The 72,089-nt window shown below is 45.0% G+C and overlaps 2 long non-coding RNA genes across 2 annotated transcripts; both read right to left on the reverse strand.

Moving 5' to 3' along the window:
* Positions 1–35,423: 35,423 nt before the first annotated feature.
* Positions 35,424–39,644, reverse strand: LOC142740447 (uncharacterized). The gene is made up of 4 exons (XR_012880679.1): positions 39,576–39,644; positions 36,491–39,376; positions 36,183–36,303; positions 35,424–35,668 (listed from the first exon to the last, which is right to left on the reverse strand). It is a non-coding gene; the product is annotated as an uncharacterized LOC142740447 (long non-coding RNA).
* A 3,444-nt stretch (positions 39,645–43,088) lies between these two features.
* LOC142740448 (uncharacterized) lies at positions 43,089–54,504 on the reverse strand. Its single transcript, XR_012880680.1, has 5 exons — positions 54,393–54,504; positions 46,006–46,294; positions 44,659–44,718; positions 44,043–44,102; positions 43,089–43,210 (listed from the first exon to the last, which is right to left on the reverse strand). It is a non-coding gene; the product is annotated as an uncharacterized LOC142740448 (long non-coding RNA).
* Between the last annotated feature and the right edge of the window lie 17,585 nt (positions 54,505–72,089).

The following is a 72,089-nucleotide window of genomic DNA, read 5'->3' on the forward strand; positions in this document are numbered from 1 at the left end:
TGTTCATGCTATACTGGGAATGGTGGTTTTCTGCTATACAAACATATGGCAGGGGTTATTTGTGCTTGTGCTCCATATATGTACTGTACTTTGTTCTGGTGCTGTATATATGTACTGAGCTTTGTTCTGGTGCTGTATATATGTACTTAGCTTGGTCCTGGAGTTATATACATCAGAACAACCAAGCTAAATACATATATACAGCACCAAAGAGAAGCTCAATACATATATACAGCACTAAAGAGAAGATCGGTACATATATACAATTTCAGAACCAAGCTCAGCATATAAATACAGCACCAGAATCGAGCTCAGTGTAACACCACCGGGTTTGTGGACACGCTGGACCACTACACCATAACGGAGTAGGGAAAGAAGAGGAGTATTTTGATCCAGCGCTGCGTGGAGTTTAAAATGGAAGCGGATTTCCAAGTTTAATGGTTCTTGATTTAAAAGACATTACAGCCAAGACTAAGGACGCAGAAGCATCCAAAACGCGTAGGCTCTGAGGACACCACCGCCTGCTTACCCTCACACCTGGACTTTATACCTCTGGACTATCTTTTAAATCAAGAACCATTAAACTTGGAAATCCGCTTCCATTTTAAACTCCACGCAGCGCTGGATCAAAATACTCCTCTTCTTTCCCTGCTTCAGACCGTGTGCCGACACGAGGATCCGGGGCGCTGCTGCGACACAACCCACAGTGTCAGGTGAGCTGGAGGATCCCTCCCCCCTCTTCCTCTATTTTTGTTACCATAACGGAGTAGCAGCTGGTCAAATAAATATAGGACCATCACTAGTCAGTGGTATCTTGTTGGCAGGCTGGTGCCGGATAGCTGGAGGCTGGCTTGTGCTGGATTTTTGGAAATGGGCCTGTGCCGGATTATTGGAAGATGACCTGTGCTGGGTTATCGGAAGCTGGCTTGTGCTCTATTATCGGAAGCAGAACTGGTCTCGGACAATGGAGGCAGATACTGGACTTGTCATGGACAACGGATACTGAAATCTTCAAGGACACGGGATTTGACACGGACACCAGACACGGATACTGAAGTTGTCACGGACGCTGGATACAGAAACAGGCTACGGAACCTTTGCAGACTAACACAAGGTCAGTAACAACATTGCTCAGGCACTGAGGAAGTGGTCGGAGCATGTTGGCGTCCCAGATCAGAGAGACACCGGTGCAAAGGACAGGATGGCTAAAACCAAGCCTAGTGCATATATGCATCATAGCAACCAAGCTCAAAACATATATACATGTACCGAGCTTGGTTTTTGTGATGTATTTATGTACTAAGCTTGGTTGTGGTGCAGTATATACAGAATTGCGGAAGGGACTGCAGTACTAGGCCCGTCTCCTGACGCTTCACCGCTGACCGCTGCGTCCACCACCATAGGGCTGGGGGGTCCAGTGGCAGAAGCGGCTCCTGCGGTTCATGTTCACCACACTAATAATTTACCAGAGGTAGCTGAGGGTTTGGAGCACAGTCTTGGGACCGTTGTTTGCGGTCCCCAAACCGGCGATCGCCGGTATTCAACGAATACCGGCGATCGCCGTTACAATTAATGGAGCATTGTAAATCTAACTTTTTATCTCCTCTCACCATGAATGTTTGGTGAGAGGAGATAAAAAACTACTTGTTAGGCCTCCGATCGTGCCCCCCCCTCCCCCCAACCACCGGGAAAAAAAAAAATTAAAAATGGCGCACGCATGCGCTGTCAGTTGAAAGGCAGCTATTCTGCCTGTAAATGGAAACTGATCAGGGACCGTTATAATTGGTCCCTGATCAGATGGTCACTGTGATATACCTATCACAGTGACCATAGTCCCATATTTTCAAAATACAGCACAAGATTTGTGCTCTTTCCCTCCCTCCTCTCACTGTAGTTGATCTGTGAGAGGAGAGAGAGAGATACTATACAAATCTTGTGCTGTATTATACTGTAAAATACACCACATACTTACTCGCCAGTGTTCCGATATTATCCGAATATTGTCCGTAATTTACCCCAGATTACCCGTAATCACCCCAGATTACCGTAATCACCCCAGATTACCCGTAATTACCCCAGTTTACCCGTAATTACCCCAGATTACCCGTAATTACCCGTAATTACCCCAGATTACCCGTAATTAACCCAGATTACCCGTAATTACCCCAGATTACCAGTAATCACCCCAGATTACACGTAATCACCCCCGTTTTTTTGTTTGTCTTCTAAAAAAAAAAAAAAAATAAATTATTAGTGTGGTGAACATGAACCGCAGGAGCCGCTTCTGCCACTGGACCCCCCAGCCCTATGGTGGTGGACACAGCGGTCAGCGGTGAAGCGTCAGGAGACGGGCCTAGTACTGCAGTCCCTTCCGCAATTTGGGATCCTGCAATTGCTTTCTCCCCCCAAGTTTTGCCATTTACAGCGACTCCAGGCATCAACGCAGATGTCTCAAATTTTAGTCCCTATAATTTTTTTCATTTGTTTATAGGCGATCAGATCCTGGAACTAATCGTCCAGCAGACTAATTTATATGCCAGGCAATTTGGCACCCAAAATCCCAGGTCTTGCTATGCCAGAGGATGGATCCCCACAACAGTTTCTGAAATAATTTTTTTTTGGGGAATTACCCTAAACATGGGGATAGTAAAAAAAAACTCTATCCGCTCCTATTGGGCTACCAGCGCTATCCATAGCACGCCTGTATTTGCAGCCGTTATGGCCCGAACGCGCTATGAGACTCTAATGCGTTTCATGCATTTTTCTGACAATACACAAATCCCCCCAAGAAGTGACCCAGCCTATGATCGCCTCAACAAACTGAGACCCCTAATCTCCCTCCTAAGTGACTAATTTTTCAATTTATACACCCCAGGCCAAAAACTAGCGGTAGATGAGTCCCTTATGTCCTTCAAGGGCCGTCTATCGTTTCGACAATACATCCCCTCCAAAAGAGCCCGATACGGAGTGAAACTCTATAAGGTGTGCGAGAGCACAACGGGCTACACCTGTGGCTTTATCATTTATGAGGGCAGGGACCGCCACCTTAATCCCCCAGGATGCCCAGAGGATATTGGCATTAGTGGGAAAATTGTCTGGGAACTCATGGTGCCATTCCTACAAAAAGGGTACCATGTGTACACCGACAATTACTACACCAGTGTCCCCCTGTATAAGTCCCTCCATGCTGCGAATACAGGGGCCTGTGGGACGGTACGAAAAAATAGAGTCGGCTTCCCTCAACGACTGGTGTCCAGGCGACTAGAAAGGGGTGCGTCACTCTCATTTGCAAGTGACCAGTTGCTCGCTGTCAAATGGAGTGACAAAAAGGACGTGTACATGCTCTCCACCGTGCACGAGGACACCACAGTGGCAGTAAGAGAGAGGGGCGCTACCTCTGATAAGAGGAAACCGGTCTGCGTGGTGGACTATAACAAGTTCATGGGGGGAGTCGATCTATCTGACCAGGTCCTACAACCGTACCTGGTCAAGCGCAAAACTAGGGCCTGGTATAAAAAGGTAGCGATCTACCTTATCCAGATGGCCACTTACAACAGCTATGTGCTGTACAAGACCCAGGGAACGCTCAGTTTCCTCCAGTATCAGGAGAAAATTATAGAGCACCTCCTGTTTGACTCCCCCGCACCTAGAGACTCCTTCGAGTCAGAGGATGTCAAAAGGCTCACTGAGCGCCACTTCCTTCACCCCGTCCCTGCCTCTGTGAACCAAAGATACCCCCAAAAGAGATGCCGGGTGTGCAGTAAACACGGAAGGAGGAGCGATTCCCGGTTTTACTGCCCCATGTGCCCTTCAAATCCAGGCCTGTGCAACTACCCCTGTTTTGAGACCTACCACACCGTTTCTAATTATTAATTTTATCTATAATTTAGGGAAAACCAAAAAGGGTGGGGTGGGGGGGGGGGATCCTTTTTAGGGAGTCAATTTCATTTATGCATATTTTTTTGTTTAGTTTCTGGGCTTTCCAAGGGAGGGAGGGATTCTCATGGGGAGGTTTATTTATTTCAGACTGTAAAACTAAATTTCCCTTTTATGATTTTTTTTATACAATTCTTGGACAATTAAATCCAGGACTTGATCACTCACAAATGAATACTGTTTATTGTGCAGGAGCCCACATCTGTCTATTCAGAACATGGACCCCACAAGTGTTCTTGAAATAAAAAATAAATGTGGGCATTGCCCGTGCCGCCCCTGAATCAGTGGAAGTCGTGCATTTTAGCAATGGTTACAATAATAAATTGGGGATGTAGTTCCTTTTTCTTATGACTATGTCCTGCCACATACAGCGGTTACATTCCTAATTCTGTACCGTGATACGGGCATGATATTTTTTCTTTGGAGGATCTCTAATAATCGAGCTGTTCCTTATCAATACACCATGGTCTTTGTTACGGTTCTTCTGGAAATACTGACATCATTTTGGGGATTAGTGATCCTTTACTGTTCCTATAGATGGTTTTGGACATTGCCCCTCTATATATTCTGTAGGTGATTGGTTGTTTTGTGCGCATAGCGGTTCCTACCTTGCCGGGCAGGGGCCTGTTATGGTGTACCGCGTCACTTGGCACATTCGTCCCTCATAAGGATTGATGGAGCTAAAGAGACGTTGTACAACCAGTCACTGAAAAAAAAAAAACCTTGTCATGACAGCCCTGCAGGTTCTTCTATCTAGTGAACAGACTCGAGTTTGCAACATAGTTGGATACATTTTCCTCCATTTGTTTGAAGATATTGCCCGTCACTCCAGTACAGTTTATTTTTTCCTCTCTGACTGATTTTATATTAGGACAGAATTCTGTCCACAATGACATCATAATGGCACCAACTGCTTCTTCAGCAAGACATAGTCATAAGTACAGGCAAATACGTCTATAGCGACATGTATCCATTATGAATACACGGCTTCACTTCTCTTCTGTGCCGCACAAATTTATTAATGTGGCATATTTCTAACAAAATAACCTTCTACCACGTCTCCTCTATTTCATGTGGAAACGTAATAAGAGTTTGAAGAAAACATTATATACCCATAGTGTCTGAAATGATACCCATTATTTCCTCCTTTAAAAAATGTTTGGTCCGCATGCCCACTACACCACTAGATGAATACCTTTAGGGGTTTAGTTTTTAAAATGGGGTCATTTCTGCGTGTTTTTTTTTTTTTGTTCAGGCAGCTCAATGCCTCTAAATGCATGATATGGGGCCTAGAATTTATTCAATTGTGCCCTGAAAGCCAAAGGGTGCTCCCTCTCTTTTTGGCCCAGCCACACGTCTAATAAGCATATTTGGGCAACAATGAGAGTATTTTTGAAAACAGGAGAAACGGGGTGATAGATTTTGGGGTGGGTTTCTTCATTTTCATGTTCGCTTTACAAAGAAATCGGTCTTCAAAGTGATACTTTTATGAAAAAAGTGAAGTTTAATTTTTTTTCACCTGCTATGCATTAAATTTAGCAAAAAACTGTGGAGTCAAAATACTCACTACACCCCTAGATAAATACCTTAAGGGGTCTAGTTTTCTAAATGGGGTCGTTTATGGGGAGTTTCTATCGTTCTGGTAGTTCAAAACCTCTCCAAATATACAGTGGGGCCTAAAACATTTTCAAGCAAAATATGAGACCTGAAAGTCTCCGGGTGTTCCCTTCCTTTCGGGCCCTGCCGTGTGTCCAGGCAATGCATTAGAGTCACAATGGGGGCATTTTTGAAAACAAGAGAAACAGGGTGATAGATTTTGTGGTGTGTTTCTTCATTCTCATGGTCGCTTTACAAAGAAATCGGTCTTCAAAGTTATACTTTTATGAAAAAAGTGAGATTATATTTTTTTACGCCTGCTTTGCATGAATTCTTACAAAAAAACTGTGGGGTCAAAATACTTACAACACCCCTTAATAAATACTTTAAGGGGTGTAGTTTGCAAAATGGGGTCACTTGTGGGGGTTTCCACCATTCTGACACCTATGAGCCTCTGAAAACCTGGCTTGGTGCAGGAAAGCCAAATGTACTTCAAAATGTATAAAATTATTACTAAACTTGTAAGTCTTCTAAATTGCTCAAAAAAAATTTTTTTTTCAAAAGTGCTGCCAAAATAGAGTAAAGAGATGGAAATATATATTTAATAAAAAAAATTGTACTGTATGTATGTACATATGTGACATATTGCTGTAAAAAATAGGGAAAAATGATAATTTTTACAAAATTTCTTCATTTTTTCTATTTTTTTATTAATTTCCGTAAATCGTATCAGTCTACTTTTAACACTAAAATAAAGTACAACATGTGACGAAAAAACAATGTCAGAATTACTTGGATATTCAAAACTTTCGCTGAGTTATTTTCTGATAAAGTCAGACATACCAGATTTAACAAATCTGGCTTTGTCATTAAGGCCCAAACAGGCCCGGTCATTAAGGGGTTAAAACCCGAGCCATAGACTTTTTACGACTCCGGTTTTAACTTACTGCCCGCGCGATCGGGCTGCTGAATGTCGGGTCTCCGGCTGTCAGTGACTGCCGGGGACCCTGAGGAGAGGATAAAAGCAGCTTTCGCTGCCAGCGATCACACATGTATCCCCTATCCTGTGGATAGGGGATACATGTATTTTGTAGGACACACTGTAGGTCGCATTTTTTTTGGGAGGGGGGACGCTGTATGGCGTTCCCTACAGGGGGGGAACGCTGTATGGCGTTCCCTACAGGGGGGGCTGTATGGCGTTCCCTACAGGGGGGGCTGTATGGCGTCCCCTACAGGGGGGGGGGCTCTATGGCGTTCTCTACAGGGGGGGATGTATGGCGTTCCCTACAGGGGGGGCTGTATGGCGTTCTCTACAGGGGGGGCTGTATGGCGTTCTCTACAGGGGGGCTGTATGGCGTTCTCTGCAGGGGGACTGTATGGCGTTCTCTACAGGAGGGCTGTATGGCGTTCTCTACAGGGAGGGCTGTATGGCGTTAGCACTGTCCAATAAATATACAGTAAACAGAAGAAAATACGGTCCAGCAATCCTCATGACAATGTGATGACTTTATTAGAAAAACATTTTATAAACCACACGGCATGTTGAAGTAATGATACAAGACTGCTTACGCGCTTCGAAAGCCAACTACATTCTTCGCAAATGTACGCCATCTCCTCCAAACAGTCAATTACATCAGAAGTCCAGTTCCTTGTGCTGCATGACTCGTGGATGCCCTATCCGTGGCGATATCCGTGTCCTTTCCACTGCTTCTCACTTGAGTCCTGTAGGCACAAAAAACATTCTGCAAGTATCCATTGTCATCCGTGCCTGCAGATTCTGCATTAATGATGCAACTCACTCAACTCCTTGTCTATTTCAACGTTTACTGATGCCTCTTTTAGATGCGACAGATGTATTTTTTTTATACTTACCAGCCTGCTTCACAGGCACCATCCCTTTTTATTGGCACCTGATCAATAAGGGGGTCCTGCTCCACCACCATAACACTGCAATACTAAACTAAATCTTCCATAGACATCACAAAAACTAGACAAGCCTTTCCTCCCTTATGTTTCCCAACATTTCCTGGGACAAGTGTGTGTAGGTAGAAATCAACAAACATGTTTCCTGGCCCCAAACTTTACCCCCTCTTTCCAGTAAAGGATTGGCTTTCGGTATCACGCCTCCTCGCTTTTACCTTTTTACTTTATCCTGCGTAAACATTTTTTTCAGCATCTTAAATGTCTTGCCCATTAGCCCATCTATCCCCAACATCAGACCACTTATTATCATCTGACAGATCAGAATCAGACTCAACCAGCTACTGTTGCCTTCTTCTGCTTCTCTTTACATCCAGATGCGATGCTCCTGTAATTCCAAACATTGTGCCAGTACCCCGTGTTCTAAACATTTTGGCAACCCCAAGGTGTCCCTCTCCCATGTTGAGATTATGAGGCCCTACTGGGATATTGCTGCCTTCATCGACCCTGGATCCCTGCGCAAGGATCCTGGCACTTGGCCCATCATTGTGCCATGTTCCCTCAAATTTTTGCTAGAATGATACCATTGAGGATACCTGCCTTGCTTCCTTGATGCCATTTGCTCCAAACAATCCAGTACACTCCAAGTCCAGGTCCTTGTGCTGCATGACTTGTGGGGGCTCTATACGTGGCAATATCCTGGCACCTTCCATTGCTTTCCGCTTGAGTGCTATAAATATAAAAACATTCTGCCAGTGTCCATTATCACCTAGGCCTGCAGATTATGACTGTGTAATGAAACTCACTTAAGTCCTTGTCTATTGCATCCAGGCCTTGACACATCGCAAATGTTCTTGGCAGACCAAAGCTGTCTAAAATCTCCCTACACTCCCTCACCCAATTACCTTACACCTACGTTCAGTCCCAAACCGAGCCATGTGGCCAGCATTTTGGACAAAGATACCCCTAACTTACATTATGCCTATTCCTACCAACTATCCAAGGTTCCCCACTGCTACGCCTTTCTTGGCATTTTGCCCGCTCATTACTTTTTCAATGTACAGAGCTACTGGTGGATACTGTATATAGTAACTAATGATGGACATACCGCATATAGATGAAATATTACTTCAGAGAGTCCCCCTGGCAGCAGGCAGCCGATCTCTAGAAATTCTGGAACAAAAAGTATAAACTGTGAAAATATTATGACGTGCGCTTAGTATGGTTCATCATATCAACAAATATATGTTCAGCCTATTGAAAACATCAGGGAGATTGTTCCCACAGTCTTGTCATGTGTCTCTATAGGAACATTCTGGGTGACATCACATTATAGAATTTCTATAGGTTGTTATTTGCTATAATACTTACATATATACAGTGGATCTTCTAGCATGTCGGCTGTCACTGGTGCCACATATTCAGATGTTATAAATGTCTGTAAAATACATAATGGGTTTAATGCACATACATAAAATAACCCCATATCTAGAATGAATAATAATATATTTACTTTCACACATTTCATTTTCTATCACAGGGCGAGTCCAATGCCCCTCTGCCACACAAATAACACCAGCAGTATAATGGCACATAATAGTTGGAGGACCCTGGTATAGATTTTGTATCAGGGACCAGGAGCTTATTGTTATTCTTCTATATAATCTTATCCTTAATGGAAAACTTCTAATTTGTCTTTTGTGGAGTCTTTTGGACTGGAGTAGAGAGAGTAGAAAATGGTAAATTGGATTTCTGGATTCAACAGACAAAATAATTCTTAAAGGGGTTTTCTGACAGTTTCATAAACCTTAGTCTAAGCCGCATATGGCTAAAAATAACAAATTGTCCCTACTCATTTTTTAAATTCCCGGTGGCTCCTGCGCTGGTGGTTCTGTTGTCTTTAGTTGCTAGGCCACAGCGGTCATATACGTGTGGATGGCATGTCACGTGGCAGCTATTGTGTCACATCCAGGGCCGGCCTTAGGTTTATTGGTGACATGTGCAGTATCTGTGACGTCCTCCCCCTTATGATGCACCATGTAGTGTCCAAATAATGTAATCATACAGTGCCCAAATAACATCACCCAGTCAATAAACTAGGGATTGTATCTTTCTGTTTTTTTATATTATAGGTTTGGGCCCTAAATGCCGGATCGGCAGTGTAAGTTGAGGGTGCCCAGGCCATCTATGGTGGTAGTGCCCTCTTCAGTATTGACCAGTAATACACACTATGTGATCATTTAGAGATGCAGTTAATAAAATACACTGACCTTGGACTCTCCTACTGAATACATCCGACTGAATGTAGAACGTTATGTGATGTGAGGTGGAGGACTCTGCTTAATCTTTGATCTGCCCTCCTGGGACGTGTGGTTATCATTAACTCTTATGAGGAATTAATTCTAGGAGAAAGAAAGACAATGTATTAGGACAAATCTCAATCAATGGCAACATTTCTATCTAGAACAGAGTCCAGTCCCCAACCAGTGTAAAATTACCAAAGGGGTAAATAGGATGACCGGCTGGGGTCCAGGGATTTGGGGTGGCCCACAGCTCTGGGGCTCCATACGCCCCTGAAATTGGACAAACAATAACGGCGCAGGGAGGAAGCGAAATGTCTGACCCGGTTGGTCGTCTATTAGGTGAGTATAATTTTTTATTTTATAGGAGCAAAGGGGGCACTATTAATATGGGGGATAAAAGGACTGAGTCGGGGCTTAGAAAAGGGGGCTTCATTACTGTGGGGCCATACAAAAGGGGCATTCTGACCCAGGACATACAAAAAGTGTCATTCTAACTGTGGAGGGTATTGATGGATACTGCATATAGTAACTAATAAGAGACGCACCTTGCATAGATGAAATATTGCTTCAGAGAGTCCCCCTGGCAGCAGGCAGCCGATCTTAAGGTGTTCTGGAAAAAACAATAATTGTGTAGTTTTATTTCTCCAGACAGACGTGTGCTCAGTATAGACCACCCAACAATGAAGGAAATGTACATTAGGGCTCATGTACACAGCAACTTCATGTGGACGGACCTGTATGGTGGCGCACAGACTGCAGTACTGGTAATGTAGACACTCTGTGTGCGCTGTGTGCTCCCCCATAAGCCAAATGTGTATTAGGAAATGACATAAATAACAAGTCCCTTATATATTACTAATACCATAATATCTTCTTTATGGAGCATTTCTATAATAATAATAATATAAAGCTGCAGCAAAATTCCCAGCGTTTACTTTTGCTACATGTGGATGAGTTTTTGAGACTGTAACTATTCACCTGTAACACTTGTGAATTTTGCCGCGCAGCAAATCTGCAGCGTCTGAATTCAGCTTTATGGCGTAGAATATAGTACTCAAATACTGCAATCATACAGTGCCCAAATAACACTGCCAGACAAGTATTGTCTGCCACACTGTAATGTAATCCATTACCAAGGAATTGTATCTGCATCCTGAGCAGTGCCCTTTACTTTTTTTTACATGAAGAGTGGGTTTGAGTGTTCAAGCAATGGGTGACCCAGACATCAAGACCAGTGGCGCCCCATTCATTAGTGACAGGTGATGCACCCAGTGTAACCGCACAGGTCGCACACCCCTAAGACAGGCCCTGGATGAACAACATTGGGGAATTTGTTCCCACAGTCTTGTCATGTGTCTCTATAGGAACATTCTGGATGACATCAGATTATAGAATTTCTATAGGTTGTCATTTGCTATAATACTTACATATATACAGTGTATGTCCTAGCATGTCGGCTGTCACTGGTGCCACATATTCAGATGTCATAAATGTCTGTAAAATACATAATGGAATAAACATAAAATAACCCCATATCTAGAATGAATAATAATATATTTACTTTCACACCTTTCATTTTCTATCACAGGACGAGTCAGACATTGAAAACATTTTGTAATGTTAGTGTAAACCCAGGGAACATAACTATAGGGGTGAAGAGGTTGCAGTCACACCCAGGCCCAGGAGTCCATGACTGACATTAGGGGGGGTCACAATGTGGGCAATTTACAAATGCCAATCCCCAATGCCCCCATCTCCTAGAGGAATGCCGATTTTCGCTGCTAGAAACGCGATGTCAGTGAGAGAAGCACCCAGGCGGAAAGGCAGCTGCTGAGTTGCCCGGCCGCTTCTAAAACACAAGCAGTGGAAGGGAGCCAGCGCAGCGCCCCGTTCCACCTGCTGGAGGGATGCGCCCTATGTAATGGCACAGGTCGCACACCCCTAAGGCCGACCCTGGCTACTGCTGAGCCTTATTAGTATAATATACGGTAGCTTTTTAAGACTATTTAATTAAATTAAATTAGACATCATATTGAAAACGACTGAGAAGTCACATTCCACATTACTGACAGCTGCAATTCTCAGACAATGGTAAGGGTATGTTCACACACTTAACTAAAAAACGTCTCTAAAATACAGAGCTCTTTTCAAGGGAAAACAGCCTCTGATTTTCAGCCATTTTTTAAACCACAAACATTTTTTGAGGCGTTTTTACCAACGTTCTTGGAGCTGTTTTTCTATTGAGACAATCAAAAACGGCTCCAAAAACGGCCGAAGGAGTGAAATGCACTTCTTTTTACAGGGTGTTTTTTATGCGCCGCTTTATCAAACGCCCACGTAAAATGCACCATCGGAAAAAAATAACAGTTTTTCCCATTGAAATCAATGGGCAGATGTTTGGAGGCGTCCATCCTCTGTAGTTTTAGATGTTTTTCGGGGCGTTTATGGCCATGAAAATAGGCCATGTGAACATACTCTGAGTTGTAACTTTAATGAGAAAATATGAAACCTTGAAATCTGAATGTAAAATGTTCAGTTGTTACTTGCATTAATAGAAACATTTTACTGGAACTTGAACTGTTTGTCTAAAAGAAAAAAACAACCCCCGACAATCACCAGAAAAAAATCCTTCTACAATCATATAGTTGTGGTGAGGTGTTGGTGTGGTTAGAAATTGCTGCAGTAATGTCCAGTGTGAATCTGGCCTTATATGAGAATTCTAGAGCGTATATATTTCATGTGTCCAGTAACATGTAGAATTAATGATAAAATGCTGCATCTTACCTGTCAATCACACAGTCAATCACAGTCCCGGTCCAGACGTCATTGGCAGAAATTGTAAAAAATATGTAATCCAGCTGCACATAGAACCTAACGGCTAGTACTGTCTATGACATCATCAGTGACATCATAAGCGGCTGCAGAATCTGTTACATCATCTAATTATCTCCTACTGCCTGGATAGACTGTCTGTGCATACACTGGATATAGGCGTTACATGGGACTGCTGTTTATAAACATGGAAGAAAGATACATGTGTGGTTATAGGGGCTACGACTAAGAACATGTAATGTATGAAACGTGTAATCTGTTACTAGATGGATTTTATACTTTTATACAGATGTAGCCATCTTTAACTTGACTCTGATAACTTGTTGCAGCGTGATACTTTCTTGACCCCGCAGCACTCCGTGTTTCAAGTGTGCGTGAGTAGGCTTCCACGCCAATGTGTAAAAATGGGAACTCAGCACTCCAAGGTATTATGCAATAAGTGATATTTGATTTCACATATAGCGAAAAGTAGTAATCCAAAAATAATGGTGCCATTACCCAACAGCGACCGAGGTCACAAGCGCCGCATATCCGTGTCTAAAGAAGGTTGAATGTATAGACCGAAACGTTAAAAACCTATTTTTGGATTACTACTTTTCGCTATATGTGAAATAAAATATCATTTGTTGCAGCGTGATATCACACAACAAAAGCCATTGAAAAAATCAAGATAAGGGATTGTTCATTTATTGCGTTAAAAGTCAAGGTAAAGACGGCAACATCTGAACTAATAAAGGATACATTTTATTGAATTTCGTTTTAGGCTACATTCACACAACAGTAAAAAACGTCCGCTTTCAGAACAATGATGTTCTATGGGTATATTCACACGGCCTTTTTTTAACCACCCGTGAATATTGGCCGTCAAAAAATAGAACATGTCCTATTTTTGGCCGCTTTCACGGCCAGACGGCCCCCATAGAAGTCAATGGATCAATTTTTAACGGCCGTCAATACATGTAATAGCCGTTAAAAACGGTTCTGTGATTTGGGGATTCAAGAGCCAAGGGAACTATTGGCTCCCTTGCTGGTAATCGGCGGCGCAATGACACATACTCACCGATGCAGCGCCGTCCTCTACAGGTGTGGTCTCTAGTCTCATGGGTTCTGCGAAGGTGACGAGATGACGTCCTCGCGTCGCCTTCGCAGAACCAGTGAGACTAGAGATCACTCGTGACGTAGACGGTCATGCATCGGTGAGTATGTAGGGCATTCAGGCGGACAAAAATTACGGATATTGTTGCGCTCACTACTATGGTAGCATGGCGCTAGTACAGGGGACATTGTTGTCTACTGTAGCAAATTTTTCGGCACGGTCCTGAATTTACAGAGAGAGTCCCGGAAGATTACCGCAGGGAGGGGGGGGTGTGGTGCTTTCTCCGGAGAGGTGTCTGTGTCATCATCTACAGGGGGGCTGTGTGCCATCGTCTACAGGGGGCTGTGTGCCATCGTCTACAAGGGGGCTGTGTGCCATCATCTACATGGGGCGGTGTGCCATCATCTACAGGGGGGCTGTGTGCCATCATCTACAGGGGGGCTGTGTGCCATCATCTACAGGGGGGCTGTGTGACATCATCTACAGGGAGGCTGTGAGCCATCATCTACAGGGAGGCTGTGAGCCATCATCTACAGGGGGTCTGTGTGCCATCATCTACAGGGGGTCTGTGTGCCATCATCTACAGGGGGTCTGTGTGGCATCATATACAGGGGGTCCGTGTGCCATCATCTACAGGGGGGCTGTGTGGCATCATCTACAGGGGGGCTGTGAAACAATCATGACAATGACCTTTGTTTGGGTGTTTTCAGGGGGTTGGGACAAAAGAAGCCAGACAAATGAAATTCATCAGTTTTTTTAACGGCCATGAAAAAAGGATGCAAAATGGATGTCAAACGGCCATTAAAAACGGACAGACGGACTGGAAGTGTATAAAAATTTGCAGACACAATGATGCAAAACGGCCATGAAAAACTGACAGTTGATCAGTTTTTAAAGTACTATATAATGTACTGGGAAGCTGTAAAAAAATTATTTGCGGGCTGAAATTGGAAAAAACTGTGATTCCTCCATTGTTTTTTGGGTTTCGTTTTAACGGCTTTCACCGTGTGGTAAAAAGAAACAACTTAACTTTATTCTGCGGCTCAATAAGATTACAGTGATATCAAATTTATATTTTTTTTTTTTATATTTTACTACTTTAACCGCTGCCCTCCCCAACCATTTTAGGATTTTTACTTTTGGTTTTTCCTCCCCACCTTCCAAAAGCTATAATTGTTTTATTTTTCCATCTATATAGCCATATTAGGGCTTGTTTTTTTGCGGGACAAGTTGTCGTTTTTTATGGCACTATTTATTGTACCGCATAATGTACTGGGAAGCTGTAAAAAAATTATTTGTTGGGTGAAATGGACAAAAAACAGCGATTACGCCATTTTTTGGGGAGTTTTGTTTTTATGGCATCCATTAGGCGGCAAAAACTACATATGCACCTTATTCTACAGGTCGATACGATTACGGCGATACCAAATTTAAATGTTATGTTTTATGTTTTACCACTTTTAAAAAAATAATACTATTTGCTAAATTAAAAAAATCTTTTGTGTCGCCATATTCTAAGAGCCGTAACTTTTTCATTTATCCATCAATTTAGCAATGTGAGGGCTCAAATTTTGCGGGCCGAGCTGTAGTTTTCACTGATAGCATCTTTTGGTATATGCAACTTTTTGATTACTTTTATTTCATTTTTAAGAAAAGCTAAGGTGACCAAAACCCAGCAATTTGCGTGTTTCATATATATATATATATATATATACTTTTTTTTTACTGCATTTACCGAGCGGGTTAAACAAAGCTATGTTGTGATAGTTCAGACTTTTACGGATGCGGCAATACCAGTTATGGTAAAAATTTGAAAAGGGGTGTTTTTTGATCTTTTAATACTTTATTTTTTTTGGAACATAACAAAAAACTTTATTTAACTATTTTTTACTTTTTTTATTAGTCCCCCTAGGGACTTGAAGCAGTGATTGTTGGATTGCTTGCATGATATACTGCAATACTAATGTATTGCAGTATATCGTGATTCTGACAGTCTGCTTTAAAGCCCTGCCGGAGGCAGAGCTTCAAAGGAGTAGAAAAATGACAGACCTGGGGGCCTTTGTTAACCATGGAAGAAAGATACGTGTGCTGTTATAGGGGCTACGACTAAGAACATGTAATATATGAAACATGTAAGCTGTTACTGGATGGATATAAACTGTTATACTAATAAAGAATATATTTTATTGAATTTAATTTGAGTTCTGGATTATCTAATTTTTAATACTCCATAAAGTTACCAGACTATTATCCGCACACCGAGAGTTTATTGGACACATGCACGGCCTGGTGAGCAGATAAACTTCTTGTTTGTTTGTGTGAAGTCATGTACAGATGTAGCAATCCTTTTCCTTATAACTTGCTGCAGCATGATCACTTATCACTTAAGTTATTGAAAACCATTGAAAAAGTGAATTTAAAGTGTCTTGCCACTGTGTATTTAAGGCCCCATGCACACAAATGTGTGCCTGCGGCTGCAATTCCCCCAAAAATCCACTGGAGAATTGCGGCCCCATTCATTTCTATGGGCTCATGCACACGACCGTGATATCCAGGGTTATAGAAAATAATGGACGCGGCCATGTGCATGGCCCGCAATTTGCGGGTGGCTCGCGGGTGACACTCCACGGCCGGCCGACCCAAAAATCACAGCTGTGCACATGGCTACAGTCGTGTGCATGAGGCCTAAGGCTGGGTTCACACTGAGTTTTTTGCAGCCTGAAATTCTGCCTCAATATTGCGTTTGTAATTTTGAGGCAGATTTTGCTCTGCCTGCACACCGATTTTTGCTGCGTTTTTAACAGCGTTTTTCACCCACGGCCATTGAGCCACGAAATACGCTTTCTCTGCCTCCCATTGATGTCAATGGGAGGTCAGAGGCGCAAACGCCCGAAGATAGGGCATGTCCCTTCTTTCTCTCACGAGCCGTTTTTTCCGCTCACGGGAAAAAAACGCCTCACCTCCCATTGAAATCAATTGAAAGCCTTTTTGGCCGTTTTTCGAGTGTTTTCGGACTCGGTTTCCGCGTCAAAAAATGTGTCAAAAAACTACGTGTGAACTGACCCTAAGGGTATGTTCAGACGCTTAGCAAAAAACGTCCGTAAACTACGGAGATGTTTTGAGAAAATCAGCCTCTGAATTTGAGGCATGTTGGAAGCGTGTTTGCGAGCGTTTTTCATGTCGAGGCGTATTTTGGGGCGTTTTTGCACGCGTAATTGAGCCGTTTTCCAAGGCGTTTTTGAGACTTTTTTTAAGAAGTTTTTTGAAGCGTATTCCAGGCGTTTCAAAAACAAGCCCACTAGGGGCTGTACTTCTGGCCCAGGCCTACAAAAACTCAGCCCAAAATCAGCAACTTTCCTTTTTTGGCTTAGCAGTGGTTATTGAGTGCATTTAGTTTGGAAAATGAGTTCCCAGAAATTAGCAGAGCAATCCCAGCAGGAGCAGCAGGGGGAACATGTGGCGGAAAGGCGCATTAAAATTCGCCGCAGCCATATGGAGACATTGATGCAAATTGTCCTCAATGTCATTCAACGTAGAAGAATTTGTGAGGCATGTTTCTAAATGTAGGGATTATGTTGTGAATATTTTTTGTATTTTTTTTAATTGTAAATTATAATGGACATTTGGTCCCACTTGATGTTTCTCAGGAGCCTGAAAGGCGACAGAGGTTTTGGGTGCACCCCATTAATCTCCTCCGTAATGAAAGGGGACACATTGGCCACCTTTACCAAGAATTAAGACGGTGACCTTTTTTGTGGTTGTTTGAAACAAAAGTACACCTTAAACGCGTGGGTGGTTGCGGTGCATGTGCCGGAGGTTCGGAATTGTATCGCTGATGCTCTTTCTCGCTCACAGTGGGATCGATTCCGTCAATTGGCATCGGGAGCGGAGCTGCTCGGTTTGGCTTGTCCGGAACATCTCTGGGATCGGGTTTCGGTCCCGTAGAACGGTTGATTGAAAAGTCGTTGGCAAGTACGACATGAAGTGCTTATTCTGCTTGTTGGAGGCAGTGGGAAGAGTGGGTAAGAGGTTTGGGTAGCGTCAGCACGGATCAAGACAGGTTGGTGGCACTTTTGTATTGGTTAAGGGACGCTTGGGAGGCGGGGTTTTCCCTGGCTAAGGTCAATCGTTTCGTCTCTGCATTGGCTTTTAGTTTTAAGTTGCGGGGTCTACGGGATTTGTCTAAGGATTTTTTGGTAGGGCAAGCTTTGAAGGGTTTGCGTCGAGGTAGAGTCGTAGCAGATCGGAGGCGGCCCGTGTCTTTTACTCTCCTCGGTTCTTTGGGTTTATCGCTAGCGTCTGTCTGTCGTTCGCCTTTTGAGGTTGAGTTATTTCAGTTAGCGTTTTTTGGTGCGCTTCGAATTGGCGAGTTGGTTTCGCCTAGTACCAAGCGGGCAGGGGGATTGAGATTGGAGGATGTGGGTCTATATGGGGATAGACTTGAGTTGTTGTTGCGGCGGTCCAAAACTGACCAAATGGGAAAGGGGAAGCACATAGTTTTGTTTGCCCTCCCGGGATCGGCGATGTGTCCGGTCGCTTGTATGCTTGCTTTCAAGCTACGGGTGGGGGCGTCCGAGTTGCCATTGCTACGTCACGAAAATGGGTAATTTTTGTCCAGATATCAATTTGGCGCAGTATTTAAGAAATGTTTAGCTGCGGTCGGAGTCGGTTCGGGTCCTTACTCTTCTCACTCCTTTCGGATTGGAGCAGCGACTGAGGCTGGGCGTTGGGGGTTGGATGACGAGGGGGTGCGGCGCATTGGCCGTTGGGAGTCCAACAGGTTTAGGACATACGTGCGCCCTCATTTGTTATGAGTCGTGTTGTTATTTGCTTGTTTGGTGTTAAAAGCATGTGTGCTTGTCCTTTTTCGTTTCAGATCAGCGCCCTTGCCTGGTGTGGTTGTTAGGACACTCTTACGTGCATTGGGGGCCTTGAGGGCGGACGTCCGCCCTGACGGCCATCAGCTGCGCATTCCGCGGCAGGATGCGGTTTTGCATTGGCTGGGATTCAGAGGTATGTTATGGAGCCGGGTTTTAGCCGAGTTTCAGACATACTCTCGGCTGGATAGGGTTCTGGAGGTTCTGGTATTGCACGTGGGGGGAAATGATTTGGGGGTGCGCCCCTTTCGGGAGTTGGTGCAGGATATCAAACACGATATGTTGTGTTTATGGGCATCTTATCCCTGCCTAGTGATAGTTTGGTCCGACATAGTTCCGAGGGAGCATTGGCGGCTGGCACGGTCTGTGGAGAGGGTTAACAAGGCCCGTAATAAAGTGAATCGGGCGGTGTCACGTTTTGTAGCCAAGAACGGGGGCATTTGTGTGCGGCACAGGGATTTGGAGTCAGGAGAGGGGAACTACTGGAGGAGTGATAGAGTGCATCTGACCGAGGTTGGGATTGATTTGTGGAGCCTGGCACTAGCAGAAGGAATTGAAAGGGCTGTGGTGGTTTGGAGGGACTCACAGGCTTAAGGTGGTCAAGGCCTGTTTCGCTGTGGCGGGGGGAGTCCTTGAGGTTGGTCAGTACTAAATGGTGGGGGGGTCGCATCGGGGGTACGCCTCCCCCAAAAAGGTGCATTATTTGAAGACTTCATAGGGTGTTATCCCTTTTGAAGTGGTCTTCTGGTGGTTGGAGCCATCTGCAGAGGTGAGCGGTGCCTCCGAGCTGGTTTACGGCTGGAGGTAAATAGTTGGTGGTGGTTGCAGATGGCTAACTCGAGGCAAACATATCGTAAAAATGGCTTAAAGGACTTCCCCTGCTCTGATTAGTGTTAATGTTAATTGTTATTTATGATTCTGACCCATGTTGGGTCATGTGATTTATAGGAGGAATTCTCTGGTTGAATTCCTAAGTAGTTATCAGAATGTTTCGGATCAAATTGCATTTTATAAACAATGTAAATGAATAAACGGCTGCTGTGGCCATTTCACATCCAACCTCGGTTGTCACGTGTCTTTTTTCTTGGGCGAATGTGTGGAAAAAGGATAAATAAAATGTTCAATAACACATGACTCTACCTAGGCAAGTCAAGAAGAGGCTGGACGCAGCACAGAGGGCTTCAGAGGGAAGCCTCCATGACGGACATAGGAGGGAAAGGGTTAAGTAGTTAGAGAAGGAGGGAGTATAAGGAGGAGTTGGGGAAGGGAGGAGTTCGGGGACGTTATCTGTTCTTCCCGCTGTTTTCGGCATTGAGCCGGAAGCAGCAGGAGGAAGAGCACGCAAAAATCACGAGCTTCCACCCTCCCGTATGTAGAACCTATCCTCAAAGAGGAAATAGTTGTCAGTCAATATGAGATTGAGTAGATCATCACAGAGCTTCATGATGTCTGGATGTGTGTCAGCGTTGGTCAGCATTTCGTGTACTGCTCTTGTGCCCTTGATGTGTTGGATAGATGTATAGAGGCTGCAGACATCAAATGTTACCAATATGGTTTCCGTTGATAGTTGGTCTAGTCTTCTAATGTATGAAAGAAATTCTGATGTGTCAAGAAGAAATGATTTTATTTTTCTGACCAGAGGTGTTAGTACTTTTTCAGGAAATTTGGAGATAGGTGAAAAGATGGAGTCAGTGGATGCTACTATGGGACGGCCTGGGGGCTTGTCGAGTCTTTTATGGATATAGAATACTGGTGTGATGAGGTGTCTATTAGTCAGGAATGATACTGTCTCCTGATCTATAGTACCTTGGGCCATGTATCTATCTAGAATATCAGTGGCTTTCGTCATAATTGTGCTTGTTGGATCATGGTTAATGGGTTTATAGACTGTCCTATCGCCAAGCTATCTATTTACTTCCTCCATGTAGGTGGCCCTATCCATGACGACAATAGCCCCGCCTTTATCTGCGTGTTTAATTATTAAATCCCTATCACTAGTAAGTGAGAGTAAGGCTTGCCTAACAATATTGTCAAGGTTGGTCTGGCATTTAAAAAGGCCTAGGCCAAAGTCATGGCGGAAAGCCTCCACGTCTCTGTGGACCAGTCCAATGAATGTTTCCAGTGGGGGTGAACTGGAAAACATTCTTTGTCTTAACGTGTGACAAACTTGTATGTATTCTGGACTATCAGGCTATAAAAAATGAATTTAACAACATGTGTGCAAGCCTTCAGTGCATGCACACATGGTGTTAGAAAAAATCCGGCCTCCTCCGACCCCTTCAGCCGGCCATTCCATCTCCAGAATTGGTGCATTTTCAGGTGTATTATTACACCAATATTTCCTATCATCTATGTTAAAAATAGGATAGTACCTGCTGGCCCAGATTGCCCCACGCTCCCAATCGCAAGTGCTGTCTATACCTTTCCTTAATGTGTTACTCTATGATCCAACAGGTGCGTAGCATGCCAAGTTCCTCTTCATTCTTTGGAGGCGTGTTTTTCTGGTACCAATATTAGTACAAAATTCCTCTTCTACCTACAACAAATGACCCATTCTTTCCCCACAATATGGGAAAGAATGAGGGGCACACCGCCAAATCGAATTGGAAAACATTCTTTGTCTTAACGTGTGACAAACTTATATGTATTCTGGACTATCAGGCTATAAAAAATGAATTTAACAACATGTGTGCAAGCCTTCAATGCATGCACACATGGTGTTAAAAAAAATTTGCCTCCTCCTACCCCTTCAGCTGCCCATTCCATCTCCAGAATTGGTGCATTTTCAGGAGTATTATTACACCAATATTTCCTAACATCTTGTTTAAAGATAGGATAGTACCTGCTGGCCCAGAATGTCCAACGCTCCCGATCGCAAGTGTTGTCCATACCTTTCCTAAATGTGTTACTCCACGATCCAACAGGTGTGTAGCGCGCCAAGTTCCTCTTCATCCCTTGTAGGCGCGTTCTTCTGGTACCAATATTAGTACACCTGTAATGACGGGGTAGGGAGAAAGGCAGGTGAGCCCTAATCTACCCGCCACTCAGTCCCTGCCTACTTGCACGACCCGTCTTAGGCGACGGTGTACAACTGGGCGACGGTCCCTACGCTTAATACGTGCACGACAGACAAACAGACAAGGGTAAACAGAAGCTAAGGGAAATGGGGCAGTTGCCCACGGCAACACCGTTAGCAACAAGAGTAGTGAACGAGCCGAGTCAAACCAGGAGTGTACGAGGTACCAAACGCAGAGCAGGAGCGTAGTCAGTAAAGCCAGGGTCAAGATGAAGCAGAGCTCAATAGTAATAGCTGGAGCAGCCGAGCCAGGAAACAAGATAGAATCACAGGCAAAGACAAGATACAAATGAAGGTATACATAGACCGAGGGCGGGAGCTAGAACCGTCTGGCCAGGCTGAGATAGGTTCTCCCACTCCTCAGCCTACCAGCCTGAGTGGTAGCAGATCAAGTCACGCTATCAGACCTAGGAGCAGATGCAGACTGATTAACCACGGGCGTCGACACAGAAGCTGCGTCTAGCAAATCCTCTACAGTACCCCCCTTTTATGAGGGGTCACTGGACCCTTCCTAGGTGGACCTGGCTTATTGGGGAACCGAAGATGGAACCTCCTGAGCAATACCCCAGCATGAACATCCCAAGCGGGTACCCAAGTCCTCTCCTCAGGCCCGTAACCTCTCCAATGGACCAGGTACTGGAGGGAGCCTTGGACCATCCTGCTTTCCACAATCTTGGCCACCTCGAATTCTACCCCTTCAGGGGTGAGAACAGGGACCGGAGGTTTCCTCGAGGTAACCAAGGATGGGGAGCAGCGTTTCAGGAGGGTGGAATGAAACACGTCGTGTATTTGAAAACATGGGCGTAACTCCAGCCGGAAAGAGACAGGGTTAAGGACCTCAATGACCTTGTACGGCCCTATAAACCGGGGAGCAAATTTTTGGGACGAAACCTCAAAGCACAAATTTTTTGAAGACAGCCACACCAGATCCCCGACCACAAACAAGGAGTTTGCAGTACGTCTTCTATCTGCCTGAGTCTTTTGCACGCTCTGGGACGCCTCTAGAATCTTCTGAACCTGGGCCCAGACTGTGCACAGTTCCCAATGAACGACAACTACCTCGGGATTGTTGGAACCACCAGGTGAAACGGAGGAGAACCGTGGATTAAACCCAAAATTACAGAAAAAGGGGGAGACCCCTGACGAGTTACTGACCCAGTTATTAAGATAAAATTCGGCGAGGGGAATGAAGGAGACCCAATCATATTGACAGTCAGAAATAGAATACCTTAAATATTGTTCTAGGGACTGATTAGTCCTCTCAGTTTGGCCATTAGTTTCAGGATGGAAGGCCGAGGAGGACAGATCAATCTCCAACTTTTTACAGAAGGCTCTCCAAAACAATGAAACAAATTGTACCCCTCTGTCAGAAACAATATTGACAGGAACCCCTTGGAGACGCAGGATGTGTTTGACAAGCAAGGTAGCTAACGTCTTGGCATTGGGTAATTTCTTGAGGGGCACAAAGTGGCACATCTAACTAAAGCTGTTGACTACAACCCACACCACCGACTTGCCTTGAGATGGAGGCAGATCGGTGATAAAATCCATGGACATATGGGTCCAAGGTCTCTAGGGAATGGGCAAAGAAGATAGTAAGCCCGCTGGTCGGGACCTGGGAGTCTTGGACCTAGCACAAACCTCACAAGCGGTGACGTAGGCCTTAACGTCTTTAGGCAAGCCAGGCCACCAATAGTTTCTAGAAATTAGGTGCTTAGTACCCAGGATGCCTGGATGGCCAGATAGTGCAGAGTCATGATTTTCCCTGAGTACCCTTACCCCTAATTGCAGGGGAACAAACAGCTTATTCTCAGGAAAATTCCCGGGAGCTGAATCCTGATCAGCTGCAATTTCGGAGACTAAGTCAGAATCAACAGTGGATATTATTATACCTGGGGGCAAAATACAAGCAGGATCTTCCTCCGAAGGAGGGCTGGCCATGAAGCTACGCGACAGTGCATCAGCTTTAATATTTTTAGACCCAACCCTATAGGTGAAAAGTTGAATCTAGTAAAAAACAACGCCCATCGAGCTTGTCTCGGGTTTAGCCTCCGGGCAGATTCTAGGAAGACCAGATTCTTGTGGTCGGTAAGGACCGTTAGGTGGTGCCTAGCCCCCTCCAAAAAGTGGCGCCACTCTTCAAATGCCCATTTAATGGCTTAGAGTTTGCGGCTGCCCACGTCATAGTTACTCTCAGTGGGCGAAAACTTCCTGGAGAAGTAGGCACAGGGACGGAGATGGGTGAGGGAACTGTTACCCTGGGACAAGACAGCCCCCACTCTCACCTCGGACGCGTCAACCTCCACGACAAATGGCTCCATTTGGTTGGGCTGAACCAGCACCGGGGCCGAGATAAAGCACTTCTTAAGGACCTCAAAAGCCTGGACAGCCTCAGGAGGCCAGCGGAGGAGATCAGCACCTTTGCGAGTGAGGTCCGTAAGAGGCTTAGCGATGACCGAGAAGTTAGCTATAAATCTCCTGTAATAATTAGCGAACCCCAAGAAGCACTGTAACGCCTTCAGGGAGGCAGGTTGGACCCATTCCGCCACAGCCTGGACCTTGGCGGGGTCCATGCGGAATTCATGAGGAGTGAGGATTTGACCCAAAAATGGTATCTCTTGCACCCCAAACACACATTTTTCGGTCTTCGCAAACAGTTTGTTTTCCCGAAGGGCCTTGAGAACCTTCCTGACATGCTCAATGTGGGAGGACCAGTCCTCGGAAAACACAAGTATGTCATCAAGGTACACTACAATAAATACCCCCAGGTAATCTCTTAAAATCTCATTTATGAAATTCTGGAAGACCGTGGGAGCATTACACAACCCAAAGGGCATGACGAGGTATTCGAAATGACCTTCGGGCGTGTTAAACGCAGTCTTCCACTCATCCCCATCTTTGATGCGGTTAAGGTTATACGCCCCCCGTAGATCAAACTTAGAGAACCATTGGGCCCCCTGAACCTGATTAAAGAGATCAGGAATCAAAGGAAGGGATACTGATTCCTTACAGTGACCTTATTCAAGTTACGGTAGTCAATGCATGGCCTAAGACCACCATCCTTCTTCCTTACGAAGAAGAAGCCAGCACCTACAGGAGAAGTAGAGGGGCGACTGTAACCCTTGGCCAGGCATTCCTGGATATACTCTCTCATGGCTTCACGTTCAGGACAAGAGAGATTAAATATCCTACCCTTAGGGAACTTAGCTCCTGGTACCAAATCGATGGCGCAATCGTATTCTCTATGAGGAGGTAACACCTCGGAGGCCTCCTTAGAGAAAACATCAGCGAAGTCCTGAACAAACTCAGGTAGCGTGTTCACCTCCTCAGGGGGAGAAATAGAATTAACAGAAAAACATGACGTCAAGCATTCATTACCCCATTTGGTAAGCTCCCCAGTATTCCAGTCAAACGTGGGATTATGCAACTGCAACCAGGGAAGGCCTAAAACCAAATCGGACGATAATCCCTGCATCAACAGTACAGAGCACTGCTCCAAATGCACGGAGCCAACAAGGAGTTCAAAAACTGCGGTATGCTGTGTAAAATAACCATTAGCAAGAGGAGTGGAGTCGATACCCACTACCGGGACAGGTTTAGGCAAATCAAACAAAGGCATAGCTAGAGACATAACAAATTCCACAGACATGATATTAGCAGAAGACCCTGAATCCACGAAGGCACTGCCGGTAGCAGACCTACCACCAAAAGAGACTGGAAAGGGAAGCAAGATTTTATTAGTTTTCATATTTACGGGAAATACCTGTGCGCCCAAGTGACCTCCCCGATGATCACTTAGGTGCGGAAGTTTTCCGGCTGCTTATTCTTACGCCTAGGACAGGTGTTCACTTGATGCTTGTCATCCCCACAATAGAAGCAGAGACCATTCTTCCTGCGGAACTCTCTACGTTGTCGGGGGGACACGGAGGCCCCGAGTTCCAAAGGTACCTCCGAGTCTTCCGTGGAAGAAAGAAGCAACGGAACCTCGGGAGGCATCATGTGGGAGTCAGAGGGGAAAACACAAAAACATTCCAGTTGTCGTTCCCTGAGACGCCGGTCAAGTCATACCGCTAAAGCCATAACCTGGTCTAGGGACTCAGAAGAGGGATAACTAACTAGCAGGTCTTTCAGGGCGTTCGACAGACCCAACCTAAACTGGCACCTTTAGGCAGGGTCATTCCACCGAGAAGCTACACACCACTTCCTAAAGTCAGAACAATACTCCTCCACAGGTCTCTTACCCTGACGTAAGGTCACCAGCTGACTCTCGGCAAAGGCAGTCCTGTCAGTCTCGTCATAAATGAGTACGAGAGCAGAAAAGAAAAGATCAACGGAGGAAAGTTCAGGGGCGTCAGGGCCCAAGGAGAAGGCCCATTCTTGGGGCCCTTCCTGGAGCCGGGACATAATTATACCCACCCGCTGGCTCTCAGTACCTGAGGAGTGGGGCTTTAAGCGAAAATAGAGCCTACAACTCTCCTGAAAGGAGAAAAAAGTCTTCCAGGTCCCCTGAGAACCGGTCAGGCAACTTGAGGTGGGGTTCAAGAGGTGAGGTGAGGGGCACTACCATGGTAGCATCAGGCTGGTTTACCCTCTGAGCCAGGGCCTGGACCTGTAGGGAGAGACCCTGCATTTGCTGAGCCAGGGTCTCAAGGGGGTCCATAGTAGTGTGAGGGACCAGGGTAGACTAGGTAAAGGGCTTGTGATTATGTAATGATGGGGGTAGGGAAACAGACACGTGAGCCCTAATCTACCCGCCACTCAGTCCCTGCCTACTTGCAACGACCCGCCCTAGGCGACGGGGTACAACTGGGCGACGGTCCCTACGCTCAATAAGTGCACGACAGACAGACAAGGGTACACAGAAGCAAAGGGGAATGGGGCAGTTGCCCACGGCAACACCGTGAACAACAAGAGTAGTGAACGAGCCGAGTCAAACCAGGAGTGTACGAGGTACCAAACGCAGAGCAGGAGAGTAGTCAGTAAGCCAGGGTCATATGAAGCAGGGTCAAATAGTACAGAAGCTGCAGCAGGGCTAGGAAACCAAACAGAAGAATCACAAGCAAGGAGGAACAGGAAAGGCAGGTATAAATAGACAGAGGGCGGGAGCTAGCTCCGTCTGGCCAGGCTGTGATAGGCTCTCCCACTCCTAAGCCTGCCATCCTGAGTGGTGGAAGATGGAGTCAGTCTCACAGACATAAAAGCAGGTGCAGACTGATTATCTATGGGCGTATACATAGAAGCTGTGCCTGGCAGATCCTTAACAAAAATGGTTAATGAGGGTTGTGTTTTTTTATTTCAATAAAATATTTTTTCTATGCCCTAGTATTATTTTTAAACTTTATTATTACCGCCTTAGTAATGGCTGCTGACTGATTGACAACCTCCATTACTAAGGCGGGGCTTAATGTTAGCAGGTGTAGAGGCTAATACTAAGCCCCATTATTACCCCTGTACCCACCGCCACCAGGGTTACTGGGAAGAGCCAGGTACGAACCAGTACCCGACAATCTATCGTGATTGTCAGGCACCGGGGCGGTCGCAAGCTGGTAGTATTAGGCTGTGGAAGGCTAAAAACAGTGGCCCTCCCCACCCTGGTAATGCTAGGCTGCTGCTGTGTTGTATCTAGCTGGTTATGAAAATAGGGGGGGTCACCACATCGTTCTTTACAACTTTTTTTTTTAAATGACTTTGGGGCCCCCCATTTTTCATAACCAGCCAGATACAATAAAGCAGCAGCAGGTTAGCATTACCGGGGGCGAAATGTCCGCTGTTTCTGGCCATTCCTAGCCTGATAATACCAGCCTGCAGCTGCCCCATTACCCGACCATCACTACAGATGGTCAGGTACTGGATCGTACCCGGCTCTTCCCAGCACCCCTGGTGGCGGTGGGTACCGGCGTAATAATGGGGCTTAGTGTTAGCCTCATGCATTGGCTAACACCAAACCCCGCCTTCGTAATGGACGCTGTCAATCAGCCAGCGGCCAATACTAAGGCGGAAGTAATATAGTTTATAGATTACTGTCTGCTGGAGCCTTGTATCTAAGCCTACCATGTGGTATGCTGATATGCGGGGCCCCTTAGACAGGATCACACATGGGCCATGTATCTAAGCCTACCATGTGATTGGCTTAGATACAGTGCCCAGCTGACAGCATCACACAATCTGTGATCCTGTCTCATGGGCCCTCTAAGCTTGCTACATCGTAGGCTTAAATCGGTTGTCCAGTCCCTAAACATTGATGGCCTATCCTCAGGACAGGCCATCAATAGCTAATGGGTCAGGGTCCGACTCCCGGGACCCCTGCCAATCAGCTGTTTTGAAGGGGCCGCAGCGCTCGTACGAGAGCTGCTTCCCCTTCATTTCCCTTACTCGCTCACACTGTGAATCGCCGACACGGATTCACAGTGTGAGCAAGTGACCGGAATGAAGGGGAAGCACCAGCTCTCGTACGAGCACTGCAGCTCCTTCAAAACAGCTGATTGGCGGGGGTCCCGGGAGTCGGACCCCGCCAATCAGCTTCAGCAGACTGGGATATTAATCTTACCTTCCTCTTCAGCCGCAGCTGATGTCCTGACTCTATCCAGGATCAGGATGCTGTGCGCGGCGCATAGCGTTGTGACGTTATGCGCTGCGCACAGCGCTGTGACGTCAGGACCTCTGCTGCGCTCCGGAAGCAGGATGGTAATTGTATGCAATTGCGACTGGTGCAACTCCTATAGCTACGCCACTGACCCTAGTTTTATATATCTTTACAATACTACACATATAACTGGTATCGCTGCTTCCATAAAAATCTGAACTACAGTATTACAACATAACATTATTTAACCCACACGGTGAACGCCGCAAAAAAATAAATGTAAATGCCAGAATCGCTGTGTTATGGTCACTTCATCTCCCCAAAAAAATTAAATAAAAAGTGATTAAAAAGTATTATGTACCCCAAAGTGGAACCAATAGAAACTACAGCTCGACCTGCAAATAATAAGCCCTCACACCACTCAATAGACAGAAAATGTAAAAAAATAATCGCTCTCAGAATAGGGCACATTTTAGTTTTTAACAATCATTTTTTTCCTTGTAAATGTAGTAAAATATATAAAAAAAACATAAAATCGCAGTAATTGTGTTAACCCGCAGAATAAAGTTAAATGTCATATTTACTGCACAAAGACCCCCAAAAAATAGAGGAATCAAAGTTTTTTTTCCCATTCCACCCCACAAAGACTTTCTTTCCAGTTTCCCAGTACATTATATTGTACAATATATGGTGTCGTGAAAATATACAACTCATCCCGCAAAAAACAAGCCCTAAGATGGCTATATAGATGGAAAAATAAAAAAGTTGGCTTTTGGAAGGTGGGGAGGAAAAATATAAGTAAAAATACGAAAAATGGCTGCAGCGGAAAGGGGTTAAGAAAACATTATTTTCACATTGTACCCATTAAATGAAAGTTTTACATAAAAGTATGCAGAATTTCTAGTTTATCAGCAAACAGTAGACTGCATAATAGGAAGTTGTATGTTTGTAGTGTAGTTTGTGCTTCGTGTGAGATACAATTACAATATAAGGAGGAAACACTCAGTGTAGTACAATGTGGTTAAAGGGGGAGACAAACTTTTAATTTAACTGAAAAAAGTTTTTAAACCAAACACTAGCTGTTTATGCCATAAAATAAAATATAATATAAAATGCTGATTATGGAAATACAAGGGGGCTGCACGTTATTTTTTAAAATTATTTGATGAAAATCCCAAAAATCTTATATAAAAAAATAATTTTTAAAAACAATGTGCAGTTCCCCCGGATTTCCAAAATCAGCCAAGGAAAACCAACAGCCGCAGTGTGATAATATCAGGATGTGAAGGTTCATGGCTATTGGTGCCTTCCCTTCCTAAAAATACCAGTCTGCGGCTGCCCCGGGATCGTCCCGTCTCATCAGATTGGCCGATCCTGACTGTTCCCAGCACTTCCCGATACCTCTGGGGCATTGGATACCAGTGTAATAGTAGGGGTTAGTGTCAGCTAATCGTGGACATAGCATACCTCTGGCTGACACCAAGCCCCAGCGATAGTAAGGGTATGTTCACACGCAGTGACTTAAAACGTCTAAAAATACGGAGCTGTTTTCAGGCGAAAATAGCTCCGGATTTTCAGACGTTTTTGTAGCAACTCGCGTTTTTCTTGGCGTATTTTATGGCCGTTTTCGGAGCTGTTTTTCAATGGAGTCAATGAAAAACACCTCCAAAAACATCCCAAGAAGTATCCTACACTTCTTTTGATGAGCCGTCATTTTCCACGCCGTATTTTGACGACGCGTAAAATGAAGCCTCGTGGGAACAGAACACCGTAATTTCCATTGAAAGCAATGGGCAGATGTTTGTAGGCGTATTAGGGGCGTAAAACGCCCGAATTACGTCTGAAAACACTGCGTGTGAACATACCCTAATAGAGCGGCGTCAGTCAGAAACTGCCATTACTAAAAAAAACACGTTATTGAAATAAACACTTCCCCACTACAGCTCTCTATCACCAGTTTATTTGTAAAAATGTACATCCAAGACACGGATACCTGTAAAAAAAAAACACAGGCAATAAAACATGGCAATTACAAGCATACAATGATATAATTACATCCAAGAAGCTGATTCCTGACGTCCCCGGCGCTGTCAGCGAGGATGTTTCTGTAGCTGGAACTCCATCAAGATCCTAGCAGGGAAAGTGTCAGAAGAGATGGACACAGCGCTGACGTCATCAGCACTGACGTCGTCAGCGCTGGTCCATCCGAGGGCAGTGGAGCAGAGGGCATGTCTCAGATTTGCAAACAAAAGTCTCCATATGCAAGCCTGAGACAGCGGCGACAATCTTGCATCCAGAACAATAGAGAACGGACAAGAGGGAACAGTGTCAGAAGCAAGAAACAGAAGGACACAGGTAAGGTTTCGTTCACATCTGCATCGGGCTTCCGTTCATGGGTTCCGTCAGACCTTTCCTCAGGGGAACCCATGAACGGAACCTAGTTGCCTACGCTATTGATTCCACCAAAAGAACGGAAACCATAAGCAATGGAAGCATTACCATTGAAATCAATAGTAATGGAAAGCTATGGTTTCCGTTTGGTTTTTGTTCACGGGTTTCCCTGGCGGAAAGGTCTGACAGAACCCGTAGACAGAACCCCGACGCAGATGTGAACAAAGCCTAAGTTAACCATAATTTTGCAGTTTTTAATGAATTTTTTTATGTCTTTTTAAAACTGGATGGTTGCTTTAATTTTCGCTGTGGTGTGGCTTTATGAAATATATACGCACTGCCAGGTTTCCTTACAGATTACAGCTGGTCAATGGGGACGAGGGGGGACACTTTGTGGTCTACTTATTGTCAAGGGACCCTTCTGACAAATAGAGATTGTCCAAAGCGGAGAACCATTTTAAGGTCTGGTTTTGACTCTCCCTTTTTGTTAGAAAAATCCCTAAAAATACCTGCAGTGATCAGCACAATCTGCAGGGGAACCTAACAGGAAGTTTTTAATTTCCCTACAGCGCCACCTCAGCGGATATGAAGCATTGCAGTTTCCCACTGAAATTAATAGGATGTCCATGTAATGCACAGTTGATCCAGGTCCTCTAGAGACACTCTTTGTAGGATTTCTAAATCTCAAACAGCTGTAGAGAAAACTATTCCTTCTATGTATAGACCCAAATTCCTGGTGCTCTAGAGTTCTGTGATTTATAAATAAATTAAATATTATATAAAAGTTTTGACTTTTCATTTACAACTTTCCATAATCTGAAGTAATAACACGTTGTACTCCAAAATGAGTCAAATGTGAAATCCAATCTTGTTGTTGTACCTTGTAAAGTTGTGTACTTGTCACCTTGTTATTAATCAGATGTTCCATCACCGATTATAAGTCTTACATTATAGAAGCTTTATAGATCCTGAAACTCCAAATAGGAGAATTTTCCAGAAGTGATATAAACCAGATGCTGTATTGTCAAATCGTCAAGCAAAACCAATGACTCATGTTACTCCTGTCTAGTTATAGAGATAGAGAAATATAGGATTGGCTTGTACTCATGCTCTTCATGTGGTTGGGATACATGCGTTTACTAAGCAATGAAGCTGTACAATAAGTATAGCGGGCAGGGTCAAATTTAGAGTTTATTCCGCCCTAGGAACTTTAATCCCCCCCCCCCCTTCCATCAAATCCAAAACCTCTGGACTGGTCTCAATTCCTCTCCCTCCATCAAATCCAAAGATTCTGGTCGGGTCCATTGATTCTCCTCCCCCACCTCAACCAAATCCAAAGCTCTTGGGCTGATTATCCATTTGGACATCCATATCTCCCCTAATCAAAACCAAGGCAGACAGCCCCTGGGCTAATCTCATCACCCCCTCCCCATTAAATCCAGGAGTTGGTTATCCTGCAAGTTCAGAACTGTCTATTAGATCCCATTTAAGTGGTTACACCCATTTGAATCCATGATAGATTAGGGGGTTTCTACCATTTGATTTACATGACATGCCTACTGGTTTGAACCTACAAAATATTTTTTATTTTGAACCTGCAAAATATTTTTTATTTTGAACCAAACAATCATTAAGATAAAAAACCCAACTTTATTGTGATATGTATTCACCCTCTGAAAGTCAGTACTTTGTCGTGGTGCCGCTTTTTGGTGCCATTACAGAGAAAAGTCTCTTGGGGTGAGTCTCTATTGGCTTAGCACATCTAGACACTGGAGTCTTTGCCCATTCTTCCAGGCAAAACTGCTCCAACTCCGTCAGATTAGATGGTTATGTTGTGGTACAGCCCCGTACTACATCCCGTACTGTGTTAGCTCCTGTGCCTTATCTAGTGTTGGAGTCGTGTTGTGTCATCTGCCACGCCTGCTGTCATATACAACCTCTGGTATAATCCGCCATGACTGGTGTCATCTTCCTCACCTGTTGTCATATACCACATCTGGTATCATCCGCCACGTCTAGCGTCATCTGCCACATCAAGTTCCATCCGTGCCAAAGTCTCTGCTACTGTCTGGACTCTTTCAGGTACTCTAGTGCTAGGACTTTGCATAGACTTTTGATATAGACTGTTGTTTTGCCAGCTGGCACTCCACTAGGGCACAGCGGCTTAGTTGGTCCACATACCCCTAGATCTTGACAGGCACAGGGTATGGTGCTATTATATTCAGGGGCACAGTGTATGGTACTATTATTTTCAGAGGCATAGTGTGTAGCACTATTATATTCAGGGACACAGGGTATTACACTATTATATTCAGGGGCATAGAGTGTGGCACCATGAGAATTTTTTCTTGGCTTATAGGTGCGAAATATTGGAAAAATTAGCTTCCGAAGACATCTGAGCGACAAACGCTGCAGAAATAGGTCGTGGCCAAGAGGTGTCATCATAGAGGTCTGGACTGGATGGAAAAGAAAAGAGAAAAAGAACGACTCCAATCTGAGAAGACATTACATTCACTAAATGTAAATGTTTATTCTTCCTGTTACTGATCAGTACTGTAGTCACTGTATGATATGCAGCGAGATGATGGGTGTATCATTCTTTTTTGTGAAACAGCAACTCCCAGCATATCCTTACCATTGTTCATGCTATACTGGGAACTGTGGTTTTATGCTATACAAAACATATGGCAGGGGTTATTTGTGCTTGTGCTCCATATATGTACTGTACTTTGTTCTGGTGCTGTATATATGTACTTAGCTTGGTCCAGGAGTTATATACATCAGAACAACCAAGCAAAATACATATATACAGCACCAAAGAGAAGCTCAATACATATATACAGCACTAAAGAGAAGATCGGTACATATATACAATTTCAGAACCAAGCTCAGCATATAAATACAGCACCAGAATCGAGCTCAGTGTAACACCACCGGGTTTGTGGACACGCTTGACCACTACAACATAATGTAGTAGTAGCTGGTCAAATAAATATAGGACCGTCACTAGTCAGTGGTATCTGGTTGGCAGGCTGGTGCCGGATAGCTGGAGGCTGGCTTGTGCTGGATTTTTGGAAGTGGGCCTGTGCCGGATTATTGGAAGATGACCTGTGCTGGGTTATCGGAAGCTGGCTTGTGCTCTATTATCGGAAGCAGAACTGGTCTCGAACAATGGAGGCAGATACTGGACTTGTCATGGACAACGGATACTGAAATCTTCAAGGACACGGGATTTGACACGGACACCAGACACGGATACTGAAGTTGTCACGGATGCTGGATACAGAAACAGGCTACGGAACCTTTGCAGACCAACACAAGGTCAGCAACAACATTGCTCAGGCACTGAGGAAGTGGGCGGAGTTCCTTAAAAAGTCCAGAGTGTGCTGGAAAAGTTTGGGAGCAATATTCTTGGTGAGCGAGCGCGCACTCTACGGGCACAGTCTGGAAGAGAGAGTAGCATGCTGGCGTCCCAGAGCAGAGATACACCGGTGCAGAGGACAGGATGGCTGGCGGCTACAAAACTAAAACCAAGCATAGTGCATATATGCATCATAACAACCAAGCTCAAAACATATATACATGTACCGAGCTTGGTTTTTGTGATGTATTTATGTACTAAGCTTGGTTGTGGTGCAGTATATACAGAATGTACTGAGCTTGGTTCTGGTGATGTATTATGTGCTGAGCTTTGTTCTGGTACTGTGTATATGTACTGATCGTCTCTTTGGTGCTGTATATATGTATTGAGCTTGGTTTCAGTGTAGTATATATGTATTGAGCTTTGTTCTGGAGTTGTACATTTGTATTGAGCTTGGTTCTAGTGTTGTATATATATGTACTGAGCTTTGTTCTGGTGCTGTATTTATGTACTGGGCTGTGTTCTAGTGCTGTATTTATGTACTGAGCTTGGTTCTGGTTTTATATATATGTATGATTTTGGATCTGGTGTTGTATTTATGTACCGAACTTGGCCTGGGAGATTTTTTCATCGCTTAATGCGCACGGCGCACTGTCCTCCACCTTTCTCACAGTGCACAGCCTAACTAAATGGGCTGAGCACGCTCACTATATTGAATGTGCGCATATAGGTCTATATGTAATTGGTGATTTTAATATGATGTGTGGGTGGGTAAGTAGATATGTAGGCTTATGTAATTATATACATAGTGTGGAAATCCAGTTAAACATTCTGGACATGGAATTTCTTTATTTAGAGTCAACTTTAATATAGGGTGTATTTGGAATATTGTAATTGTTTTATTTGTTTATTAGAATCATTTTCCATGGTGCGATACACAGCGAGTGCTCCCTTTCCACCGGGCATATGTCTTTGTGAGAAAAAAAGAGATCTTGTTGTTAAAAATTTGAATCCCACCCCTGCCTGTATGCCAATAGGTGGTTTGGTGTGTGGTCTGTATTCCTTTTAGGTGGGCTGAATGGGATCATGTGTACTATTTGTAATTCAAATACTTAAGGTTGTGGGTCTGACCTATGTAAATAGGCGGGGTGTAAGGAAAACGTGCAACTGACTTACTTTGCCCTCACCAATTATTCGTTTTTTAAACAAACTTCTGCCTTGCTTGCAGGTTGTTAACAAATGAAGACCTATGTCCGGCCAATGTACACCATGCTGTCTGAACCGTCCATTGCATCCCAAGTCCTTTTGCTGCATCACCAAGCAACCAATCCCACTTCTAGGGACAGGCATGCCTGCCTGCATGATTCTGGTCTTCTACCCAGGTAGTCGTTGGTCACCATGACCAATCTTCGTGACTCCCTGACCACCAGTGTCCAACAAATGTACAGCAAACAGTAGAAAATATGGTCTAGCGATCCAATCTTTGGACTTTATTAGAAACAAACTTCTTAAACCACAACTCGTGAAGTGGTGATACAAAACCGCATACGCGTTTCGAACGCCAACTGCCTTCCTCGCCAACAAATGGCTTCCGAACAGTCTATTACATCCCAAGTCCAAGTACTTGTGCTGCATGAATTCTGGATGCTTTATGTGTGGCGTTATCCTGGCCCCTTTCACTGCTTCCCGCTTGAGTCCTGTAGGCACAAAAACACAGTGCAAATATCCATCGTCACCCATGCCTGCAACTCCTGCCTGAGTAATGCAATTCACTCAACTACTTGTCTATTACATCGTTAACTGATGATTCATTTAGATGCAATAGATATAGTTTATTATATACTTAGCCTTCTTTATGGGCATCATTCCTTTTTATTGGCATCTGATTAAAAAGGGGGCCCTGCTTCACCCCCATAACACTGCAATATTTAAAAAAAAAATCCCTTCACCCAATCTCTAATAACCTCATCTGCCTCTTTTTCCCTTGACAAGGAGCTGCAGCAGCTGCCGGCACCCTTGTTCCTATTTCCCCGAAGCCCTTCCAGATACTTTTGATACCATTGTCCGGAATGTTTTTACTTGCTTTTACCTTCTTCTTTCATCCTGTTTGAACATTTGTTCAGCATCTTCAACATCTTGCCCATCAGCCCTACTATCCTCAACATTAGACCACTCATAATCATCTGACAGATCAGAATCAGACTCACCCACCTGCTGTTGCCATGCCTTCTTCTTCCATTGCTTCACTACAAGTCATATTGTCACCTGTCCTTCCAGTGGTCCTGTAGTGAATTACTTTCTCTGCTGCTCTTCACGATCCAAAAAACTGCTCCTGTAATTACAAACATTATGACAGTACCCTGTGTTGTAAACATTTTGGCAACCCCCATGTTCAGACTATGAGGACCTCCTGGGATCATGCTGCCCTCACCCTCTCAGGAACCCTGCACAAGGGCCCTAGCATTTTGCCCATCATCCTGCCATGTTCCCTCAAATTTTTGCTAGGCTTATACTCATACCTGCCTTGTTTCTACGATGCTAGGACATTTCCAGCCAAACAGCCCTTGTGTTGCATGACTTGTGGGGGCTCCATACGTGGCGATATCCTGGTCCGTTTTGCTGCTTTTTGCAGATTCCTGGAAATATAAAAACCTTCTGCCAGTATTCATTGTCACCCATGCCTGAAGACCGTGACTGGATAACACAACTCACTCAACTACTTGTTTATTGAATCGTAGTCCTATGGCCACCTCCAGTTTCACATTGAAATAGCAGGCCCAAATAAAGCCGACTGAACTTCCAGCCTGTGGTGCTTTGAACTTGACGTGCAAGGAACTACAGTAGCCGCCAGCACCCTAGTTCCCACCTCCTCAAGGCCTTGATGTGTCGCAAACTTTTTAGGCAGGGCAACCCTGACTAAAATCCCCCTACACTACTCCACCCCTAATCCCCTCAACCAATTACCTCTACTGCACCCCTAATCCCCTCACACAATTATCTTACACCTAATCTTCAAGTACAAACCTCCATTTTGAACGAAAAAAAAAACCTAGCCTACACTATGCCTATTCCTACCAAACTCTTCATACTTCCCTACCACTGCCCCTTCCTGGGGGCCACATGGCCCACCTTAATAATAATAATAATAATCTTTATTTATATAACGCCAACATATTACGCAGCACTTTACAATTTAGAGGGAACATAAACAGACAATATCAGACATTACATAGTGACAAAGCTAGTTTACAATTCAGACAGGAGGATTGAGGACCCTGCTCGCAAGAGCTTACAATCTATGAGGAAATAAGGGAGACACAAAGTGTAAAAGTGTTTGTTCAGTACAATGGTCCAGACATCTTTTATACGCATGGGGTAGTACACATAAGTCTGCATTAGCCGGTCACCAGCCAGTATCCGTGTATAACGGACATGAAATTCAGTACGGTGCAAGGAGTGTGAAGGAATCTTTTTCTGAGGACTAATGGGGCCAAGGAAAGGAGTCTGATTAGGGAATGTTATAGGCTTGTCCAAAAAGATTTGTTTTCAGGACACGTTTAAAACTGTGGATATTGGGAATTAATCTGATTGTCTGCGGTAGCGCATTCCAGAGGACGGTGCAGTGCGAGAAAAATCTTGGACAAAAGAGTGGGAGCTTCGGATTATGGAGGATTTTAATCTAAGGTCATTGGCAGAACATAGAGCATCACAACAGTAAACTATTATGGGGTCTCTGAGAGGGTTCATACACATATTCACAAATAGATACAGAGAGTAACTATACTAGAAGTCCTGCCACCCATACCCCTATAATCCTGCAGCTAAACGCTGTGGACCCCAGGGTGACGGGTAGCATGGATAGGTCCGCTTTCTGCCGCTCGCTTTTATTACTTGTAGTAATGACAACCGTTAGGTGAGCAGTGTCTCCCCTGACTGCTAGCAAAGTTTGGGGCTAAGTGTGGAATACTTGGCACAAGTGCCAAGCGCTGTTACACTAAGTAGTAGAGAAGGCTCCTGAACCCTGTACCTTTTCTTCACCACGGCATTACAATATACAGTATTATATAATATAACCCCTCAGCGGTTACACAACATGAAATCAGTGGCTATTAAATGCATAGGCCTAATGGGCAACCATCTTTTAACTTATCAGAGGGCTTTTCCCATTGGACTTTCTCACATAAATCATGGGTGGACATACCATATGTGAGACCCGGGCAGCTGCATTGGGATCCAGCAGGTAAGGGGGTCCACTATCACCCTAAAAGTAGCTAGTAGCATCCTACTGTCAGATTGCATGTAAAGCATTGAGACAATGAATTTCATAGCTCACAATTACTGGAGGATGGAGAGACATAAGGGGATACTCTATGATATGGGAGATGATATATGGTTGGAGAGCTAAGGCTCATATACTGTTCTTTTACAGGGGCCCTCTGGTGTCTATGTATGTCCCCGTTTGGGGCAATATGTTGCAGGTAGGTTGCCCTCCTATCTTTAGCTGCTGTCAGCTCAATACATTTACAAATCAGAAAAATAGAGGACACATCTGGATTGATGTTAAGTGTAGAGATTGACCGGCGGGTACTGTATATAGTAACTAATCATAGACGTATCTCATCATGTGCTGCATGACTTGTGGACCCTCTATATGTGGCGATATCCTGACCCCTTCCACTGCTTTCTGCTTGAGTCTTATAAATATAAAAACATTCTGCCAGCATCCATTGTCACCCATGTCTGCAGATAATGACTGGATAATGTAACTTACTCAACTCCTTGTCTATTTCATTTCTGTGGTATGGCCACCTCCAGTTGTGATTTAATAGAGTAGGCCTAAATTAGGGCTACCGAACTTTCACCAATGGCGCTGTGAGATCAAAGGCACTAATGTGTCCACTGCAAGTAGTTGCAGCAGCCGCCGGCATCCTGACTCTCACGCTACTTCTCCCCAAGCGCTTGCGAATGCTTGTACCAGGTCTTGATGAGTTGCAAATGTTCTTGGCAAGGAGCCCCTGCCTTAAATCTCGCTACGCTACTCCACCCCTAATCCCCTCAACTAATGGTCTTTGCATCTATCTTCAGGCCAATACCTTTCCCCGTAGACTACTCGGCACTCCCAGACATGTGGACAGCTCCATTTAGAAAAAAAAACAAAAACATTACCTACACTATCCCTATCCCTGCCAACTATCTAAGACTTCCCACTACTACCCCTCTCTTCGTGGGGGCCACATGGCCCTCCTTGTGGTTTCTTATGGGAATTTTGCCCGTTCATGACTTTTTCAGTGCAAAGAGCTACTAGCGGGTACTGTATATAGTAAGTAATGATGGACATACCGCATATAGATTAAATATTGCTTCAGAGAGTCCCCCTGGCAGCAGGCAGCCGATCTTAAGTATTTCTGGAACAAAAAGTTTAAATTGTAAATATATTATGACGTGTGCCTGGTATAGTTCATCATATCAACAAATATATGTTCAGCCTATTGACAACATTGGGGTATTTGTTCCCACAGTCTTGCTTGTCATGTGTCTCTATAGGAACATTCTGGATGACATTAGATTATAGAATTTCTATAGGTTATTTGCTTTAATACTTACATATATACAGTGTATGTCCTAGCATGTCGGCTGTCACTGGTGCCACATATTCAGATGTTATAAATGTCTGTAAAATACATAATGGGTTTAATGCACATACATAAAATAACGCCATATCTATAATGAATAATAATATATTTACTTTCACACATTTAATTTTCTATCACACGACGAGTCCAATGCCCCTCTGCCACACAAATAACACCAGCAGTATAATGGCACATAATAGTTAGAGGACCAGGATATAGATTTTATATCCGGGACCAGGAGCTTATTGTTATTCTCCTATATAAACTTATCCTTAATGGAATACATCTAATTTGTCTATTGTGGAGTCTTTTGGACTGGAGTCGAGAGAGTAGAACATGGGGTATTAGGTTTTTCTGACAGTTCTACAAACCTCAGTATATATATGGCTAACAATAACGAATAGTCACTACTCATCTTCTATATTCCTGTGGCTCCTGCGCTGGTGGTTCTGTTGTCTTTGCTTACTAGACCACAGCGGTCATGTCAGTGTGGACGGCATGTTACTGCTGCAGTTATTATGTTACATCCAGGGCCGACCTTAGGTTTATTGATGTCCTGTGCAGTATCTTCTATGGGCCCCCTCCCACTTATGATGTACCATGTTGTACCCAAATAATGTAATCATATAGTGCCTAAATAACAATTATAACAACTAGGGATTGCATGTTTTTGTGTTTTTTTAGATTTGAGTACAAAGTGCTGGATCGGGAGTACAAGCTGTGGGTGCTCTGTGTATCTATGGTGGTGGTGCCCCCTTCAGTATTGACCAGTAATGCGCCCTGTGTGATCGTGTAGAGATGCAGGAAATAAAATACACTGACCTTGGACTCTCCTACTGAATACGTCTGGCTGAATGTAGAACCTTATGTGATGTGAGGTGGAGGGCTCTGCTTATTCTTTGACTTGCCCTCCTGGGACGTGTGGTTGTCATCAACTCTTATGAGGAATTAATGCTAGGAGTAAGAGGGACAATGTATTAGTACAAATCCCAATCAATGGAAACATTTTTATCTAGAGCAGAGACCTGACCCCAACCAGTGGCGGATTACCAAAGGTGTTAATGGGGTGACTGCCCGGGGCCCAGCGATGGGGCCCCATATGCCCCTGAAATTGGACAAACCATGACGGCGCAGGGAGCCATTGTGTTCCTGCTCTGCCGTATGATTTCGTAGGCCATGGCCTAGTTCAGGCCTGTAGCCTACGAGGCACTGGGAGTATGCTGATGACGTCAGCGGCCCAGCGCGATGACGTCACTAAATTACATCGTATGCGCCAGGCCACTGATTTCATAGGAAGCAGAATGTCTGACCAAGTTCTTTGTCTATTAGGTGAGTATTATTTTTTATTTTTGTGGCGCAAAGGGGGCGCTATTAATAGGGGCATAAAAATACTTAGTGGAGGCTTACAAAAGGGGGCTTCCTTACTGTGGAGGCATACAAAAGAGGCATTCCTACCCAGGGCATAAAAAAGTGTCATTCTAACTGTGGAGGGTATTGGTGGATACTGCATATAGTAACTAATGATAGACGCACCTTGTATAGATGAGATATTGCTTCGGAGAGTCCCCCTGGCAGCAGGCAGCCGATCTTAAGGTGTTCTGGAAAAAAGGATAATTGTGTAGTTTCAAATCTTCAGACAGACGTGTGCTCAGTATAGACCACCCAACAATGAAGGAAATGTACATTAGGGCTCATGTACACAGCAATTTCATGTGGACGGACCTGTATGGTGGCGCACAGACTGCAGTACTGGTAATGTAGACACTCTGTGTGCGCTGTGTGCTCCCCCATAAGCCAACGGTGTATTAGGAAATTACCTAAATAACAAGTCCCTTATATATTTCTAGTATCATAATATCTTCTTTATGGAGCATTTCTATAATAATACAGAGTTGCAGTAAAATACATCTGTAACACTTGTGAATTTTGCCGCGCAGCAAATCTGCAGCGTGTGAATTCAGCTTTGAGTACAATATAGTACTCAAATAATGCAATCATACAGTGCCCAAATAACACCGCCAGACAGATATTGTCTGCCACACTGTAATGTAATCCATTATCAAGGGAATGTATCCGCATCCTGAGCAGTGCCCTTTCCTTAGGTTTTTGCACCAACTGAGGGATTAGGTGTGCAGGCCCTGGGTGCTCAAGACATCAATGCCAGCAGTGCCCCATTCAGTAGTGACAGGTAATGCACCCAGTGTAACCGCACAGGTCGCACACCCCTAAGGCCGGCCCTGGTTGACAGGTCTGTAACATTAGAGAATTTGTTCCCACAGTCTTGTCATGTGTCTCTATAGGAACATTCTGGATGACATCAGATTATAGAATTTCTATAGGTTGTTATTTGCTAAAATACTTACATATATACAGTGGATCTTCTAGCATGTCGGCTGTCACTGGTGCCACATATTCAGATGTTATAAATGTCTGTAAAATACATAATGGGTTTAAAACATATATATATAAAATAACCACATATCTAAAACGAATAATAATATATTTACTTTCACACATTTCATTTTCTATCACAGGGCGAGTCAGACATTGAACACATTTTGTAATGTTAGTGTAAACCCAGGGAACATAACTATAGGGGTGAAGAGGTTGCAACCAGTCACACAGAGGCCCTGGTGTCCATGACATGCATAAGGGGGTCGCAATCTGGGCAAATCTGCAGTGCCCCCATCTTCTAGCTTGACTGCCCTCGACCGCCAGGTAATGTAAAAATAATCCCTTTACTGCCTTAAACCAGTGAATTTACACTGAACCCTTTCACAGCCTTAGACCACCAGATAAATGTAAAAAAAAACAATATAAAAAGATGACCTAGTGGGTGCGAGCCTACATTGCTTGTTGCCCAGGAGCCCATTTTCCATAAAACCAGTCTCTTCTGTCTGTGGGAGTGTAGATTATATATGGTATATGATAGTTGGCAGGACCTGATATAGATTTGGCATCAAGGCCCAGGAGCTTAAAGTTATATCTCTATATAAACCAGAACTTAAAGGGAAACTATAGAGAAATGTGGAGTTTCTGATTCTCTTTTTCTTTTGTGGTGTCTCTGGACACATATAATGTGGATACATGTAATGAATATACTGGGCATGCACCAAGTTTGCTGACGACAAATAAGTTTAGGTGGCAGCTTAGTCTGGATCCATAGTTGACTTCATCAGATTTCCAGGTTCTTGGTCTTTTCCTAATATATTACAGGTTTGTAGCTTGTCAGTAATAAGAAGTCACTATATTTTGTGACGGGCATTTTTTTCTATTCTTCCCTCTACCACCCCCAGCATTGAAGCGGGGAAATATTAGGCAGAACAACCTTATTTTCTGAGGGACAATGTGAGATAAATTAAACTGGGTTCCTGGATTTCAGTACCAGAGAAAATATCCATTATTGTTATAAACCATCCAGCCAGTAAATATGTGATACAACGTGTGTGCAGAGATACAAGAAATATTCAGGACTTACCTTGGACTCTCCTACTATATATCCTAGGCATTAGTTGGGCGCTCTCTGTATTCTTTGAGCAGCCCGCCTACACCTGGACCTGAGACCATGATAGAGCTCCTCACTGTGCGGTTCCTCTTTTATTACTCCTGGAAATGTAAGAAGAAATTGACAACTGCGTGCTGCTATTTCCTTTTGTCATTGGCCATGGTCTGATACTATACAATCAGTGCTGATAGTTTCAGAATTTTTAGGGACATGGCCTATAATTGTTGTATGATAAAAATGCATAGAAAAACTGCGATAATTTGTGCCAAAACGCAAAGTGAAACATGGTCAATTCACGGTTTTTGCTTTCATTTTCACAAAAAAATGTAATTAATGGTAACGGGTGAACACGGCTTAAGGAGATTTTCAGGTCGCAGATATTGATGTAGGTGACAACTTATCAGCGTGAAAATTCCTTGTATTATCTTTTAATGAAAATAGTCAAGCACGGGCGCACATGCATAGAGATACACCGGCTTATATGGGCCCAGGTTTGTCCTACCCTCTTTGCGGCTTGGTGGTGACAACCTACGCAGGACTCCTCTCTCCAGAGAAACTACATTGTTAGGAACCAAGGCGGTGGGGAACTGGCCCAAAGGTCATGGGAAGGAAATGGAGAGGTAAACAAACATCACGCCCTTCTGTCCTCAGTAGCTAAATTTGGGCACCATAATTGAGGGTCCTGCTTGATCTTTGGTTTGGGTCCCCTATGTTCTATGTATAGCTCTGTATCCATGAGTAGGATTATGTTTGGTGAACACCTTGGTGTCAAAAGACTAAGAGTATTCATGATAACTATGACTGCCTCCAAGTGCCAGGTATCTATCTGCTTATATGACATGAAGGAGTCCCATCTGTTTTCTGACCAGATAATTTGGGATGTTTATGAGTAATAATCATGAAAGGTAAATTAAAGGAAAGATAGATCAATACCTGAGTGTTGTATTCAGGACACTGCGCCGGCACCAGCACTTCTGGGACAAATCGAGGGATCTGTTGAGAATAAAATACAAAAGGTGAGATACTTGGTTTCCCCTTTAGACTCTGATAACTATCGCTGCCTCCAAGTGTTAGAAGTTACCATTCTGCCTAAATCACATGAAGGAGCGGAATCAGCCATATGTAAAAGTGTGAACTGTTGTTGGGGAGTTATGGGGAGTCGCTACTTTCACCATCGCATATTCACTCAATGAGTTCATGAATAAAGCTTAAATTGCAGGTTCAGTTTTATACTCAAATATTTTATCTTTTGGATAAGTTTGTGAGGACCTGGACCCTTAATAGATACCAAAGAGGATAGATAGATAGATAGATAGATAGATAGATAGATAGATAGATAGATAGATAGATAGATAGATAGATAGATAGATAGATAGATAGATAGATAGATAGATAGATAGATAGATAGATAGATAGATAGAATATAACCAGTCTGGTTTATCCGGTTTACAGAATCAGATATTCTATTAGTAAGATGTTTGTTTAATTAAACAGAATGAAGCAATGAAATACACATAATAAGTAATATGAATGAAAAAATAAATCTGACCTGTTTACTGTATTCAAGGCACTTCCCAGGAAGTTGTGGCTCTGGGTCTTGTGCCATGACCTGTTGAGACAATATGGGAGAATATCATATAAAAGTCAATACCCACAAATTCAGTTTACATCTGTCTATAAGTATATTATTAGCATCTATTAGATCCATCTCAGTGAAAGTCTAACAGCAACATCTTCTATGAGTAAGCAAATGTAAACCTCCCTATGGAGGCTTATGCTACAGCTTCCTGGCCTTGAGGATACATCTACTGCCATATACATACAGAGTTTATATTCACTGTAGCCTGAAATGTGCAATAACATACAATAATATCATTCTTCTTACTATAGCACTTTATATTAATCCTCTTATATTATTGTCTATAGAAAATACCTCAGCGGTATGCCCCATGGCAGAGTTAGTTGGTGAAGGAGGTGGTGGTTGTGACCTCCTCATATATACTCTGTAATCTGGCAAATGTGGAACATGAACATTGAAGGGGTTTTCCGGGACTTTAATACTGATGATCAACCCTTAGAAAAGGCTATCAATAACAGATCATTGAGGGTCCAACTCCCAACATCAAGCTGAATGAAGGGGCCCCTTTACTGCTTACCAGGCACAGTGCCGTACATTTTGTAATGGCTTTGCCTGGTACTGCAGCTCTCTAAGCTGCAATACTTAGCACAGCCACTATCAAATGCATGGAGCTTTGCCTGGTAAACAATAAAGAGAACATGGGGCTGACCACCAGGGGGGTGTGGCCCCTTTACTCTGATTATGGGGGTGGCAGGAGTAAGATCCACGTCTGATATTGATGGACTATCCGATATTGATGGACTATCCTAAGTATAGGCCATCAATATTAAGGTCATGGAAAACCCATTGAAAAGGTAAATAAGACCATTTTATACAAAGGACAGAACATACATATAAAATGATAGAGGATCTGACGTCTCTCCTGACATGTCTGTTTTAGAAAATACTTAAGAATTCACATTTCCATTCACACATTACTGATAGCTGCAATTTTCAGGAAATAGTAAGTTGTAACTTTAATGGGGAAATATGAAACCTTGAAATCTGAATGTAAAATCCACATGTTCGGTTGTTACTTGCGTTAATAGAAACATGTTACTGGATCTTGAACTGTTTGTCTAAAAAAAAATAACCCAACCCCCGACAAAATTCCTTCTACAATTATATATGTGGTGAGATGTTTGTGCGGTTAGAAATTGCTGCAGTAATGTCCAGTGTGAATCCGGCCTTATATGAGAATTTCTAGAGCCTATATATTTTAGTAACATGTATAATTAATAACACTGACATTATAGCTGATAAAATGCTGCGTCTTACCTGTCAATCACAGTCATCACAGTCCTGGTCCAGATGTTATTGCCAGAAATGGTAGAAAAAGCCAAAAAAGTCATGAGCTGTAGGATACACTGATCAAATATCAAGTGCAAAGTGAGTGTAATCCAGCTGCACATAGAACCTAACGACTAGTACTGTCTATGACATCATCAGTGACATCATAAGTGGCTGCAGTATCTGTTACATCATCGATTATCTCCTACTACCTGGATAGACTGTCTGTGTATACACTGAATATAGGCATGTTACATGGGACTGCTGTTTTATAGACCTGGAAGAAAGATACATGTGTTATTATAGGGGCTACGACTATGAACATGTAATGTATGAAACGTGTAATCTGTTACTAGATGGATATAAACTGTTATACTTATAAAGGATATATTTGATTTAATTTCGTTTCAGTTCTGGATTATCTAATTTTGAATGCTCCATAAAGTTACCAAACTATTATCCGCACACCGAGAGTTTATTAGACACATGCACGGCCTGGTGAGCAGATAAACTTCTTGTTCGTTTGTGTGAAGTCATGTACAGATGTAGCAATCCTTAACGGCCTTTTACACCAGCCAACATCGTTGATCGGTGCTCATTTGCTCCTGTCACACAGAGCTATGTATGGGGACGAGCAGTCGTTACTCTGAACGCTCGTCCCCATACATTATTATCATGTCGGCAGTGTGTCTCCCTGTTTACACAGAGAGATGTGCTGCCGACAACGATAATATTTAACTTTTTTTAAACGATACGATCAGCATATGATCGAGCGTTTGCGCGTTCATCTGCTGATCGCTGTGCCCTGTTTACACAATTATAGGGAACGAGCGTACTATGAACGTTAGTCTGTCCGATAATCGGTCAGTGTAAAAGGGCTTTTATCCTGACTCTGATAACTTGCTGCGGCGTTGTAACTTAACACTTAAGCCATTAAAAACCAGTGAAAAAGTGAAATGTAAGTTTCTTGCCACTGTGTATTTAACACATTAAGTCAAGTTAAAGATCTCTACATCTGTACATAGAAAAAGGCCATACTTACAAATGTTTCACACACTTGCACCCCATTATTCATTTATTTCTATTGAGGCACTTTACTCATTACTGCCCCCTATTAAAATGATGGGGGTAGGGAAACGGACAAGTGAGCCCTAATCTACCCGCCACTCTGTCCCTGCCTACTTGCAACGACCCGCCCTAGGCGACGGGGTACAACTGGGCGGCGGTCCCTACGCTCAGTAAGTGCATGAGACAAACAGACAAGGGTACACAAAGCTAAGGGAAATGGGGCAGTTGCCCACGGCAACACCGTGAGCAACAAGAGTGGTGAACGAGCCGAGTCAAACCAGGAGTGAACGAGGTACCAAACGCAGAGCAGGAGAGTAGTCAGTAAGCCAGGGTCAGTATGGAGCAGGATCAAATAGTCAGAAGCTGTAGCTGAGCCAGGAAACCACACGAGAAGAATCACAAACAAAGGAGGAACAGGAAAGGCAGGTAAAAAATAGACAGAGGGCGGGAGCTAGCTCCGTCTGGCCAGGCTGCGATAGGCTCTCCCACTCCTAAGCCTGCCATCCTGAGTGGTGGAAGATGGAGTCAGTCTCAGAGGCATAGACTCAGGTGCAGACTGATTACCTATGGGCGTATACACAGAAGTTGTGCCTGGCAGATCCTTTACAGTACCACCCTTTTATGAGGGGCCACCGGACCCTTTCTAAGTGGACCTGGTTTATTGAGGAAACGAAGGTGGAACTTCCTGACCAATACCCCAGCGTGAACATCCCGGGCGGGTACCCAAGTCCTCTCCTCAGGCCCATATCCTCTCCAATGGACCAGGTACTGAAGGGAGCCTTGGACCATCTTGCTGTCCACAATCTTGGCCACCTCGAATTCCACCCCCTCAGGGGTGAGAACGGGAACAGGAGGTTTCCTCGAGGGAGCCAAGGACGGGGAGCAGCGTTTAAGGAGGGAGGCATGAAACACGTCGTGTATTCGAAAAGATGGGGGCAACTCCAGTCGGAAAAATACAGGATTGAGGACTTCAATGACCTTATACGGCCCAATAAACCGGGGAGCAAACTTCTTGGACGGGACCTTAAGGCGCAAGTTCCTAGACGATAACCACACCAGATCCCCGACCATAAACAAGGGGTTAGCAGACCGTCTTCTATAAGCCTGAGTTTTTTGTACGCTCTGGGACGCCTCTAGGTTCTTCTGAACCTGGGCCCAGACTGTGCACAGTTCCCGATGAACGACCTCTACCTCGGGATTGTTGGAACTACCAGGTGAAACGGAGGAGAACCGTGGATTAAACCCAAAATTACAGAAAAAGGGTGAGACCCCTGACGAGTTACTGACCCGGTTATTAAGGGAAAATTCGGCGAGGGGAATGAATGAGACCCAATCATATTGACAGTCAGAGACAAAACACCTTAAATATTGTTCTAGAGATTGATTAGTCCTCTCCGTTTGGCCATTAGTTTCAGGATGGAGGCAGAGGAGAAGGACAGATCAATCTCCAACTTTTTACAGAAGGCTCTCCAAAACAATGAAACAAATTGTACCCCTCTGTCCGAAACAATATTGACAGGGGCCCCATGGAGACGCAGGATGTGTTTGACAAATAAGGTAGCTAACGTCTTGGCATTGGGTAGTTTCTTGAGGGGCACAAAGTGGCACATCTTACTGAAGCGGTCTACTACAACCCACACCACCGACTTGCCTTGAGATGGAGGCAAATCGGTGAAAAAAATCCATGGAGATATGGGTCCAAGGTCTCTGGGGAATGGGCAAAGAACGTAGTAAGCCCGCTGGTCGGGACCTGGGAGTCTTGGACCTAGCACAAACCTCACAAGCGGCGACGTAAGCCTTAACGTCTTTAGGCAACCCAGGCCACCAATAGTTTCTGGCAATGAGGTGTTTGGTACCCAGGACGCCTGGATGACCCGATAGTGCGGAGTCATGATTCTCCCTAAGTACCCTTAGCCGGAATTGCAGGGGAACAAACAGCTTGTCCTCAGGAAGGTTCCCGGGAGCTGAAACTTGATCGGCCGAAATTTCAGAGACTAAATCAGAATCAATAGAAGAAATGATTATACCAGGAGGCAAAATACAAGAAGGATCCTCCTCCGAAGGAGGGCTGGCCATGAAGCTACGCGACAGAGCATCGGCCTTAATATTTTTAGACCCAGCCCTATAGGTAACCAAAAAGTTGAATCTGATAAAAAAATAGCACCCATCGAGCGTTACCTGGTGCCTAGCCCCCTCCAGGAAGTGGCGCCACTCTTTAAATGCCCATTTAATGGCTAATAGTTCGCGGCTGCCAATATCATAGTTACTCTCAGTGGGCGAAAACTTCCTGGAGAAGTAGGCACAGGGACGGAGATGGGTGAGGGACCTGGTACCCTGGTACAAGACAGCCCCCACTCCCACCTCGGATGCGTCAACTTCCACGATAAATGGCTCCATTTGGTTGGGCTGAACCAGCACCGGGGCCGAGATAAAGCACTTCTTAAGGACCTCAAAAGCCTGGATAGCCTCAGGAGGCCAGTGGAGGAGATCAGCACCTTTGCGAGTGAGGTCCGTAAGAGGCTTAGCGATGACCGAGAAGTTAGCAATAAATCTCCTGTAATAATTAGCGAACCCCAAGAAACACTAACGCCTTCAGGGAGGCAGGTTGGACCCATTCCGCCACAGCCTGGACCTTGGCGGGGTCCATGCGGAATTCATGAGGAGTGAGGATTTGTCCCAAATATAGTATCTCCTGTACCCCAAACACACATTTTTCGGTTTTCGCAAACAGTTTGTTTTCCCGAAGGACCTGGAGCACCTTCCTGACATGCTCAATGTGGGAGGACAAGTCCTTGGAAAACACCAGTATGTCATCAAGGTACACTACAAGAAACACCCCCAGGTAATCTCTTAAAATCTAATTTATGAAATTCTGGAAGACCACGGGAGCATTACACAACCCAAAGGGCATGACGAGGTATTCGAAATGACCTTCGGGCGTGTTAAACGCAGTCTTCCACTCATCCCCCTCTTTGATGCGGATAAGGTTATACGCCCCCCGTAGATCAAACTTAGAGAACCATTGGGCCCCCTGAACCTGATTAAAGAGATCAGGAATCAAAGGAAGGGGATGGTTCCTTACAGTGACCTTATTCAAGTTACGGTAGTCAATGCATGGCCTAAGACCACCATCCTTCTTCCCTACGAAGAAGTAGCCAGCACCTACCGGGGAAGTAGAGGGGCAAATGTAACCCTTGGCCCGGCATTCCTGGATATACTCTCTCATGGCTTCACGTTCGGGACAAGAAAGATTAAATATCCTACCATTAGGGAGCAGAGACCATTCTTCCTGCGGAATTCTCTACGTTGTCGGGGGGACACGGAGGCTCCGAGTTGCATAGGTACCTCCGAGTCTTCCGTGGAAGAGCGAAGCAACGGGACCTCGGGAGGCATCATGGGGGAGTCAGAGGGGAAAACACAAAAACGTTCAAGTTGTCGTTCCCTGATACGTCGGTCAAGTCGTACCGCTAAAGCCATAACCTGGTCTAGGGAGTCAGAAGAGGGATAGCTAACTAGCAGGTCTTTCGGGGCGTTCGACAGGCCCAACCTAAACTGGCACCTTAAGGCAGGGTCATTCCACCGAGAAGCTACGCACCACTTCCTAAAGTCAGCACAATACTCCTCAACAGGTCTCTTACCCTGACGTAAGGTCACCAGCTCACTCTCAGCAAAGGCAGTCCTGTCAGTCTCGTCATAAATGAGTCCGAGAGCAGAAAAGAAACAATCAACGGAGGAAAGTTCCGGGGCATCAGGAGCCAAGGAGAAGGCCCACTCTTGGGGCCCTTCCTGGAGCCGGGACATAATTATACCCACCCGCTGGCTCTCAGAACCTGAGGAGTGGGGCTTTCAGCGAAAGTAGAGCCTACAACTCTCCCGAAAGGAAAGAAAAGTCCTCCGGTCCCCTGAGAACCGGTCAGGCAACTTGAGGTGGGGTTCAAGAGGTGAGGTGAGGGGCACTACCATGGTAGCGTCTGGCTGGTTGACCCTCTGAGCCATAGCCTGGACCTGTAGGGAGAGACCCTGCATTTGCTGAGCCAGGGTCTCAAGGGGGTCCATAGTAGTGTCAGGGACCAGGGTAGACTAGGTATAGGGCTTGTGATTATGTAATGATGGGGGTAGGGAAACGGACAAGTGAGCCCTAATCTACCCGCCACTCTGTCCCTGCCTACTTGCAACGACCCGCCCTAGGCGACGGGTACAACTGGGCGGCGGTCCCTACGCTCAGTAAGTGCACGAGACAAACAGACAAGGGTACACAAAGCTAAGGGAAATGGGGCAGTTGCCCATGGCAACACCGTGAGCAACAAGAATGGTGAACGAGCCGAGTCAAACCAGGAGTGAACGAGGTACCAAACGCAGAGCAGGAGAGTAGCCAGTAAGCCAGGGTCAGTATGGAGCAGGATCAAATAGTCAGAAGCTGTAGCTGAGCCAGGAAACCACACAAGAAGAATCACAAGCAAAGGAGGAACAGGAAAGGCAGGTATAAATAGACAGAGGGCAGGAGCTAGCTCCGTCTGGCCAGGCTGCGATAGGCTCTCCCACTCCTAAGCCTGCCATCCTGAGTGGTGGAAGATGGAGTCAGTCTCAGAGGCATAGACTCAGGTGCAGACTGATTACCTATGGGCGTATACACAGAAGTTGTGCCTGGCAGATCCTTTACACCTATATTTCACTTATATTATTACACTTGCACATACACTATTCATTTATTATTTCTTACTACACATCCCATGCACCACACGCCACTCCCCTCAAGACTAGTGGGAGTGGCTATTATTATTTAAAGCACCTGCTCACCCCCCTTCATCAGCGTTTCTGACCTGGCTGTATCCATTTGTAAGTATGGCCTTTTTCGTTGTTTTATATATTTTGTATATATGTCCCCTTGTTTTTATCTGTTTTGTCTGTGCATCAGGAGCTTTTCGTTCCAGTTAGGGAGTTAGGGACTCGCAAGTCTGGGGATCCTTGTCGTGGATTGCGAGCTTGCGTCCTTTTTGCCAAAATTGATCACTAATACCCCAGGTATTTTTCATTATTACTTATATTTGCTTCTTTTGGACACAGCCGGGTCTTTGATGCTGGGAGAGCATGGTGTGTTGTTGTTTGGCATAGAAGCAGGGTAGCCCGCTCTATGAATTATCAAGGCGTCACAAATAGGCTTCTACCTGGCATTACACGTTGTGCCTCATGACTTACACACTATCCCTCCATGTTTCACACACTTGCACCTCATTATTCATTTATTTTTATTGAGGCACTTTACTCATTACTGCCCCCTATATTTCACTTATATTATTACACTTGCACATACACTATTCATTTATTATTCTTTACTACACAACCCATGCACCACACACCACTCCCCTCAAGACTACTGGGAGTGGCTATTATTATTTAAAGCACCTGCTCACTCTCCTTCATCGGCCTTTCTGACCTGGCTGTGTCCATTTGTAAGTATGGCTTTTTCGGTGTTTTTCTATATGTCCCCTTGTTTTTATCTGTACATAGAAGCTGACATATTGCAGAACAATTACATCAATAGTGTCACTTATATAAATTGGATCCGTGTGTAAAACTGTCACTTCTGCATTAAGAGGGGTCGTCTCTATTATTACAACCTTGTTTAGAAATTACATATTCTTTTTATTCTGGACGCTACAGACACTGACCAATAGGCAACTATTTAGATAGACTAAGTGCCATTTATAATATTAGTATTGTCTTTTGGCCCCTCATATTCCAGCCCCCAGTGAGACTTTTACCTTTGCAACCCCTATTATTATGCCCTTGATGATTATACACCGTTCAGTCATAACATTAACCCCTTAAAGGGAATGTGTTGCCAGAAAAACATGTTTTTTTTAAAAAAATTAAACATTTAGTGTGTGGGTGATTAAACATTGTTCAAATTTTTTTTATTTTTTTCGCGAGTCAGGAAATATTATAAATTTTTTCTAATTTATAATACTACCCATTTTTGGTCACTAGATGGAGCTAGTTCCCAAAATTGCAGCATTGCAACATTGGGTTAAAAGCCCTCGCTCTAGTGAGCTCTCAGCATCCCCCCCTCCTTTATCCTGGCTAGTGCCGGGATAAACGAGGGGTTTGAAAGGTTTAACCTCCTACACTGTGTGTCGCCATTTTTTGAGGTAACCCACAGTGTAGTAGGTTTACATACAGTAGTAAACACACACAAACACTAACATACATTGAAATCTCTTACCTGCTCCTGCCGCCGCGGCTCCCTCCGGCCCGTCCGCTCCGTTTGCTGCCGCTGTTCCATGTGCACAAGTCCGGAAGCCGCGACCGGAAGTAGTAATATTACTGTCCGGCCGCGACTTCCGGTCCACAGGAAAATGGCGCCGGACGGCGCCAATTTCGAATAGGACTGTGTGGGAGCGGCGCATGCGCAGTTCCCACACAGACGCCGTACACGGCAGTCAATGGGACGGGAGCCGTTCACAGTCCCTATGGGACTGTGGCTGCCGTATTCCATGTCTGTGTGTGTCGTTAATCGACACACACAGAAATGGAACAAAAAATGGCAGCCCCCATAGGGAAGAAAAAGTGTAAAAATAAGAAACAGTAAAACACAAACACACAAATGAATATAAACGTTTTTATTAAAGCACTAACATCTTTAACATATAAAAAATTTATTTGTGATGACACTGTTCCTTTAAGCCTTCATTGGAATAACTGTACATCAGATTGTCTTACATTATGCCATCATGACTTACAGTTACGTCATGGTGATTGTGCGGGCACATAAGGTATTTTTATATGAAGATGCCACCACAGATATCCTCTATTTTTATGGATACAAAATCTTTTTACTATTGTTTTAACATTGATCTTTTTGTGCATTTATAACATTTGTAACAATAATATAAATGTAAATGGGTCTTAAAGGAGTATTCCCAGCTTACACATTAAGGGCATGATCAAAATCTTATTTTCAGGCGTATTTCGGAGCTAAAATGCTCGTGTTGCGCTCCGGAATTAACTTGAAATACACCTGCAAACTGCTTCCCATTGTTTTCATAAGGAAAATACACTGTGTAGTTCATATGAGGTGTGTTTCTTCACTGCTGAATTAAAAACACCACGTAAAAAAATGGTTTGTAAAAAAGTGACATGTCCCTTTATTAAAAACACCTCAAAACAAGCTTCAAAAATACTTGGAATATCAGTTCTAAAAACCGCCTGGATTCAGAGTCTGGTTGTGTTCAGACAGCACCAGTATCTTCGGGTGCTCGAAATAGGGTCCCAAACCAGATATAGGTCAAGAAATGTATTCCGCACACCTTGATTGCGTTCAACAAAATTTTTTTTAAATTTATTTCTCAGGGTAAATGCCAGAGGATATACGTGCAACGTCAACGTTTCGGTCGTGAGACCTTCGTCGGGCACTGAGGAAACATATACATGTAATTTATAGCATATCATATGCGTTTGGAAAATTACCATATAACACATAACAGGACATGTCATTCATAGACTGAATATAACATTGTATATACAAGCTAGGTCAATATTTGCAAAATTAGAAAATAAAGTTAAAAACAAGAGTATAGGAAGATACAGTTACAGACATCTTTGGAACAGTCGCCATATCAAAGGGAATGGTAGTAATAGTACATGTGTATATAGGCTAGGGCTAGTATTAGTACATTTGTCAACATCCAGTATTCCCTGCTCCATGTGGATGAGTGGGGGTGCCCCTTGTACACGGTGATCTATGCAGAGGTTAAGGAATCAATGTAAAGTTAAATGTAAAGTTTAAGCTGAACTCAAATTGGCAAGAGTAGAGGTGCATAGTAAAGAGCACAGCACTACGTTGTAGTTAACAGGTAGGTTATAACACTTATAAGTGGTGATCCCAGAATGCATTACACAAATGAAATACATGAATAAAATACATGCAACTCGAAGAGGGGGAAGCCATGAGTACAAGGTGCATCAAAGGATGTGGGCACCTTTGTAGAAAATGATCTGTACATACCTGAACCGTACTGGGGACTGAATCAGTGTTAGTATAGCGATTGTAGTAGCGCAGCTTACAATTGAATATGGCGGCTTACCGCTCTTCAGGGCGCTAGTAATCCCTAGTTACTTCCGGTCTTATGTATGCTGCTTGGAGGACGTACGTGATAGGTTGGAACGCATCGGCCAAGATGGACGTGCGTTCCACCGTGGAGTGCATGTGAGGCGTGGAACGCATGTGCATGCTGTGAAAGTGATTAGAATATGTTTAAAAGATAACATTTTGCATGGACTCCATTTTGTATGGTAGGCATCCATTTTGGATCGTTGGAATCCATCTTTTGGCCTGAAGGAGCCATCTTGAGATTAATAAGTAAAAAGTAAATGTCAGCAGATGTCCTGAAGCAATTCTATGTTATGTGTTCTTGAATTGAATGTTTTATTACTCTTGTAAGGAGCAGATCAAATAGCCTTGGCCTGAAATGTGTGTCTTCCCATGGGACAAGGTTCAGGCCATGTGGGGCTTGGAGGGTGAAGAATTATTATAATGCATTGAAATATTCTCATTGGCTGAATCAGAGTCATTATCATATTGTAGATGATTGGCTGAAACCAAAGCCTACACCTTTCCTGTCATTATACTTATATACTTGTTTGGATCAATAAAGATCAGAGAAGGATTTTGAGCATACAAGCATGGTCTCTTGTGTCATCTTTTCTCTCAGATATATATATCTATTACCTATGATTTGGAAACGGGATAAATCACTGGAGGGCGGGTATCGGTTGACATACCCATTACAAATTTCAGTCTAATATATTTTGGCCCATGATTGCGTTAACACATGCGCAGACCATTCATGGAGTCTTTGAAGTCGAGGTAATTACTGCCGCGCAGTGGGGGGACGCTGTGTCCTGGTAGACACAATAAAGTAAGAACACGGTGTATGAACTTGTAAGAGATCATATGTAGATCAAATTGAAACCGTTATGCTAAGGAAATGAGGAAATAGTTGTAATCAGCTACTTAACAGCGCCATCTTGTGTATGTGTCAGGTAGTGGACGAAATGAAATCATGTGGATAGTAAAGATAATGACAGAATATGAGCTAGTTGGCTCTGGTACGCCCTATAGTAAAAAAGGATACCGTGTCAATAGAGGTGGTTCGCTGGTCGTGAGAGGAGTACCCCTTGTAGTACATATAGGCTCAGAAGGATTCATCGGGTCTGAGATTAAAAGAAGATGCAGATTATGATAATGTCAATTTCGGAATAACTGTACAGCATATTTACACTTGGATATACAACATAAAAATACAGTTGAGGTGTATCACCATAGTCTTCTAGGTAGTAAGTGGCCTAACGTCAGAATCCTGGTACTGTTTAAAGGAAACTGCTGATTTCATACTCCCTATTTAGACCCCTAGGTTCCAGTGTCTGGAGTTTATGCATCCAGTATGCCTCCCTGCGTTTAAGTTGATTTATCCTATCACCCCCTCTTCTTGGTGCTGGAACATGTTCGATGACTTGGAACATTAACTGAGATATGTTGTGTTTGTGTTGGGCAAAATGTGCGGGAATGGGAAGTAATGTTTTGCCGCACCGTATATTAGATTTGCGCTGACTAATTATTTATTTAATCCACTGGGTGGTTTCGCCTATATATGCCAGCCCACAGGGACATTTGATCATATAGACCACGTAATTGGTGTTGCAATCAAAATGGTCTCGAATCGGGATGCTCTGACCAGATAAGGGATGATGAATTTTATCTCCCTTAATGATATGCGAGCATTGAAGACAGCATCTACATGGAAAGGTGCCCATCTTTGGTGTATTCAGGAACATCTAGATGTTTTTTTGGATGATCCAATGTCTGCCCTGACAATTTTATCTCTGAGGTTTTTTTTTTTTTTTGAACAGGGTAGGAAGGGGGATTTGAATTCCGTGACTTGCGGGTAGGCCTCCTTCAATAAGGGCCAGTGCTTCCTGATGATATGATGAATCTTATATGCACATGGGTGGTAAACGTGCACAAAGGGGATACGTTTAGGTTTTACCTGGGTACGAGGGGAGCTGGGTAATTGGGCTGACTCTAAGACTCTTTTAGGGTAACCTCTTTCTAGGAACTGCGTTGTCATGTTCTCAGTCCTCTCTTTGCGTAGTGATGGATTGTCCACAATACGGTTAACACGTGTGTATTGTGATCTAGGTAGCGAGTTTCTGGTTACTAGTGGATGGCAGCTAGAATAGTGCAGAAGGCCATTTTTGTCTGTATCTTTGGTGTAGAGATCAGTGCTGAGTTGGCCATGTACATCTTTTCCGACTGTTGTGTCAAGAAAATTTATTTTTGATCTGTCAAGAAGAGGCTGGACGCAGCACGGAGGGCTTCAGAGGGAAGCCTCCATGACGGACATAGGAGGGAAAGGGTTAAATAGTTAGAGAAGGAGAAAGTATAAGGAGGAGTTGGGGAAGGGGAAGGGAGGAGTTAGGGGACGTTATCTGTTCTTCCCGCTGTTTTCGGCATTGAGCGGGCGGCAGCTGTGTTTCACGGTCCGGGGTGGTTGGAGGAGACCGTGGCAGCGCTGTCCAGGATGCCGGATGCTGGCTCGTCTCCACGCAAGGCCCAGCACTCAGGGTCTAGTGCTGGTGCTATGGTGGCGGGGGGGGGGGAGTCGGCACCCAGTGCTCCTGCTCGGATGAAGCAGAGAGTGTCGTCGGGAGTGGCGGTGGCTCAGGCAGGGTCTCCCCGCCGCTCCCGGCGGTCTCGCCCACCGGAACGACTCAGTCCTGAGGTGGTCCCGCGGGCACGACATCGCAGGGGGAGCCCTTCTAAGGACGCTGCAGGCCAGGCAGCTGGGAAGGCCGCCTCCTCCCAGGCCCTGCGTCCTGGCAGGAATCCCCAGCCGCGACGAGGTCCGGCGGTCCACAGGGGGTCGCTGGCCGGGCTCCCTGTCACCCCACTTCCTTCTGACGCTGTATCCAGGGAGCAGTCCACGTCCGCCCTGCATGGTGATGTTCCGGCCAGGGGGCTGGCTTCCTCGAGACCTTCAGGGAGGACGCCTAGATCATCAGCGGCGACGAGACAACAGGTCCGGTCGGAAGTCTGGGTCCCTGCGGTCGGGCGGCAGCTTGCCGGCCCATCTGTCAGCATGACGGTATCCCCGTGTCGGAGATGTCGGTGGGATGGCCAGTCGTCAGCGAGAGGAGACCTGGAGGATGGCGAGTTGGACGATTTTCAGCGCGGTCAGGATTTTCCGGCTGGCGGGAACACAGCGCCTGGGCAGCCTGGTGAGTGCGTAACTGCTTCTTTGCCGTATCCAGCGATTTTTATGTCGGGGGAGGGGGAGGGGCAGCGAGCGCGGTATCGGCTGTCGGTAGTGGCGTTGCCGGGCGCGACAGTGACTGCTTATCGGATTTAGTGGGTTGCTTGCGGGAGTTAGTCGGGCGCTTAGATAGGGCCGCGGCGCCTGTAGTTCCGGCGAGTTCTCCGGCGGTAGTCTGGGAAGGTCCTCATGAGGTTGGCGTGTTACAGTCGCGTCTCATGGTTGGGGAAGTGTTGGCGGCGTCTAGGGAGGCGGTCGCGATGTCTGTTCAAACCGAGGCGCAAAAAGATGGGGATAGAATTCAGCTTGATGACCATGCTCGTGGCGAGGTTTATGTATGCTTTGAGGGTCCTTTAGGGGCACATCTAAAACAGGAGGTTCACGATCGGATTTGGAAAGATGAGTACGTGGAAATTTTTTCTCTTCTGCCGCTTGCAAAATTCAATTTGGATAAGGGCAAGCGGGATGAGAGTAAGAAGGAGGAAGAGGAACGTCGGCGGTATAGGCTTATCCCGCAGAAGTTCGTCAATTGGTCGCAAGCTTTTGCCATTTTGGCCAGCGTGATAGGAGAGAAGGCGCCTGAAAATTGCTCGGCGTTAATTTGATATTTCGATGCCATCGGAGAGGCTCATAGGGTATATGGGGGTCAGGCGTGGTTGCGGTACGATGAGCAATTTCGCCAGCGAAAGGCGGTTCGGCCGGCGATTCGGTGGGACCAGAAGGATATTGCGGTTAGGTTGAGGGTGACGGCTCCGGTTAAGCAGTCCTTTCCCGGGAGCGTTGGCCATGGAGGTCAGTCCAGCCAGGCCGGGCAAGGTTCAGGGTCAAAACTTGGTTTTTGCTGGCAGTTTAATGACGGCCAGTGTAAGTTCAGGGCTACATGTAAATTCAAGCACGTGTGTTCAGAATGTAACGGATCCTCGCACGGGGCTGCCAAGTGTATGCGGAAAGCGAAGCGGTCAGGTAACCAGTCCTCCTCGGTGAGGGTGGGGTGAGGGTGAGGGTGGAAAGGATGGCCCCGTATCTAAATGAATACCCGAATAGGGTTGCGGCCAAGTTAATTTATGAGGGGTTTAGTTTTGGTTTCGTTATTCCTCCTCCTCCTTATGAGGTTCCAGTTACTCGGCGCAATCTTAAGTCGGCTTACCTGCATTCGGAGGTCATGTCGGAAAAACTTTTGAAGGAAGTTTCGTTGGGTCGCATGGAGGGGCCTTTCGTTGATCCGCCAATAAAAAATTTAGTGGTGTCCCCTTTGGGAATTGTGCCGAAGCGGGAGCCCCGTAAATTTCGTTTGATTCAGCATTTATCTTTTCCCAGGGGCTCGTCGGTGAATGATGGGATTGATCATGATTTATGCTCGGTTGTGTACACGTCCTTTGACAAGGCAGTAGGGTTAGTTCGTGAGGCGGGGCCTGGCGCGTTGTTAGCAAAAACCGACATTGAGGCGGCTTTTCGTTTGTTGCCAGTTCATCCAGAGAGCCAGCGGCTATTGGGTTGTTTCTAGAACGGGGCGTTTTATGTGGATAGGTGTCTTCCTATGGGGTGTTCCCTTTCTTGCGCATATTTCGAGGCATTTAGTAGCTTCGTGGAATGGGTGACGAAGGGCGTAGCCGGGGTTGATTCTTTGATACATTATCTTGATGATTTTTTGTGCATCGGCCCTGGGGGTTCGCCTATTTGCGGTAATTTGTTGTATTCCTTACAGAAAGTTACGAAGGACTTTGGGATTCCCCTAGCGCCGGGAAAGACTGAGGGCCCTGTCCCCACCATTTGTTTTTTAGGGATTGAAATTGACTCGGTGGCGATGGAGTGTCGACTTCCCAAGGATAAATTAATGTCATTGGGTCAGGAGGTGCGGCGGGCTTGTCGATTGAAGAAGATCACGTTGCGAGATCTCCAGTCTCTGCTGGGGAAGTTGAACTTCGCATGTCGGATTATGCCGATGGGTAGAGTTTTTAGTAGACGATTGGCGGCAGCGACGGCGGGGGTTCGTGCACCACATCATTTTGTGCGGCTCAGGGAGGAGCATCGGGCTGATCTTCAGGTTTGGGATGATTTTCTCGGTCAGTATAATGGTCGCTCTTTATGGATGTCTCCAGTACAGGATACGAGTGAGTTGGACATTTTTACGGACGCGGCTGGGGCAGGTGGTTTTGGTGCGTACGGTGGTTGTCCATGGTGTGCGGGTAACTGGCCGGCTAGCTGGGTGGTCAGTGGACTTATGCGGAATCTGGCCCTGCTCGAGCTGTTCCTTATCGTGGTTGCGGTGACCATTTGGGGGGATAGGCTCAGGGACAAGAAGGTTAGTTTCTACTGCGACAACATGGGGGTGGTGTTGGCCATTAATAACATATCTGCATCTTCTCCTCCTGTGGTTCAGTTTTTGCGACACTTAGTTCTGGTGTGCTTGTCCTTAAACGCGTGGGTGGTTGCGGTGCATGTGCCGGGGGTTCGGAATTGTATCGTTGATGCTCTTTCTCGCTCACAGTGGGATCGATTCCGTCAATTGGCACCGTGAGCGGAGCTGCTCGGTTTGGCTTGTCCGGAACATATCTGGGATCTGGTTTCGGTCCCGTAGAACGGTTGATTGAAAGGTCGTTGGCAAGTACGACATGGAGTGCTTATTCTGCTTGTTGGAGGCAGTGGGAAGAGTGGGTAAGAGGTTTGGGTAACGTCAGCACGGATCAAGACAGGTTGGTGGCACTTTTGTATTGGTTGGGGGACGCTTGGGAGGCGGGGTTTTCCCTGGCTAAGGTCAATCGTTTCGTTTCTGCATTGGCTTTTGGTTTTAAGTTGCGGGGTCTACGGGATGTGTCTAAGGATTTTTTGGTGGGGCAAGCTTTGAAGGGTTTGCGTCGAGGTAAGGTCGAAGCAGATCGGAGGCGGCCCGTGTCTTTTACTCTCCTCGGTTCTTTGGGTTTATCACTAGCGTCTGTCTGTCGTTCGCCTTTTGAGGTTGAGTTATTTTAGTTAGCGTTTTCCTTATCGTTTTTTGGTGCGCTTCGAATTGGCGAGTTGGTTTCGCCTAGTACTGAGCGGGCAGGGGGGTTGAGATTGGAGGATGTGGGTCTATATGGGGATAGACTTGAGTTGTTGTTGCGGCGGTCAAAAACTGACCAAAGGGGAAGCGCATAGTTTTGTTTTCCCTCCCGGGATCGGCGATGTGTCCGGTCGCTTGTATCTTTGCTTTCAAGCTACGGGTGGGGGCGCCCGAGTTGCCATGGTTACGTCACGAAAATGGGTCATTTTTGTCCAGATATCAATTTGGCGCAGTATTTAAGAAATATTTAGCTGCGGTCGGAGTCGGTTCGTGTCCTTACTCTTCTCACTCCTTTCGGATTGGCGCAGCGACTGAGGCTGGGCGTTGGGGGTTGGATGACGAGGGGGTGCGGCGCATTGGCCGTTGGGAGTCCAACAGGTTTAGGACATACATGCGCCCTCATTTGTTATGAGTCGTGTTGTTATTTGCTTGTTTGGTGTTAAAAGCGTGTGTGCTTGTCCTTTTTCGTTTCAGATCAGCGCCCTTGCCTGGTGTGGTTGTTAGGACACTCTTACGTGCATTAGGGGGCCTTGAGGGCGGACGTCCGCCCTGACGGACGTCAGCTGCGCATTCCGCGGCAGGATGCGGTTTTGCATTGGCTGGGATTCAGAGGTATGTTATGGAGCCGGGTTTTAGCCGAGTTTCAGACATACTCTCCGCTGGATAGGGTTCCGAAGGTTCTGGTATTGCACGTGGGGGAAAATAATTTGGGGGTGCGCCCCTTTCGGGAGTTGGTGCGGGATATCAAACACGATATGTGCTAGTGATAGTTTGGTCCGACATAGTTCCGAGGAAGCATCGGCGGCTTGCACGGTCTGTGGAGAGGGTTAACAAGGCCAGCATTAAAGTGAATCGGGCGGTGTCACGTTTTGTGGCCAAGAACGGGGGCATTTGTGTGCGGCACAGGGATTTGGAGTCAGGAGAGGGGAACTACTGGAGGAGTGATGGAGTGCATCTGACCGAGGTTGGGATTGATTTGTGGAGCCTGGCACTAGCAGAAGGAATTGAAAGGGCTGTGGTGGTTTGGAGGGACTCACAGGCTTAAGGTGGTCAAGGCCTGTTTCGCTGTGGCGGGGGGAGTCCTTGAGGTTAGTCAGTACGAAATGGTGGGGGGGCCGAATCGGGGGTATGCGTCCCCCAAAAAGGTACATTATTTGAAGACTTCATAGTGTGTTATCCCTTTGAAGTGGTCTTCTGGTGGTTGGAGCCATCTGCAGAGGTGAGCGGTGCCTCCGAGCTGGTTTACGGCTGGAGGTAAATAGTTGGTGGTGGTTGCAGATGGCTAACTCGAGGTAAACATATCGTAAAAATGGCTTCAAGGACTTCCCCTGCTCTTATTAGTGTTAATGTTAATTGTTATTTATGATTCTGACCCATGTTGGGTAATGTGAATTATAGGAGGAATTCTCTGGTTGAATTCCTAAGTAGTTATCCGAATGTTTCGGATGAAATTGCATTTTATAAACAATGTAAATTAATAAACGGCTGCTGTGGCCATTTCACATCCAACCTCGGTTGTCACGTGTCTTTTTTCTTGGGTGAATGGGTGGAAAAAGGATAAATAAAATGTTCACTAACACATGACTCTACTTAGGCAAGTCAAGAAGAGGCTGGACGCAGCACGGAGGGCATGACGGACATAGGAGGGAAAGGGTTAAGTAGTTAGAGAAGGAGGGAGTATAAGGATGAGATGGGGAAGGGGAAGGGAGGAGTTAGGGGACGTTATCTGTTCTTCCCGCTGTTTTCGGCATTGAGCCGGAAGCAGCGGGAGGAAGAGCACGCAAAAATCACAAGCTCCCACCCTCCCGCCCTTTAATTGGGTTGTGTCCCTTGTGTTTCGTTTTTTGTGTGTGTTTGTCTATGCTTATTCCTGTTTTGTTGTATGCTCATGTAACTTGTTGTTTTTTTCATTTTAGAAGCAGGTCCAGGTGTCATAGCGGCTGGCGGGGGGAGTCCTTGAGGTTGGTCAGTACGAAATGGTGGGGGGGTCGCATCAGGGGTATGCGTCCCCCAAAAAGGTACATTATTTGAAGACTTCATAGGGTGCTATCCCTTTGAAGTGGTCTTCTGGTGGTTGGAGCCATCTGCAGAGGTGTGCGGTGCCTCCGAGCTGGTTTACGGCTGGAGTTAAATAGTTGGTGGTGGTTGCAGATGGCTAACTCGAGGTAAACATATCGGAAAAATGGCTTCAAGAACTTCCCCTGCTCTGATTAGTGTTAATGTTAATTGTTATTTATGATTCTGACCCATGTTGGGTCATGTGAATTATAGGAGGAATTCTCTGGTTGAATTCCTAAGTAGTTATCCGAATTTTTCGGATCAAATTGCATTTTATAAACAATGTAGATTAATAAACGGCTGCTGTGGCCATTTCACATCCAAACTCGGTTGTCACGTGTCTTTTTTCTTGGGCGAATGGGTGGAAAACGGCTAAATAAAATGTTCAATAACACATGACTCTACTTAGGCAAGTCATGGCTCAGGGTAAATTGTAGCTCTGGCCAGATGCTATTAAGGTAAGTCGTGAAGTTCTGGAGGCTAGCAGCTGTGACCTCCCAGAGGCAGAATATATCATCAATATATCTTTTCCACAATCGGGCAGGCATGTTGTTTAAAAAGGCTATTGGGATAGATGTAATGTTCCTGAAAGAAAGCCATGTAACAATTGGCGTATGGGGGGGGGGGGCAACATTGGAGCCCATTGCCGTGCCCTGTAGCTGTACTGTAGCTGTATGTAGAACCTATCCTCAAAGAGGAAATAGTTGTCAGTCAATATGAGATTGAGTAGATCATCACAGAGCTTCATGATGTCTGGATGTGTGTCAGCGTTGGTCAGCATTTCGTGTACTGCTCTTGTGCCCTTGATGTTTTGGATAGATGCATAGAGGCTGCAGACATCAAATGTTACCAATATGGTTTCCGTTGGTCTAGTCTTCTAATGTATGAAAGAAATTCTGAGGTGTCAAGAAGAAATGATTTTATTTTTCTGACCAGAGGTGTTAGTACTTTTTCAAGAAATTTGGAGATAGTCAGTGGATGCTACTATTGGACAGCCTGGGGGTTTGTCAAGTCTTTTATGGATTTTTGGAAGGATATAGAATACTGGTGTGATGGGGTGTCTATTAGTCAGGAATGATACTGTCTCCTGATCTATAGTACCTTGGGCCATGTATCTATCTAGATAGACTGGTTTATAGACTGTCCTATCGCCAAGCTGTCTATTTACTTCCTCCATGTAGGTGGCCCTATCCATGATGACAATAGCCCCGCCTTTATCTGCGGGTTTAATGATTAAATCCATATCACTAGTAAGTGAGAGTAAGGCTTGCCTATCAATATTGTCAAGGTTGGTCTGGCATTTAAAAAGGCCTAGGCCAAAGTCATGGCGGAAAGCCTCCACGTCTCTGTGGACCAGTCCAATGAATGTTTCCAGTGGGGGTGAACTGGAAAACATTCTTTGTCTTAACGTGTAACAAACTTGTATGTGTTCTGGAATATCAGGCTATAAAAAATTAATTTAACAACATGTGTGCAAGCCTTCAGTGCATGCACAGATGGTGTTAAAAAAAATCCGGCCTCCTCTGTCCCCTTCAGCCGGCCATTCCATCTCCAGAATTGGTGCATTTTCAGGTGTATTATTACACCAATATTTCCTATCATCTAGGTTAAAAATAGGATAGTACCTGCTGGCCCAGATTGCCCGACGCTCCCGATCACAAGTGCTGTCCATACCTTTCCTTAATGTGTTACTCTATGATCCAACAGGTGCGTAGCATGCCAAGTTCCTCTTCATCTTTGGAGGCGTGTTTTTCTGGTACCAATATTAGTACACCATTCCTCTTCTACCTACAACAAATGACCCATTCTTTCCCCACAATATGGGAAAGAATGAGGGGCACACCGCCAAATCGAACTGGAAAACATTCTTTGTTTCAACGTGTGACAAACTTGTCTGTATTCTGGACTATCAGGCTATAAAAAATGAATTTAACAACATGTGTGCAAGCCTTCAATGCATGCACACATGGTGTTAAAAGAAACACGGCCTCCTCCTACCCCTTCAGCTGCCCCTTCCATTTCCAGAATTGCTGCATTTTCAGGAGTATTATTACACCAATATTTCCTAACATCTTGTTTAAAGATAGGATAGTACCTGCTGGCAGTGGCGGATAATCATATGGGCGGTTCGGGCGGCCGCCCGGGGCCCGAGGCTTCCAGGGGGCCCATGGCAGCCCGAACCGCACATCATCTAATAAATATATTCAGCGCGCTAGCGCTGCTAACTGCCGAAGATGAGGAGGAGGAGCAGGGAATTGGCCGGGAAAGGGGTAGGACGCGCCTCCCTGACAAGTGCGGACCGCCGCCATTGAGTAACAGAACAGCGACGGACGGCTGTTCTGTTACTCCAAAGCAGCAAGAGAAGAGCCGGGTGGGCGGTCACCGGCGCTGAGGTTAGTTGGCTTAACCTCCTGCCCAACTGGTTCCCGACCGCTGGCTGTATTTTTACGGCCAGCGGTCAGGAACGGGTCGTTAAAACCCGAGCCATAGACTTTCTACGGCTCGGGTTTTAACTTGCTGCCCGCGCGATCGGGCAGATGAATGTCGGGTCTCCGGCTGTCAGTGACTGCCGGGGACCCTGAGGAGAAGATAGAAGCAGCTTTCACTGCTTCTGTCTTCTCTGAACACTTGTACACAGCGCTGAATGCGCGCTGTGTACAATAATAGAGAAAGCAGCAGCGGCGCTGTCTCTATTCCTCCCGGTGATCATGTGACTGGTCACATGATCGCCGTGTGCCGTTAGTGGCAGACTGTTGCTGGGTCTAACTAGACCCAGCAGAGCCCTATTAGTGACAATCGTCACTATGAGAGGGCTGATTTCCCCTGTAACTGGGGCTGCTGTGCAGCCCCAGTTACAGTGGAAAAACATGGTGTAAAAGAAAGAAAAAGTATATATAAAGTTCCCCAAAGGTCTTTTTTGACCTTTGAGGAACAGACCATAGTAATAAAAAAATTGTAAACTAAAGTGCAAAAAAAAATTAAATAATAAATACACATAAAATACCCACCCCAAAAAAAACGTTCCCCCCCGCCAATCATTGTTGTAACGCTAGCGCTGACCCAATTACCCTAATATAGACATGTAATATATAAAAATTTACGGTAAACAATGACGATTACAAATAAAAGGTCTATTTTAGGGTAAAACTATATTACCAAAAAAAAAATAGCTGAAACGTAAAAAAGCTTATTTTTTTACTATCATTTTCAAACTTTATGAATAAAAATTCCAAAATTGCAAAAAAGGTGTGTATAAAAACGCTAAAAAACGAAACCTGCATTGTCTATGGAAAAACGTTGCAAAAATCTCGTCGGTTTTATTTTTTTTTAATAAAAATGTGTGTTTGGTGCAACTTTGTAATTACGTTTTATTAAAAAATATTTTCACTTTTTGAGATACAGCTGCTTTGTATCCTGTATCCGTCAGGTCAGCAGGACTGACGGGATCAGTGAAACGGGCCCTGCGCTAAATTATAATCTTAGATGTGATAGATTTGAGGTGGATCCTGCGTGTCACTGATCCTGTCAGTCCTGCTGACCTGACGGATACAGGATACAAAGCAGCCGTATCTCAAAAAGTAAAAATATTTTTTAATAAAATCAATCAATCAATCACACACATACTAATATATATATATATATATATATATATATATATATATATATATATATATATATATATATATATATATATAATATAAAGTTTTTAAATGTGTACATAACCCTGTGGCAATATATACAAGGGGGAGCGCTGTGTGGCACTATATACAAGGGGGAGCGCTGTGTGGCACTATATACAAGGGGGGGCTGTGTAGTGCTATCCACAGTGGTATGTGTGTGGCGCTCTTTATAGGGGGGGCTTTTTGGTGCTATTTACAAGAGGGGGAAGGCTGTGTGGCGCTCTCTACAGGGGGGCTGTATGGCACTATCTATAGGGGGCTGTGTGTAGCGCTCTCTACGGGGGGGTGATGTGTGATATATAGAGGGGGCTGTGTATGGCGATATCTATGGGGGTGTGTAATACCTACAGGGGCTATGTGTGGCACTATGTACAGGAGGCTGTGTGTATGTGGCGTTTTACAGTGTGTGGTATTATTATATTCAGGCGCGCAGTGTTTGGTGCTATTATATTTAGGGGCACAGTATGTGGCACCATGATAACTTTATTTTCGTTTATAGGTGTGGAAATGTTGGAAAAGTGAGGAGACGTCTGAGTGGAAAATTCTGCAGAAATGAGTCATGGCCGGGAGAAGTCGTCATGAGCGCTGGACCGGATGGAGAAGAAAAGAGGAAAAAAACTACTAGAATCTGAGACGTCGTCACCTGTGAGTCACTAGATTTATAGAGAATCTGCCACCTTTCCTGACATGTTTATTATAGGAAATCCTTGTATTTCACAAAAAGTCTTTCTGCAGTCCAGGACTGATAGACAATTCCCCTTGTCAGGAGGTTGTGTCCCTGCACAGTGTGACAAGGGAAATCGTAACACTGTTAATACTTGCCCAAAAAGGTAGTGTTAAAAATAGTTACGGCGCGGCAGGGCGGCGGTGAGGAAGGGGGGCCCAAGTTTAGGTAACAACCCAGGGCCCATGGTCTACTTAATCCGCCACTGCCTGCTGGCCCAGAATGTCCAACGCTCCTGATCGCAAATGCTGTCCATACCTTTCCTAAATGTGTTACTCCACGATCCTCTTCATATCTTGGAGGCGCGTTTTTCTGGTACCAATATTAGTACACCATTCCTCTTCTACCTACAACAAATGACCCATTCTTTGCCCACAAAATGGGAAAGAATGAGGGGCAGAACGCAAATTCGAACTGGAAAACATTCTTTGTCTTAACGTGTGACAAACATTTATGTATTCTGGACTATCAGGCTATAAAAAATGAATTTAACAACATGTGTGCAAGCCTTCAGTGCATGCACACATGGTGTTAAAAAAAACGGCCTCCTCCTACCCCTTCAGCTGCCCACTCCATCTCCAGAATTGGTGCATTTTCAAGTGTATTATTACACAAATATTTCCTAACATCTAGTTTAAAGATAGGATAGTACCTGCTGGCCCAGAATGTCCAACACTCCCGATCGCAAGTGTTGTCCATACCTTTCCTAAATGTGTTACTCCACGATCCAACAGGTGTGTAGCGCGCCAAGTTCCTCTTCATCCCTTGTAGGCGCGTTCTTCTGATACCAATATTAGTACACCTGTAATGACGGGGTAGGAAGACAGGCAGGTGAGCCCTAATCTACCCGCCACTCAGTCCCTGCCTACTTGCACGACCCGTCCTAGGCGACGGCGTACAACTGGGCGACGGTCCCTACGCTTAATACGTGCACGACAGACAAACAGACAAGGGTAAACAGAAGCTAAGGGAAATGGGGCAGTTGCCCATGGCAACACCGTCAGCAACAAGAGTAGTGAATGAGCCGAGTCAAACCAGGAGTGTGCAAGGTACCAAACGCAGAGCAGGAGCGTAGTCAGTAAAGCCAGGTTCAAAATGAAGCAGAGGCCAATAGTAATAGCTGGAGCAGCAGAACCAGGAAACAAGATAGAATCACAGGAAAAGACAAGATACAAATGAAGGTATACATAGACCGAGGGCGGGAGCTAGAACTATCTGGCCAGGCTGTGATAGGTTCTCCCACTCCTCAGCCTACCAGCCTTAGTGGTAGCAGATCGAGTCACTCTATGAGACCTAGGAGCAGATGCAGACTGATTAACCACGGGCGTCGACACAGAATCTGTGTCTGGCAAATCCTTTACAGTACCCCCCCTTTTATGAGGGGTCACTGGACCCTTCCTAGGTGGACCTGGCTTATTGGGGAACCGAAGATGGAACCTCCTGAGCAATACCCCAGTGTGAACATCGCGGGCGGGTACCCAAGTCCTCTCCTCAGGCCCGTATCCTCTCCAATGGACCAGGTACTGGAGGGAGCCTTGGACCATCCTGCTGTCCACAATCTTGGCCACCTTGAATTCTACCCCTTCAGGGGTGAGAACAGGGACCGGAGGTTTCCTCGAGGTAACCAAGGACGGGGAGCAGCGTTTCAGGAGGGAGGCATGAAACACGTCGTGTATTTGAAAAGACGGGGGTAACTCCAGCCGGAAGGAGACAAGTTTAAGGACCTCAATGACCTTGTACGGCCCTATAAACCGGGGAGCAAATTTTTGGGACAGAACCTCAAGGCGCAAATTTATTGAAGACAGCCACACCAGATCCCCAACCACAAACAAGGAGTTAGCAGAACGTCTTCTATCTGCCTGAGTCTTTTGTATGCTCTGGGACACCTCTAGTTCTTCAGAACCTGGGCCCAGACTGTGCACAGTTCCCGATGAACGACATCTTCCTCGGGATTGTTGGAACCACCAGATGAAACGGAGGAGAACCGTGGATTAAAGCCAAAGTTACAGAAAAAGGGGGAGACCCCTGACGAGTTACTGACCCGGTTATTAAGATAAAATTCGGCGAGGGGAATGAAGGAGACCCAATCATATTGACATTTAGAAATAAAACACCTTAAATATTGTTCTAGGGACTGATTAGTCCTCTCAGTTTGGTCATTAGTTTCAGGATGCAAGGCCGAGGAGAAGGACAGATCAATCTCCAACTTTTTACAGAAAGCTCTCCAAAACAATGAAACAAATTGTACCCCTCTGTCAGAAACAATATTGACAGGAACCCCATGGAGACGCAGGATGTGTTTGACAATCAAGGTAGCTAACGTCTTGGCATTGGCTAGTTTCTTGAGGGGCACAAAGTGGCACATCTAACTAAAGCGGTTGACTACAACCCACACCACCGACTTGCCTTGAGATGGAGGCAGATCGGTGATAAAATCCATGGACATATGGGTCCAAGGTCTCTGGGGAATGGGCAAAGAACATAGTAAGCCCGCTGGTCGGGACCTGGGAGTCTTGGACCTAGCACAAATTTCACAAGCGGCGACATAGGCCTTAACGTCTTTAGGCAAGCCAGGCCACCAATAGTTTCTAGAAATTAGGTGCTTAGTACCCAGGATGCCTGGATGGCCAGATAGTGCAGAGTCATGATTTTCCCTGAGTACCCTTATCCAGAATTGCAGGGGAACAAACAGTTTATTCTCAGGAAAATTCCCGGGAGCTGAACCTTGATCAGCTGCAATTTCGGAGACTAAGTCAGAATCAACAGTGGATATTATTATACCTGGGGGCAAAATACAAGCAGGATCATCCTCCGAAGGAGGGCTGGCCATGAAGCTACGCGACAGTGCATCAGCTTTAATATTTTTAGACCCAGCCCTATAGGTGACCACAAAGTTGAATCTAGTAAAAAACAACGCCCATCGAGCTTGTCTCGGGTTTAGCCTCCGGGCAGATTCTAGGAAGACCAGATTCTTGTGGTCGGTAAGGACCGTTACCTGGTGCCTAGCCCCCTCCAAGAAGTGGTGCCACTCTTCAAATGCCCATTTAATGGCTTAGAGTTCGCGGTTGCCCACGTCATAGTTACTCTCAGTGGGCGAGAACTTCCTGGAGAAGTAGGCACAGGGATGGGTGAGGGACCTGGTACCCTGGGACAAGACAGCACCCACTCCCACCTCGGAGGCGTCAACCTCCACGATGAATGGCTCGATTTGGTTAGGCTGAATCAGCACTGGGGCAGAGATAATGCACTTCTTAAGGATCTCAAAAGTCTGGACCTCCTCCGGAGGCCAGTGAAGGAGATCAGCACCTTTGCGAGTAAGATCCGTAAGAGGCTTAGCGATGACCGAGAAGTTAGCAATTAAACTCCTGTAATAATTAACGAACCCCAGGAAGCACTGTAACACCTTCAGGGAGGTAGGTTGGACCCATTTAGCCACAGCCTGAACCTTGGCAGGGTCCATGCGGAATTCATTAGGAGTGAGGATTTGACCCAAAAATGGTATCTCCTGCACCCCAAACACACATTTTTCGGGTTTAGCAAAGAGCTTTTTTTCCCGAAGAGCCTGGAGCGCCTTGCTGACATGCTCAATGTGGGAGGACCAGTCCTTGGAAAACACAAGTATGTCATCAACGTACACTACAAGAAATACCCCCAGGTAGTCTCTTAAAATCTCATTTATGAAATTCTGGAAGACCGCGGGAGCATTACACAACCCAAAGGGCATGACGAGATATTCGAAATGACCTTCGGGCATGTTAAAGGCAGTTTTCCACTCATCCCCTTCTCTGACTCGGATAATGTTATAAGCCCCCCGAAGATCAAACTTAGAAAACCATTGGGCCCCCTGAACCTGATTGAGGAGCACCAATACATATACCCCCCCCCCAAAAAAAAGTGTGTATATATATATATATGTGTGTGTGTGTGTGTGTGTGTGTGTGTGTGTGTATATATGTGTGTATGTGTCTGTGTATAGGAGACAGCATATCTATAGCACTGCGACCCTATAAACTATGGATAGGATTAGATACAGTGGCTCAGCAGACAGTATCACACATTATATGATTAGATACATTGGCTCAGCAGGCAGTATCACACATGATTGGATTAGATATAGGGCCCAGCAGACAGTATCACACATGATTGGATTAGATACATTGGCTCAGCACAGTATCACACACGATAGGATT

This window comes from Rhinoderma darwinii, chromosome 2 (genome assembly GCF_050947455.1).
Source record: "Rhinoderma darwinii isolate aRhiDar2 chromosome 2, aRhiDar2.hap1, whole genome shotgun sequence".
Taxonomy (NCBI): Eukaryota; Metazoa; Chordata; class Amphibia; order Anura; family Rhinodermatidae; genus Rhinoderma; species Rhinoderma darwinii.